Source organism: Carassius gibelio, chromosome B9, assembly GCF_023724105.1.
Source record: "Carassius gibelio isolate Cgi1373 ecotype wild population from Czech Republic chromosome B9, carGib1.2-hapl.c, whole genome shotgun sequence".
NCBI lineage: Eukaryota > Metazoa > Chordata > Actinopteri > Cypriniformes > Cyprinidae > Carassius > Carassius gibelio.
In genome coordinates this window covers 23,086,457-23,152,469 of record NC_068404.1, presented here as the reverse complement: position 1 = coordinate 23,152,469, position 66,013 = coordinate 23,086,457, and the positions used below count along the sequence as shown (strand labels likewise).

Below are 66,013 nucleotides of genomic sequence, written 5' to 3'. Positions count from 1 at the left end.
GTGTCACTCACATTTTTGAACATAGACTTGAAAGTGCATGATCCAAACCTAAATTTTTAAAAAAGAACTCCTGTTATGATGTAGGTTTTTGAGGTGCACTCTTGCCATAAATTAAATTTCTTACAGAAAGATTTGTGTTGTGTGAGCGCTCAGACGCTCTGATGTAGATCTAATGCTTATTTTGTATTTAAAGTGGCCACAAAGCAAACAAGCTTGTTGATCTAGTGCAGACTAACCACAAGGAGGGTAACAGTCCTGCAGTAATGACGTCACTAAAACAGTTTTTTGACTAACCTCCGCCCACATTAATTCACAAACAGGGGGCGTGGTCTTGTTGTGCTCTGACGGAGAGGAAGGAAGAGCTACATTTGTGTTTGCCATGTCATTGAAACGCTGTTATTTTCATCTCGGAGTCCAATTATCTTTGTTTGGCCTTCCCATGGATGCTGTACTTGGAGATTAATGGTTACAATTTATGTTTAACTCGGTTCTCGAAAATTATAATCCACATGAAAAAATATGTGCAGCACATTTTACTGAGGACAGCTTGCTGAGGACAACTTCCTCAATCTCAATCAGTTTGATGCCGGATTCGCACAAAGATTATTCTTGAAAGATGGAGCAGTTCCCTCTTTGTCTGGAGAAGGCGTTGTTTATGGACCACAACCGGTAAGTGTATTTTATTATTTAAGTTGGTGCGTTTAACAGTTCCTGTAACTTATTACACAAAGGGCAAGGCTGTTTAGCTTTGTTAACTAGATGTTAGGGCTGTGCAAAAAAAAACAAATGCGATTTTCACGCGCATCTCGTCAGTAAAAATGCCCCTGTGATTATAAGTACATCTCCAGCACGTGTGTTCTAGTCTAATCACGTTTCCAGGAGGGCCGCGTGCGCTCAACTGGTGTTGAATCACAACACAGGAACCGCTGGCCCAATCAGAACTCGTTACGTATTTCTGAAGGAGGGACTTTATAGAACAAGGAAGTCATCAGCCCGTTTTTATGACAGTGAAAACAGCGGTATACAGATAGGTGAATTGTGTGATAAATACTGTGTTTTTTTACATGCAAAACATGAACACATGTTATATTGTACACTGTAAACACAATCAAAGCTTCAAAAAAGCGCGAATGCGAATAACAGGACCTTTAAGATCCTTTACTTAAAGGGGGGGGTGAAATGCTCATTTTCACTCAATATCCTGTTAATCTTGCGTAATTATAGAGTAATACTTGCATCCTTCATATCTCCAAAAAGTCTTTAGTTTTATTATATTTATAAGAGAAAGATAGTCTGTACCGTTTTTTCCCCGGAAAAAACACTAGCGGCCGGAGGCGTGACGTGTGGGCGGAGCTAAAGAATCACTAGCGTGCATAGGCTCTTGCCTTGAGAGGGTCTAGAAGCTGTGACATTACCATGAGGAAAAAACCATCATCCAAAACAAACCATGGCTAACAGTCAGATTCAGCGTATATTTATGATCCAGAATCAGATCCAGAGGCTGAAATTTAAAGGGGGGGTGAAATGCTATTTCATGCATACTGAGTTTTTTACACTGTTAAAGAGTTGGATTCCCATGCTAAACATGGACAAAGTTTCAAAAATTAAGTTGTACGTTTGAAGGAGTATTTCTGGTTTGTCACAAGTTTCGGAAAGTTTTTTTCAAGTATGGCTCTGTGTGACGTTAGATGGAGCGGAATTTCCTTATATGGGTCCTGAGGCATTTCTGCCGGAAGAGCGCGCGCTCCCGTATAGCAGAGCACTGAGAGCACAGACATTCACTGATCAGAGCGAGAGCGTCGCGAAATGTCACAAAAGGAGTGTGTTTTTGGTTGCCAGGGCAAGACAACCCTGCACAGATTACCAAAGAAAAAACAGCATTAAGGGACCAGTGGATGGAGTTTATTTTTACAGAGCATCAACGGAGTTGTGCAAGTGTTTGTGTTTGTTCCCTGCATTTCTAAAATGCTTGTTTTACAAACAAGGCCCAGTTTGACGACGGATTTGCGTATAGTTTATTTCTTAAGGATGATGCAATCCCAACGAAAAAGGGTCACGATTGTGTGTTGGAACCACAGGCGGTGAGTAAAACTGCTTAAAATATCTCTGCCTCCTTGTTAGTGCGTCCGCCTCCCATCGGAGACCCGGGTTCGAGCCCCGCTCGGAGCGAGTCCTTGCTGCTGCTGCTCTCATTCAGTTTCAGCCTTCACAGCTCTCACAGCTTCCAAACGCTCTCAACGCATCTGGCGCTTGTGATTCTTTAGCTCCGCCCACACGTCACGCCTCCAGTCGCTCGTGTTTTTCAGGGAAAAATCGGTACAGACTATCTTTCTCTTATGAATATAATAAAACTAAATACTTTTTGGAGTTATGAAGGATGCAGTACTACTCTATAGGTACTCAAGATTAACATGATATTGAGTGAAAACGAGCATTTCACCCCCCCCTTTAACAAGAGCAGCATCAGCAAAGGTGTCTCTATGTGGTATGTATTGAAACTGTATATATTTGTTAGCGGTTTTGAAAAATGACTAAGTTCCACTTTATGTCATCTTTTTTTTTTCTTTAAAGGTGTACATGTGGGAAGTGCAGTTTGATGCCAACATTGCATGTTGTTTACTTGATGTGCTTACGCACCGATAGCTAAGTTAACAACACAGAGATATTTGAAGCAGTTTTACTCACCGCCTGCGGTTCCAACACACGATCGTGAACCTTTTTTGTTGGGACTGCATCTTCCTTAAGAAATAAACAATACGCAAATCCGGCATCAAACTGGGCCTTGTTTGTAAAACAAGCATCTTCGAAATGCAGGGAACAAACAAAAACACTTGCACAACTCCGATGATGCTCTGTAAAAATAAACTCCATCCACTGGTCCCTTAATGCTGTTTTTTTTTTGGTGTGCTGTGCTTTGGTGACATTTCGCTCTATCGCTCTGGTCAGTGAATGTCTTTGCTCTGCTGTACAGGTGCGCGCACACTCTTCCGGGAGAAGTGCGTCACACAGACCCATACTCGAAAAAAACTTTACGAAATGTACAACTTAATTTTTTTAACTTTGTCCGTGTTTAGCATGGGAATCCAACTCTTTAACAGTGTAAAAAACTCAGTATGCATGAAATGGCATTTCACCCCCCCCCTTTAAAATGAACAATCTCAGACACCTCGGTCCACGTATCACTTTTAATTAATTTTTTATTTCCCTGTTTGCGTACAGTGACACATCATAGATTATTGCAAACGCGAAACAGCAATAATCAACCTGTCCTCCATTGTGCTTGGGAACTAATGGTCGGAGCTGCGTTCTCTGGAATCCTCAAGCGATTGACTTCTACGTTCCGACTGGTTGCTGCCCAACCGCGTTATAGCTCATTACCATAAAGTTGCCTTGATTTCAACTCTCCTCGAGCCAAGTCACGCCGCGCTGCTCGACGCCGGCTTACATTGAAAATGAATGACTTCCGGTCTCTTTGACACTCTCGACGCCGGCGGTGTGAACGCACAGATAGACCTATCCGACGATATATAGTTTGTCATGATTAGATTAGGATTTAATTTTAATATAGTGAAGTAAATGTAGGCGTCCTGTATACAGGACGGGGTGTCATTTAATAGGTTAATCTGCTCAAATCTTTACCCATTTCTCAAATCAAGCCGATCTCAGATGCCTGTCTTTGTGATGTCACTAAAACAGGCCCCTCCCATGATAGTTTGATTGACATATGCATTTCAGCACAAACTGGACTGTCATACCTTAGACCCGCCCTGAATGAGCTGTCATCAGTCCACCATTGTGTCACCACTGGAGCAGATGTAGACAAGAATGTCTCTCCTAAGTGATTGAAGTGTTTTGTTGTTGAATGTAATAATGAACATAGCAGTCATGATTTACTCCAGACATCTGAGCCGCTGCAGGCGCAGTGGATTACATGTTTTTGAAGTGAATGCACCCCCGATCTACATAAATGTGTCTATGTTTGCACTAATCATTCATGATCGAGCAACAGAAGAACTGAGTGTAAGGTTTTTTAATTAATTTTTGCAAATCACCTTTCCTAATAATGTGCTAATTAGCAAGTTTCACGATCAATGAGGCTAAAGTAAACAGAAGAGAGCAGCTCAGAAGAGGGGCGGGGTCAGCAGAGCTCATTAACATTTAAAGGAAAATGATACAAGACGGCTTGCTCTGAAAAGAGCTGTTTTTGACAGGGTAAAAAAGTTTTTTTTTTACACTACCATTGAGATGTTACAGCCTTTTCATTAAGACCCTAAAAATTCATTCAACTTGTGGAAAATGGGCATCTTATGACCCCTTTAATTTATAGTGGGAAAATTGTTTTGCCATTACTGGTAATGAAGGAAAGGGCAAGCGCTCAACTTTAAAAATTTGCTTTGTTGACTTTTGATTAGAACCGAAAACAAGCCAGGACTACTGACCCTACAGCAGATGCCAGTGAACCACAAAATTGAATCGAGTGTGGTTGTAAATTCACTCTACCGCAAAAATCAGCACCTTAAATACTGATCATGAAAGTCGGTGCTAGGGGCCCATAAAGCTAAAAGGGATGGGTTCTGGGTTCTGAAGAAAATTGTGCAGTCACAGTCAGGGACCTCCAATTACCAGCTGAAAATAAGGCTCAGATGCTGTGAAGTTTTAACAGTTGCTCCCCTGTAGCCATATGGTTTGTGGTTTTTCAGTGTTTGATCAGTTCCATGAACTGCATTTTAACCTCTGGGGACCCAGTATTTCATTTTCGTCCTCTATAAAGGACATGATTCCACAATTTTTAGTCTTATTATTATGACTTTTTAAAGAAATGAATACCTTTATTCAGTAGGGCACTGATCGAAAGTGACAGTACAATATTACAAATAATTTCTATTTCAAAGAAATTATGTTAATTGAAACTTTTTATTGTTATAATGTTTTCTTAAGGACATTGTGACACTGAGGACTGGAGTAATGATGCTGAAAATTCAGCTTTTTATAATATTTCAGCTAAATTATAATATTTCATAATATTTTTGTGTTTGATGCAGCCATAGTGAACATTAGAAATTTACATGCAGCCTTGGAGAACACAAGACACTTCTTTCAAAAACATGAAATAATCTTAATAATAATTAAATGAATGGTAGTCTTTCAAATAAAAAATAAAGAAAAAACATCTAAAGAAAATTTAGATGAATATTTAAAAAATAAAAAATGCACTGTAAAGTAATGTGAGGAACAGACTAAAAAATTAAGTTATTATTCACTTAATGTCTGATTAATCTTTTCTTTTTTTACTTGAATCTTTTTTAATGAATCGGTTGATTCATTTGATTCAGTCTGAATGAATGATTCACTCTCTAATCAGAGTGATCCGGTTCTTAAATCCATCTCACTGACTCGTGTGGTTGCAGTGGCTAACAGCTCACAAAGCCATCATAATCATTTAGAATATCACACACCTGATGCTTGTAGTCCCTTTGGTGTCAACGGTGTCATATTTATGGTATTGGTTTTTGAGTGATTCTCATCCAGCATTAACGATGGCGCCAAGTTTTAGGAGCAAGGAAATGTTAGACGTAATTAACGGAGCTATTGAGTTCAGCCTCTAATGCAGAGCTAAATTACTCTGATGCATGTCCTCATGCGGCCATAATTTTGCCAATCAGCTGCTGTAAAGCAATTACCTTGCACTGCTTAACTCAGGGACTCAAGAAACATGTGCTCTGTGTTAAATATCACTGCTGTGAAAACATGTTAGTCTTTTATTGTCATTTAAGCTCTTAAAAGCCTTTTGAAACAGGTCTCTGGTGTCTTAAGGTTAAGCTGGACCCAAAACATCTGGGATTTTATTTTTTCATTCAAACCCAGAAATAGAAACAGTTTTTAGATTTTTAGACCTATATAAAATATTTAACCCTATCAAGCCTGACAACTGAAATAATAGATATATCTTTTTTTAATGGTTTATTATACCTTTATAAAAAATATTTATTACATACATATATATATATATATATATATATATATATATATATATATATATATATATATATATATATTAGAATGTCATGGAAAAGATCATTTTGTTTCAGTAATTCGACTCAAATTGTGAAACTCGTGTATTAAATAAATTAAATGCACACAGACTGAAGTAGTTTGTCTTTGTCTCACATTTAAAACCCCCCCCCCACAAATTCACATAATCTCAACAAATTAGAATACTTCATAAGACCAAAAAAACAAAACAAAAAGAGATTTAGTGAATTGTTGGCCTTCTGGAAAGTATGTTCATTTACTGTACATGTACTCAATACTTTAATTACTTGCTTTAATTACTGCCTCAGATCAGCGTGGCATGGAGGTGATCAGTTTGTGTCACTGCTGAGGTGGTCTGGAAGCCCAGGTTTCTTTGACAGTGGTCTTCAGCTCATCTGCATTGTTTGGTCTCTTGTTTGTCATTTTCCTCTTGACTATACTCCATAGATTCTCAGGTCTGGTGAGTTTGCTGGCCAGTCAAGCACACCAACACCGTGGTCATCTAATCAACTTTTGGTGCTTTTGGCAGTTTGGGCAGGTGCCAAAATCTTACTGAAAAATTAAATCAGCATCTACAAAAAGCTGGTCAGCAGAAGGAAGCATGAAGTGCTCCAAAATTTCTTAGTAAACAGGTGCAGTGACTTTGGTTTTCGTGAAACACAATGGACCAACGCCAGCAGATGACATTGCACCTGATGAGGAAAAAACTAATTTTAGATGACCAAACTGAGCAAGACTATAACATCTGGTGCAGTTTTAATGTTTATAAAAGACTACTTAAATAAAAAGCATATAAGTTGATACTCTTTATCTCCGAAATATATTTTTTACCAAGATGATATTTAAATGCTTAGATTTATGAGTGTTGTAAATTTTATTGTGAGGGGCAAAACAATAAAATGAACAATAAAATCATAAAATGCCTGATGAATCATACCCACATTTATGTATATATAAATAATGTAAAATGTGGGTATGATTCATCAGGCATTTTATGATTTTGTAATGCATACAAATATATATATATATATATAGTGAATTTAAAGGCATGAATTATCATTAGGCTAATTATCAGATGACAGAAGGCATGTAGTACTGTAGATTGTGAAGAACAGTTTTTTTTCAGCAGAGTTTGGATTATGTTGTCAATTTAGAGTTCATGGAATATTGTGTATCAAATATGAGAAAGTAGGCTTTATACGGTATATTGAAGATTTTCTGCATATTTTATAGCATTTTTTTTATCATCATTATTTTCCATGTATTATAGACCCCTTTGGAATTGACCAATACATATTGAGTCAGCACAAGATTATAGGAATTAAGTTATTTCTTGTGGCTTACATATTGTCCGAGCAATTTTTGCTCAGTCATGCACTATTCCATGTTTCCGTTTGCTAAATTAAAACAGGTGGGTGTGGTGCTGGGTTCCTTTCTCAATCCTCATCACTAAACTAAAAATAGCTTGGAGTAGATGCACATAGCATGTGTTTCAATTTGTACCTGATTAACGTGCAAAGTTACTGTACGCAAAGCCAGAGAGGGGCGCAAGCGGGGAGCATTGGGCAATGGACACCACCAAAATAACCCATGTGATCTGGCAGGCTCGGTTTTTCACACCACAGTGCAATATGCAAACCTGTTGCATCTGCAGTATTCTGAAAGAAACTGATTTTGGCCTAATAGCGATGACAGCTGGTAAAATGAATCAAGCGTGACCTTTTTGACTGAGCGTTCACATGCTCTTGAGATGAACGTTGGCTAATCCAGACTAATCCGACTGATATTCATATTCAAAGTGATTCGAACTGCTGTTCTTGCTGTTTTGAGAGAGCAGGCATACTGTACATATTCCCATCTTTAAAGAAAGTCTCAAACAAGAGTCAGAGAGAAATGAGGCCTCACCTCTCCCCTGCTTTTAGAATTTGCACCCTGTGGCTATGCAAGAGGGAGTGCTGAAGTCGCAGCACAGGGCCGTGAAAACTTAAACGTGTGCTGTGGTTTGACCTTTCCCTATGTTAAATACAATATTATCATAAGACGTGCTATCGAGTTGCAGTGCCATTGCATGATCAGATTCACTGCTACGTGGGCCCTGTTCTCAGGTTCAGCACATGTGAGCTCATTAGAGCAAGTATAAATGTGGTGTAGCATGCCAACTGGTACATATACAAAACATTTTATTTTATTTTACGTTATTATTTTAGTCTAATCTTTTTATAAGTGTACATGCAAGGCAATTATGCTTTTTGTCAAATGTTGGGGAAAGAATAACATTTTATTGGATTTTAAGGCTACTGGGTGCAGTGAAATCTGCACCGGCCCAGCTTTATCATTAGGCCATTAACCTAACATGGAAATGCAATCCAACAAAATTTGAAGGCTGGAAAAAAGGCACAATGTTTCTGGAAAAACAAATGCAATGTAATATAAAATCAAATTAGCAAAATGAAGTGGACATTAACCATAATAACAATACTTAAATACATATTAATTCTCAATATGTATTAATAGAAATCATAAATTGAAACAAGATGTACATTTTAGTGCAGTCATTAAAATATTGAATTACCCAACTGCATTATATGCATCTATGCTTATACATGCATACATACAGGTGCATCTCAGAAAATTAGAATATCATGGAGAAGTTCTTTATTTTTTGTAAAAAATATTATATATGTATATTATATTATATTCTAGATTCATTGCAGATAAACTGAAATATTTTTATTGAGTTTTTTGTTTTAATTCTGATGCTTATGACTTGCAGCTTAAAGAGCCACACAGATGGGAAATCAAAAATTACCTGTATTACAGTGTATGATGTAGCTGTCCATCTGTGTAAACAATGTGCAAATAATTAAACCAAAAAGTACACGATTTATAAAGTTATTGGCTTCTAAAGTAAGGAGTCGACTCTGAATCGCTGAAACGAGTTGTTATAGATTTCAAATCATTTGCCCATCTCTATGTACGTCACTAGGAGCACTTTGCATAATAATCTCCGCCTACCGTGTTGGGAGAAACGGAACTCTGACCTGCCCCACCTCCCCACACAGACGCTCTGGTTGGTGTGAGAGCATCATGTCGAGGAGACCGTTTGTTTTATTTTCACTGCCAAAGAATGAAGATCAGAAGAACTAATGGCTAAAATTCATTTTCACCACAATACCAGAGCAGCACAACAAATTCATTTTGTTGTGTTCACAACATTTCACTGATGACTGCTTTTCTAATCTCGGTGAGTACAGCGGGATTTTCAAAGCGTTTGGCCATAAAAGATGGTTCATTACCAACTTTATTTAGAACAGCGAGCATCTCCTAATCACAACGCGAAGTATGATTATGAAGTTATGTGTCTGTTTTCTCCTGAGCGTCTTATCAGTATGTGTGCTGTCTGCAGCCTTTGTTTGTGCTGATTGTCATGTACAAACACGTCATTAAAATTAAGTGTAACTCCGTGAATACTCAACGAAGAGACATGAGAGAGATAAGTGCTGTCGAAAACAGATATTCTGTGATAAAGTAATCCATATGAAAACAACGCGATGTCAGTTTTTCACGTCTCCCTTCTAATGTGACCACGCCCCCGCGCTGAACGCGCTATTCAGATTCAAACTGAAGCGTGCGGCTTGAATACACCCACACAGAAGAAAAAGCAGCGAGACTGTTCAATTTTTTTATTTTACTGTTTGCTTCGCGGTGAGAGGAATAAGACATAATTCACCCCAAACAGATGCGAACGCATAGTTAACCGTGGAGGTGTGTGCGGAACAACCAATCAAACCTGACTATGTCAGTTGACCAATCAGAACACAGTATGCTACCGAAAGGTGGGGTTTAAGGAAACTGAATCTTTTGAACAGCTTCGAGCGAACCGTTTGGGGATCTCTGAGAATTGAGGCAATTTTAAAATGATATTTTGACAAAATGACAATTTTTTTTAACCTTGGATGGATTTAAACCTAAGGTACAGGACTTATAATAGGAAGCTTAGAATTTTCATCTTACTGGCTCTTTAAGAAAATTAAAAACAGTATCTCAAAAAATATGAATATTTTCTCAAAGATCAATCAATAAAAGATTTACAAAACATAAATGTTCAAGATCTCCAAAGCAGGTTTAATTATGCACTCAATACTTGGTTGGGGCTCCTTTTGCACAAATTACTCCTTCAATGCTGTGTGGCATGGAGATGATCAGCCTGTGGCACTGCTGAGGCTTTATCGAACCCCAGGTTGCCTTGATAGCGACCTTCAGCTCCTCTGTATTGTTTGTCAGATGCTACTTATCTTCCTCTTCAAAATACCCCATAGATTCTCTATGAGGTTCAGGTCAGGTGAGTTGGTTGGCTCAGTAATATCATGGTGATCAAACCACTTGGACGTGGTTTTGGCACTGTGGGCAGGTGCTAAAGTCCTGTTGCCGAATGAAATCAGCATCTATATAAAGCTGGTCAGCAGATGGAAGCATGAAGTGCTCCAAAATCTCCTGGTAGATGTCTGCATTAACTTTGGACTTGATAAAACACAATGGACCAAACCAGCAGACGTCACAGCACCCCAAATCAACACTGACTTTGGAAACTTCATGCTGGACTTTGGATTCTGTGCCTCCAGTTTTCCTCCAAACCTTGATTTCCAAATTAAATGCTAAATTTACTTTCATCTGAAAAGAGGACTCTGGACCACTGAGCAACAGTCCAGTTATTTTTCTCCTTACCCAGGTGAAATGCTTCTGACTTTTTTTCTGGTTCAGGAGTGGCTTGGTTATAGGAATCTGACAGATGTAGCCCTTTTGCTGAAGATGTCTGAGTGTGGTGACTCCTAATGTGCTGACTCCAGCTTCAGTCCACTCAATGTGGAGCTCCCCCAAGTTCTTAAATAGACTTTTCCTGACAATCTTCCCAAGGCTGTGGTCATCCCTGTTGCTTGTGCACCTTTTCCTATCACACTTTTTCCTTCCAGTCAACTTTCTATGAATATATTTTGATACAGCACTCTGTGAACAGCCAGTCCTTTCAGCAATGACCTTATGTGGCTTTCCCTCCTTGTGGAGGGTGTCGATGATTGTCTTCTGGAAAACTGTCAAGTCCGTATTCTTTCACATAATTGTGGTTGCATGTTCTAAACTAGCCCAAGATGTACCCAGTATTTATACTCAAAATTAATCAAACTAATTAAGCTCAAAATGGAATATTAAAATTTGAGATACTGAATTTTTTCCTAAGCTGTAAGTCGTAACCATCAGAATTAAAACAGAAAACTCTTGAAACATCTCAGTTTGTGTGCAATGAATCTAGAATATAAGAAAGTTTTCTTTCTTAAATGAAATTACAAAAAATAAAGACCTTTTCCATGATATTTAAATTTTTTAGATGCACCTGTACATACCTATGATTAATCACATTCATTTTCATTTAACCATTGTAATAAAATCAGTAATAACAAAGAAAAAGCCTAAGTATAGCTATAATATAAATATTTATTTGTTTTAAGTAACTTATAAAAAATTTTATAACAGGGGTCAACACAGCACTTATTTTAAAACAGTGCTCGCTCTCTGTTTCTGTCATTTTTTTTTTCATGTTTTTGTAGATTTGTACATCACAATAAAGTTTTTTTTCCATTTACACTGTCTTTAAAACACAAATGAGTAAGTGCACATGTATACATGCATAAGAATGTAGCCGCAACATTTTCGCGCTTGCTCTCAGCATCAGCAACAGTACGTCGACAAGCCTTAAGTGCATTCTTTTTTATCACAAAAAGCTTGTTTTCCCCATACAACGTCTCAAGAAAGATGTTCACAAGAACCAAGCTAATGAGTGATATGTGTAAACCATAAGAACATTTGCAAACTAGGTCTCCTTTGAATTAAAGGAAGTAGCCTACTGTAATTGTTAACACATTTTTATAAATGTCATAGTTTTATATTTTATATAAATTAATAAAATAATAAAAATTCAGTTACAAAGTCTTCAACAAAGTTGACTGTTGAGACAGGTGCCTACAAGACTGAAATAAACAAATTGCTCTGATTATGGTAGGAATGTCCCCTTTTTGTATTGTAAAAATACATAATTAATCCCACTGTATTAATGTGTTGAATTCAGTAATAATTTTTTTTTTCTACACAGCTTTTAACTGTTCACTTAGATGCCATTTTTATCCTTTCAACCAAATGTTTCTCATACATTCAAAGTGCAAATCAGCAAAACGTGCTGTAAATTCATAATATATACAATTAGCCATCAAATGGCATTCATTAATTAAAGAGCAGCTGGCACTGGTAGAAGGAGAGTACTGTAGGAGGCTCTGGCATGAGATGGACTGCACATTGCGGTCAGAGAGTGTGCCAAATGCCATTCCAGTGCCTCTGCAACAGGGGTCGAAGGTTAAGAAACATTGTGGCTCAGAAGACAGATGTCCATGAGGCCTGGGCAGATATTATCATTCTGCTTGAGAGCTGAAATCACCATTTGTTCAGCCATTTTAATATTAAACGTAGCTCGATATGGAGTTATAATGACCTATTTTACTGTATTCTTAACTACTACCAATTGTGTCACCATATGGTGATCTCAATAGGTGATGCACTCTTTTAAATGTGCAGTCTTGCTGCTGCCTTACATTGGTGGATTGCATACTGTCCAGCTTAATGCTCTCGCTATGAGACTTGTGGTACTTGGCAGGATCCACTTTATAATAACCGACTGGTTTTCATGTTGTTTAAGCATTAGATGTACATTACATGTGAGAATAGGGGTTACCTTTGCTTATTTACTATCTGAACTGTATAGTTGTTGTTATCAACTTTTCAATTTTGCAAATCATAGTACAGGATCTAGTCTAAACCATATAGGGTTAACGGTGCATTGAATGACCGTGATTGATAGAAATCAGATGAAATAGATACATTTTTATATGAACAATATTTGATTGACACGTATAATGACACTAATAGATAGAAATCAGATGAGATAGATAGATAGATAGATAGATTTGAAATAGATAGGAGATTTCTGTATAAGAAATTACAGACAATTTTTCAACGGGCAATATTTTATTTGAACAACTCTTGATACAAACATTATTGCCTTGATTGCAAAACAAAGCGAAACTGCTTCTCCATATGACAAGACACCTCAGATTCCTGCATATCCAGCTGTTTGACAGGCGTTGTGATGACACAGGAGGGGACATGTTTCCATTTTTCCAAATGATCCAGACATCTCGCAGTCTCCTCAGAGGAGCATCTATCCTCCATCACTGTCAGTCATTGGTCTCCTGGGGGCATATGGTTTACTGCCACAGACCTTTTCCACTTCAGTCATTAGGGTGCCTTGTAAATGAACTTAGACTTATGGACAAAACTTGCTGAATGACTCATTCCAGCCCAAATGTGATCTTGAGTTACACATTGCTAAAACAGGACACATTCCCGTCCACGACGTCCGGAAGCTTTACGATGTAATTAATCAAATGTTGATTCCACAAGGGTCAATAGAGTTTCGGGAGAGACGGATGTCGATTTCTCAGCTAAGTGAAAAAGCAAGTGGTGTTGAAGGCAGGGCCCAGTGTGGATGCGCTGGATAAATCCATCAGGGGCGCTGACAACCAGCCGTCAGTGGCTGCACATCTGCGCCCATCTGCTCGAGGCTCATGTCTTTTATTGCTTTTCATTGCTTTCCTCAGATGAGAGCACAAGTTCAGTGCAACTGAATTGCACGTCCCTTGGAAACTGAGGTGATTATTGCATTTCGAAATGTTAGATTAATCATTAAATTAAAAGTACTTTGGGTTGTGCCTGTTGAGTGGACCTGATTGTTGACTGAATTGGAAGAGATCAGTGCCGAGCTGAACGATAAGCTTGGCTCTGTGAGATGTCAGAGAGATTTGGTCCAATGGACGGAAATTAATTGTCACTGAGTATGATGATGAATGATTATTTGTTTGTTTTTTATTCAAACCTAAACATTTGGTTATCTGTGATGTAGTCTATAGAAGACTGATGATGCAATATACCATAGTAAAGTAGGTTTAGATGAAAGTTTGTCAAAATTTCAAGAAGCATTGTTTTTAATGCTTCTTCAAATGATACCTCACTGCATGTTTTGATTTTCCAGCCACATTACGGTACCTTTCAAAAGTTGTGTTTTTGTCTTGTGCTTAACAAGGCTGCATCTATTTGATCAAAGATAGTCAAAAATTAACTGTAATTGTAAAAATGTAATTTATTTCAGCTGAGATTACCGCAGTCTTCAGTGTCACAATCCTTCAGAAATCATTCTAATGTCCTGATTTCATTTCCAAAATAATTACATTTATTTTAAAAGGTTCATATGATGCAATTTAAATATTTCCTTTCTCTTTGGAGTGTTACAAGCTCTTGGTGCTTAAAGAAGATCTGTAAAGTTGCAAAGACTAAAGTCTCAAATCCAAAGAGATATTCTTTATAAAAGTTAAAACTCTGCCATGCCCCCCTAAAACACCTCATTTAAACACGCCCCCACATATCTACATCACTATGTGGAAATATTTGCATAATGCCGCCCAAATGTTCAAACAAATAAAGAAGGCATGGTTTCAGTAACCGCAGTTCGTGTTCAAGCGGCCATGTCACTTTATTTGGCCTTCTAAAAGTAAATGCAGTTAGGAATCTTTAAGATTACTTAAAACAGAACAACAACAAATTTTACGGATGACCGTTTCGTGAACCTAGGAGAGGAGGTCATTCTGACTTTGCTACGACAATCTGGCACTTCTGAATCCGCTCCTGTAAGTATGTTTTGTTAGAGAGAGAACGAGAGAGAGAGAGAGAGAGAGATGGTCACACAGTGGAGTCAGATGTTAACCGTTTGTGGCTTGTGTACTGCAAACACATACGAGCTTCATCACTGTCTGTCACATGACTCTGCACAATAATGTACAGTAATTGAAAAATAATGTTTTTTGAACATTAAAGCATGTCAACATATTCTGTTACACCAAATACACAAAATAATGATATTTAAAAGAGCATCATATGACCCCTTTAAATAAAAATATTTTGTAAAATTATAAATGTCTTTCCTGTTACTATTGATTGATGTAATGCACCCTTGATAAATAAAAAAAATGTTTCTTTAAAAAAATAAAATATTTATTCCCTTAAACCTTATTTATTATTTTTTCGATTGTTATTATTATTATTATTATTGTTATTTATTTATTTATTTATTTGTGGTTAAGTCACGTAATATCTGCAGTGCATGTATACCTGGGCAGCATAAATAACTTAAATTTTATATATATATATATATATATATATACACACACCTATATTGAGTTGCAATCAAAATTATTCAACCCCTTTGACCTGCAAGGCATTTTGTTGCCGTGAACAAAATTTTATGAAAACAATTTAACAAAGCAGTAAAGAATTAGAGAAAGTTTGTTAATACTCTTTTGAGTGTTTCTGAGAATGGAACCCTGATGAATCATGATGAAATTCAAATTGGTTCTAAACATTTAAACTCAAATTTTGTACAGAATATTTTATTCTTTAAAATCACCAATAAACGTCTGCAAGTGCTTAGAAGCTTCTGTCACCTCTCTACTACAGTCTTGGCCCATTCAATGCCTGAAAAAGTTTCCAGATCACTGATAATCTTTGGTTTTCAAATTGCCATTGCTTTCTTTAAATTCTTTAAAGATATTTAGAATGATAAGCCTAGAGACTGAACAGATCACTCAAGTACATTCTATAACTGATCCCTGAACCAAGCAGTAGTAGATTTGGATGTGTACTTTTGGATGACTATATCCTGCAGGAAAGTCCATTGATCATCAACTTCATTCTTTACACCAAAGGCATCACAATTCTTGTCAAAATGGCCTGACATTTCAAAGAGTCCATAATGTCCTTCATACAGTAATGATTTCCACTTCCTGCTACAGTAAAGAAACCCCATAACAGGACTTATCCACCTCCAAGTTTGAGGGTGGAGATGGTGTTCTTCTGCTTATGAGCTTTGCCTGTTTTGCAGCAGACATACCGCTGATCCATGGGTCCAAAAAGTTCCAGTTTGGTCACATCACTCCATAAAACGTTCCTCCAGAGCTCCACAAGTCTACACAAATTAATTTTATCTAGTTCAAGTCTGCCTTTTGTTCTTCTTGATCAAGAGTGGTATTGTGCAAGATGTCTCAACATGAAGGCCATACTTGTCTAGTGTTCTTCTTACACGCTGCATTGAAATGGTTTTCCTCCTTTCATCGGGTCATCTTGCAAGTCTTTGGCTTAACATTGCAGATTTTCTTCAGTTGCTCTGATTAAACATTTTATGATATTGTGCTTTTTCTTCAACACCCTCAAAGCTTTTCTGTTAAACACACTTTAAGCTAAGGAATAAGGCTGAGAGCTGTGTCTCTAGGAACTTTCAATGTCTTAGAAATCTTCATATAGCCTTAAACTTTCTAAAGTAATACAATATTAATTCTCTTTAGCTTTTGTGAGATCTCTGTTGATATTTTTGCCACTCAACTTCAGCACATGCATGGACTAACTGTATGTGTAACGGCTCAAGCTAATTCTGTTTTTAATAGAGTTTCTAAAAGCTTAATTGTGTTTTGAGACTCTTTTATTCCAAACCATGCAAATAAGTGATTTAAAAACAGAAATGTTGAATAGGGGTTGAATAATTGTGACATAGCAATATTATTAAAAAATCTTACAATTAAAAAATATTACATTATATATATATCTATTGACAAAATCACTTTTAATATGCCAGTGAACTGTATTAGATGAAGTTTAATTTTTTCCTGGATCTTCAGAAAAGCTTGTTATTGGTAAAGTACTACAGTCTCTGAGGGGTTAAGTAATTTTGATTGCAACTGTATATATATATATATATATATATATATATATATATATATATATATATATATATATATATATATAAGAAGTGAATAATCTCTAAATAATTCAGAATAATTTATCTTGTTCAAAACCTAAATGACATCTGTCTACTTAAGATGAAAAATTGGCAGACGGGTGATAGAAAAGCTCATGTTTACCGCAGCAACAGACCAGGTGAGATGACAATAGCACAACATGCGTCACCTGTCTGCAACCTGGCCATCAATATACCTTCAACTCATCACTCAAAAGCAAGCGTTTCCCCAGCTGTTCCAGAGACTATGCACGTTAGTGTGAAGATGCAGATGTTTGACCACACCTGGCAGCTGTCCCTCTTCCCCCTTGTACACGGTGGATCCCTCCTGTCCGAGCACCCCTGCAGCTCGTGTGGATATGGGGAAGCCTGGTGACTGAGATGAGCTGTGTTTCCCCCCAGAGTCTCCTGTCCCTTGAGACGCCACGCTGCCTTCCCATTTTCTCACAGTCACTTCCTCTCCTGTCAACCTGGGAATGTGCTGGCAACCGGCAAGCCACAGAGAGAAGGAAAACGTTTCCCGTGTGACAGATATAACAACTCGGGGAAACCATTACTGTTCCTGTTTATCATACACTTGCTGTTACCTGGCACAAAGGACGTACTGCAAGTCAGATGCACAAGAAAACAAATCAATCATGCATCTGCGGAGCGTGATTCATAGCACGAACGCTCCTGCATGTAGAACGGGATGAATTACGAAGGGATGCAACTGATTATCGGTGTGCATTCAGATGTTAAAACGCTTATTGATAGTCTCAGGAGCGCTCATGTGAGGTGTTTGGTTTTTTCAGAACCCACGTGTAATTGTATGTGGCAAACGATCCTGAAACCACGGCGCATTATCTCAACCCAAACGTGGAAAGAAATGTTATTGCTCAGGGACTTCTAATCTCCCACAACCCTCTGTTCATTTCAGAGCAGTTCCCACCTGGTTTCCATGGCATGTGTCCAACTCACAGCAGGAAAGGAAGCAGATCTCGTCAGTGCTGAGTTCGCCCTCTTCTGGACGGAAGTGAGGGCTCCAATAAGCCCTGGTCTAATTAGCCATGCTGTCAAAACATCTCTGCACAAGTCCTTTTAGAAAACTCTGCTGCATGCTCACGCTGAACTATTCAGAAGGGAGATTTGTTAATTTGGGCTTATGTAACACCACAGCTCGGTGCCATTACGGGAAAAACAAATGAAAAGGTCAAATGATAGTAAATTCAACCCGAAAGGAACCTCTTAACAGTTTGGACAATACCCCGCGTTCACCTTTGCTTAGAAAAAGCCATGACGTGGAACAGCTTCCCTTTTAAACTCGCTGACCACATCCAACACGGCTCAGTTTGAACATAAATCAATTTTATCAACTGGTTTTCTTCACTTTAAGTGCAGAACTGCACATTTCCAAATATTGAAAACTCAATTCCAAATGAACCCGTTTTCTTAAGCGATTTGAAATAACAGAGTTGAACATATAAAGCAAGCACCTTTATTTGTTTGAACAGATACATAGATTTATATTGTACACTTTTTTTTTTTTGCTATTTCGTGTTCATATACATGTACTAACCGTGGTTAAAAAAGGCAACTGTTAATGGAAACAATGGCAAGTATACAATACAATTAGCAAATATATCAAAATCAGTTTTTACAACATTTTTAGCAACCAATTCTTTCTATTGGTCTGCCATAGTGCAAACTGTGTGGTTTAAAGACAGAGTGTTAGCGTGATATTAACATTCATTCTTACAGTTCCGACGTCTCTGTCTCGAACACATTTCGATGTGTGGACCGCCTTCACAGTGCCTTTGCTTCAAGTCCTTCTGTCCCCTAATGTCGATCTCAATAATACTTCAAGTGTGTAGGGCTGTTTGACAGATGAGTAGTGGACGAAAGCTACGATTACCAATTTGATCGGTGTGTTTATTGCAGTGTATGTGGAAGTTTGTGTCAGATAACTGTATTCAAGCTCTGTTCAGTGTTCAAGAGTCCCTCTCTGTTTCTCTTGGATACTCTTCTTAAACAAGCTCAGCTGTTACAGCAAAGACCTAAATGACTGTATTTTGGAGTGGCTGCATAATACATGTGTATCCTAATGAGAGTATTCTGACAAGGTGAAAACATGAAATAAAGCAGAGAATGTCGTCCATTTCAAAAGTGTCCATTCCCAAGTCCAGCCAGTATATGACGTTCCTTTAGTACATCCACGTAACGTTGGACTCCTGTGGCAGAGATACTGATTTAGAGGAAAATGACAAAAAAACATAGTCAAATGAAGCGGTGCCCAGAGAGTGAGTGAGCGTCCTTCTATTGCACAGTGTCTTGCGGAAAGCACTGATAATGGAGGGTGGATGGTGTGATCAGATGTCCGGGTCTGTGAGACGGATCGAGTCCTGGCTGGGCACTGGTTCACGAGCAGCCACAGCGGTCTACTACCATTGAGGGGATCTTGCCGTAGATGATCTGCTCTTTGCCGTTGAAGTAAAGCATGTTGATGGGAGACATCTTGGTGGGGGTGCAGCAGGGCCCGGCGGTGCCTCGGGGATTGGCCTTGTTCACCAGATGGGTGTGGGGATATTTCTGCAGGTGCATGTAGTCGCATTCTCCCGAACAGTAATTTGCCTTATAGCGTTTCGGAGCAATAATCCAGTCCCAGCCGAAGTCCTCGAAGTCCACAGTGAGAGGGTACCTGCAGCATCGAGACTCGGACGAATTCTCATCGCAGTCCAGCCCAGAGTCCCTCCGGATTCGCTTTGGGCCCTCCGAGATTTTCACCTCCATGAAGGGGAGCTGGGAATGAAAGAAACCAAGAGCCAGTGTTTCAGTTTACTGTTAAGACTTTCCTATCTGACGGCGCTTGCCAACGCCTGGTCTTGACCGTGAAGTATCTCTGTCCAGCCATTAATGAATGCTACAGCTAGCCAGTACAGATATGATTAGGCAAGGGAATAGATTTAATGATTCCAGTTCCACATAATGATTCGTTGCTTAATGGTGCCATTAACGAGTTTTCAATTCTTATTGCAGTTACTGCCCCAGCAAATCATGAGATCATTTCTGATATCAGCAGAACCAATGTACAGACAAAAATGACATATTTTTGCGTTTTTAATAACTTTTCACACACATTTTATGGTATGTATATTAAATGGAAATACTAAAATAAAGAATAAACTTTTTAAATTCATTTAATAACACTGACTTCCACAAGTTCTAATTGAAGATAATCTCATTTAAGTTTCATGAGGGGTTAACCATTTTTTCTTATTAAACTGATTATTAATCTTATCTTATTAATGATATCTTATTAATGATACCTTATTAATAAATTAAAGTTTCATATTAAATATGACGAAAGTAACCGGAGATTCAGTGAGTCAGATTAATTCACTAAAAATAACCGTTCGAAAGAGTCATTCGTTCTCGAATCGACGAATCTTTTTGATTCCCAAAAACATTCGGGACAACACCGATGTAGCGAAATTCTGTATTCTGTAGCGTTGCTGGGTGCTCAGACCCATGCACTTATCATGCAAGAAATATGCATTTTACATTTTTGCGATATCATTATTTATTTAAAACAAAGTAGTTTGTAAATAAAACCATCTAAATAATTTCTCAACAGTCATTCACAACAATTACTGTTGGCAAAGCGGTCTAAAAGTGGTTATATTTGACGAAAAACGCATTGAACTCACCAGTCCATCTTCTCCAGGCTCAGCTGAGGTGACGGCCAAGTCGTTTCCCTTCGCGTCATACGCGTTTATCTCAATGCCCCAGTTGGTCTCCGGTTGTCTTAACCACACCGTGAGCACCTGTTTGACGTCTATACTCTGCCAAGACGTCACTGCTGCGTTCACGTCGATCTTCAGGGATCGTATTCGTATGTGCCTTCCTCCGTCCGTGACAGGCATCAGCCGTGATATCTGTAAGAAAACAGTGGTCGTTTCTTCCGCCGGTCTCAGATGAACCCAGAGCTGCGCTCTTACGATCCGGTTCGCTTGGATCTTCGGACTGAAGGAGAAAAAACAACACTTCGGTTTCCGATCTACTTGAACGATGGGGTCAGCTGAAAAAAGAAGAAATATAGCGATTATACGTGGTCTGCTGGTTTTCACTGAGTTTTTTTTTTTTTTTTTGTTATAGCGGTTCATGAAGTGGCGCAATGATATATTTATAAAAATGAAGTTTTAAAGAAATAACGTTGACTACGCCCACAAAATTGAATACATTAAAGACATAAAGCAGACATTTGTATGTAAACAATTTGATTGACTGTATGTGTCTATATATATATATATATATATATATATATATATATATATATATATATATATATATATATACATGATGCTATATAGGCTACAAACGGCATTTCGGATGGCAACATTTATGCATGTATAATAACTAATGGATCACATACACACATTATATCTATACCATAATACAGTTTTTTTACTTAAAAATATTGCCCAGTTTCAACTACAGTTTGTAGATGTCACGTGCAGTAAAGGTGAAAACATTTTCTTGTGAGCGACGCTGGTGCGCTTTGCTGCGCTTCCATGTTCAGAGTGCGTAAAATCGGTTAACAAGGCTGATAAAGGACCAACACAAAGCCTTTAAAATCAGTAAACGAGAATTCTCTGCATTAACTGCATTTAATGCACAATAGAGGTTTTGTGAGTGCAAACGGCGTGGACGTAAAGACTGCGCAAAGGGTCCCTCCAAGTAGCTACTCTATTTTTTCGTCCATTGTTAAGAGTGTACATCTACTTGAACGAATCTTTTTAAATAGACGATCCTTACGCTCTGTGGCCATGGTCATGATGGTCTCTGTGGTGGCATGTTCATCATCCTCTTCCATAGCTCCATCCTTACTGTCATCCCCCAGAACATCGTACTGATCCAGTAGTTGTTGCAAAGGCGGTGCTTTGGGTAAAAGCTGCTTGACCACGTCCCGGCTGATGTTTGGAGCCTGTTTGAGTCGGAGTTTGCTAAGAATCTGGGACTTGATGGCATGCAGTCTCATCAGCTTGCTGTGTTGTCTGAACTCACATGTGGAGCACTGCTCGCTTTCCTCCGTGGCTGTGGAAGGCTGCTGGTGCGCCGTTATATCTCCATGACCCACTGAACCGCATGCAATTAATACACTTAGAGAAATTAAAACCTGTGTAAAATGCATGTTCCAACGCGAGCTAAAGGATGTTTGCGATGTTTGCTCTGATTTGCTATGGAAATGAACGTCACCACGCACCGGACAAGTAGATGTCATGCTTAAATTCGGCAAGGCTTTTTATACTGCAACTTTGGCCACTCTATTGTGTCGTAAGATTCAATGATTGGCTGAGCTGGCAACAATAAACCTAATGGACAGAGCTGGACTTCTTTCGCAGTTCTTAAAGAGGCATGGCACATCTTAGAGGACTCGTGAAGGAATTAGGCGAACTTGAATACAAATCGTGCACATGCATATGAAAACTGAAAACATTTCAGCGCGTGCATCTAGGCTACTCATTATCCAAATGCTTCTGACCCATAATGTAACGCTACGTGACATTTATGCATATGAAATCATTATCAACATGATATTTGTTTTTATCTTAACAGTAATTGCCATATAATGCACCTTGACGTTCTACACAACTTGAAGCTTTAGCAGCTTTGAAATATTGGTTCATTTATTAATTTATATCCATGTCATTTCAAGTCTTTTAACGCATTCGTTTTTCCTATGTCCTATTATTATGCGGTAGGCTAGTATTTAAAAGAGGTGTTTGGATAATATCCACATAGCTTTTGTCATTGCAATGAAATTAAATATCACAAAACATATGTTTTGAACGTAAGATATTGAATAAGCACAATTCATCTTATTTGTTGAAGAGTTTGTCATAGCTGCAGCTTCTTCAGTTTAAGTTAAGATACGTAGCGCCATCGTGTGGTACAACTTGTGTTACGCAGCTGAACTCTTTTTATTCAAATATCTGTAGGCTACTTTTGCAGTTATTAGGAAAATTATACATATAAGGATAGTAAACGCGGAAATATAATAAAGAAAAATATAAACAGAATAGCATGCAACTTTTAGTATAGCTACATTAGACATTATAATTGTGTTCAATTATGGTGAGAAAACAAGTCCTTTATTAGGAATACTTTATTCTGATTGGGCAATCGATTATAACTAAAATGTGGAACTGTTGTGGATGGCAACCGATTTCCCTCGCACTACTCTGCATTTTTCATTTTCACATAATATAATTTCAGCTCAAATCAATATTTCATTCCTTTTATTCTTTGGCAAGGAGCCGTAGAAGCAGGGTAATGTGCAGTCATCCGGTCATTACTGCAAAACAAACACTTTCATGGCCACACAAGACTGTTTGGAGTATGGGAACATTTCGCGATAATGAGCTGATGACAGGGCATTATCCTTTATCACTTATATCTTCAGTTCTATTTAATAATGTGAAGAGAAAAAAGGGAAGAATCGAAGATTCTAAGCGGAATGTGTACGCTGACCAGAAATCTTTATCGATTAAGTTCTAATGGATTTAGGATAATGCCTAACACAATATACAATGATCTAGCCTGAAATGATTGTGTTTGTTTGTTAGTTTTCAATGTAGTGTAACTCGTTTTTTATTTAAAAAGACACCAGTTAAACGTCGGGCTTCCTAAAATCATTTGTACACTTATAAAAATGTCAATATTTATTTTCTCATATTTCACTATGAAATGTTTCTGGCGGGACATGTCCTATGTTAAAGTTTGGGAACCCCTCTGTTAGTAATATTATTCTGTAGTATAAGTGCAAACAGTCATTTCACTAGGGGGCGACATTGTCTTTAAAAACACCATGAAAGGCAACGTCTGCCTGTGTTGCAGTAACCTATTTTACCCAGTTTACAAACAAATGTTTAGGCAAGGATATCATGAACTATGTGTGCCCTTGAATAAAAACACGAAGAATTTCCAAGCTGCAAATTCAGTCATATAGATGGCCATGTTTGAATGGACGGAGAGAAATGCAAAAAACAAGACGGATTCATGCCTTGTTGAGCTGCATCGCTGTCCTGTCACTGGAATGAAACTGAAACGTTATCATTATTATATGTGGACTCCGGACGCACATGCTGAATTCTGACCCGACTTACCCTACAAGAGTAAGTTCATCAACATGCTTTCTCATTCTCCTGTGGAGTAACCGAGACCGGTGTAGAGGAGGAAGCTTCTTCCTGTCAATACTGTGGATTTATATCAGCTTTCAATTTAAAGAATGCATTCAGCTTTGGATTAAATACTTTCTTCCATTTTTGTATTTTTTATGTTTTATGTAATATTGACGCTCACAGCCTGCAGTCCGAATAGGTATGTACCCACACTGATTATATCACTGGAATCTGCACTTTTAGCATTACATTATAAAAACAGATCATCGTGCATTTTATACAGTAGGGAATAACATTTTGTCTTGACCTTGAGGCTTTCTTGACACAAATACGAGAATGGAATTTACTCGAAATACGACATAACTGGAATTTTTATCCCGTTCTTCCTGACTATAACATTGCATTGCAACCAGGATTTAATCTATCATGATGTTATTTAACTGTTGATCACTTCAGATTTCCAGACAGTGACGGCTGTCTTTTGGCTGCTTTGCATGATGTACCAACGGGTTTGTTTATCAGGCGAAGAGTAGGCTATTGCCAAGAGTAAATCATATTATCATCGCTAAAATATTATCAGACTGTTTTCGCGTCTAAAAAAACTCGTAGATTCTAGAATCCACAGTCAACACATTTATATTCTTAAATGAGACCTCGATATATGAACCACTGGCTTTCGTTGTGAGGAGAAGTCTGTTAGTTATTAGCTGTCGGCAGGGGCAGCGTTTCACGAGGCAGCACGATACAAATAATTGATAGCGACATCCGAATCTTGAACGAATGTTCTTTTGAATCGGATCCATTGACTAGTGTGAACGATGCGTTCGAAAATCGAACTGAATTAGTCCGAGCGGTTCTTGATCCGCACTAAATCTTGCAGAAATGTGACCAATAAAACTATAAAACATTACATAAAAGATGATATACATAAGAGTTTGTTTTTAAAGTATTTTATTAACACGTAAATAATAAAAACAATCAGGAAGTGGATCTGGAATATTGTTTCATTTAAATACAAATTATACTATGCTTTAAATTGCTGTATTCCGAACTGGGATAAAAACGCTTAAACCCACAATGAACAGCATTATGTACCTACATATAAATGGAACACTATCAGAGCATGACATGTCCTTTCCATCCATAATAAATACCATATCTAGATGACTAATAACTTACTACTGGCTTTATCTAATTAAAGCAAATGCAGTTATTTTTACTTCATGCTGTCTCATAAGAAAATCATCATTCCCGTGCAGATGTAGTCATTATGGTGTCATGGACAAGGTTGCCAAGACACTGAAAAATAGTCATGATTAAAATATATGTGTAGCCATGCAAAGACAAGCAATAACTCACAACAACCATGCATCTTCTTCACACAGGGCAAGTGTGAGGTGGCCATGAGAATGCTATACATCATGGCAGACCATCTGGAGTGTCTCAACTACACTTTGCACAGAAATATGTCTTCATCCTAGCTTCTTAACCGTACATCACAAAACCCTATAAACAGCCAACCAAGGGAATATAACCTTGGTATCACGCCGTCTTCGCATCTTTTCCCCTCACTGCTTTCAAACCAATGTTATATTATTTATATCATGGGATGCATGAAATCCAAGCACCGCGACCCCACTCAGAACTCCAGCTCATCGGAGAAAGTGGATGGCAAGCCAGGAAAGCAAGGAGAGAAAGCAGTTCTAGTTTTCTCAGAGATCGGCTCAGTGGAGGAATCAGTGCGGGTCAATCCGGTGTTGCTGGACTATGCCCAGAAACTCTCAGAAGAAATTTTGGCCCGGGCAGTACAACAATGGGCTGAGGTGGACAGTCGCTACAGTGACATCCCCTACATTGAGTGTGACGTGCCATAATGTTTCAGCCAGATGGAATGACATTATATTGGTTTGGGTCTCCTTTATGGACAGAAGAGCTTTACAAATGAACAAATTCAGGCCAGTCGAGGATCATGCCATTTTGGGAAGTTGTTCTTTTTATGCCCATAAGGATTCACATTAAATATTCAAAACATTTTTTTTTACCCATTAAAAGTCTAATTTAGCGGCCTGTTTTCGTAACAAAGGCCATGGAGCTGTTAAATCTCAAGACTGCATCTTTTTTTATGTCTCTTGTTTACCCTCAAAGTCCAGTCGTTTAATTAGAGTCTCTGCAGTTGTCCAAAGGCCACAATTATCCCAACCATGTTTAGTATAGACTCCATTTTCTTGCCTTTAGTATTTTCATGTTGCTCAGCACATCAGACAGTACCTTATTTCTATTTTCCATCCATCCATCCATCTGTCTTGGTCACATTAGTGAAATTTCATTGGAAAAAAAGTCGGCAGTAGTGTAACGGTGACTTTCGAACCAAGAATCTTTGTTGGGGATCACTTGAGAAACTCAAGCGGCTAACTCAAAATCTGCACCCATGTGCAAAATTCCTGATCACATGGATTCCTATTGAAATGACTGGATTTTGCCTGTGAAAATTCATTGAATAATGGAGAATGTGACCACATATTAAGAGAGCGTCCGCTCAGGGGTCACAGTTTCTCTAGTGTTGGCTTCTAGGGATCAATAAGTGTACATTACTTCACTGCTAACCTTTTTTTTTTTTTCGACATGACAGCACTGTCGACTGTAATTTATGGCACAGACATCCTTGTGGTCACTATGGCCAAATGTTGTTTGTACATGATACATGGATTCTTAAATTTAAAGATTACAGATGATCTTAATCATCCTGCATCCTTCTGATGCAATGAGAAAATACACTCAAAAGAGAAGGATTCCCAAACATTGAATAATCTTGTTTATTGAAGATGTTCTTCTGTGCACCTCAAATATGCAATTCTTAAAGGCCAAGATGTTATAAAACCCAACTTAGTGCCACCAGACTGCCGAACCCCTCACTAGGAGACAAAATTCAGACAGGGGACTAAACATGCCAGTGTCCTTAATGATTGTTAATACAAGCACAAATACTCTTCTGGAAGTGTATTAACAGCTGCTCACCAATGCTTTTTATTGATGTGATATTGGCACTTCCGGGTCTTGTGTCATTGTCAGGAAGCCATATTACCTTTTATGATCTCCAGATAAATAGAGTGCAGCAGTTAGGTTCTGGATACATTTTTTTCCACAAGGAAATTGATTTTTAGTGATAATGTACTTGAACCTTTAAGACAGACCTACTATGAGCTCTGAGGTGGTTAAGTGATATTTATGCTTTACCACGTGCCAGTGTGATTTCATCTAGGCCTACTTATAAAAATAAAAAAAAAGTGATTTTCAGAGATTACCCTCTCTCATAGAGCATTGTGAATTGTGTAATCAAAAGAATTTCTCAGTTTATATGTTTGTGCATAATGTGTCAAATTTCATTTTTTTCATCAGTTTTATATTATATCATTATCGCAGTCAGTCATAAAATAATTCACAGTTCAAAGTTTTGTACCTATGCCTTGTTATTCAAACTGCCAAAACCGTTTTTGCAATCAAATCAACGGTTGGTGAAGCTGTTTGTTTTGGTTCATGGCTTTAAACTCTTTACTGAAGAATTTTTTCAAATCCCCATGGAGAAAACGAATGAGAAAATTACTTCCGGAACCAAGGCTACTGAAGACGTGGGTAGTCACTGTTATGGCCTGTTGCAAAGACAATTAAACGAGTCATAAATTCAGAGCAAACTCTTAAGATATGAAAGAAGGTCTTAAAGTGGTATTTTGTGAGGCCTTTCAGCACATTACTGTATGTGCTCAGATCAGAGCTTCAGAATATCTCAGCATCTAAAAGAACAATCAGCACAGACTTCCCTGGTGTTCATTACTCTCCAAATAGCACTTGATTATATTTTGTTATATATTATATTCTTTGAAAGTGTCTAATCACCTAAAAAATGATATAAATAAACAACAGCCAGACTTCATTTGTTCCAGCTTGTACTGTCAAGCTGATTTCTCCTAGGGTCTCCAGTCATGTTTGAGAAGGTGCTGATGATTCTGATCAAAACCGTTGTATTTCATATTTCAGTGTATATTTCAGACGAAAGTGATTTACCTGTAATCTTGTTTCTGTAACCTAAAGAAAAGGGAAAAAAACTGCTACGCCAATAAATAAACCATGGCCTTTGTTGATACCTCAACTGTTGTCTTAATTTCTTCTGTTTCAATATTTATCACAACACCTAAAACAGAGTTAAAATGAGCTCCTTCAATGCAAGTCTATGGGAATTTTAATGTTGTTGAATTATCCACCAAGTGAAAATCATGAAGCTGATTGCTTCAAAAAGTATTAGCAGTCTTCTCTGCAAAATGTCATAATTTGAGGTACCATTCATGTCCATACTGTAGCACCGTGTGCTTGTTTAAATCCCTAACCCTTAGTATATACAAAGCTTTAATGAACACCACAAATAAGTAGATTAACTGGTCGGCTGCCATGCTATTGAGTCTGGCAGTCAATTTGCTAATTACTTCACAATGAATACAGGAGATATTTTACACTGTTGTTTTATTGAGATGCACTGTGCGCACATTGAAATCTTATGCCATATATCTACTATCAAAATCAAAAACAGAGACACAATACAATCATTTATATATAGGTCACACACCTTTTATGAGCAGCCACAGTTATATGAGAGCAAAAGCACATAATTTGAATCCAAGGCATGACGGTTGTCTCAAGATCATTCGGATTTATTCTGTCAAAGGCTTGATACTCTCTAGTCTAGGCCAGTGGAACTGCTTGTGTAGTAAACACTGTGGTTAAGGGTAGTCGTATTATGCATCACATGACAATACTTTAATCCCACCATCGTGGCCAGGGGATGTGTTAACGTTGTCAGGGTTAATCACAGATTGCAGCATGTGCAAAAATGAGTGTCTGCCATTTTCTTTCCACAGGGTTCACAACAATGATTACACAGTATGGATGAAAAAGACATTTTAAGAATGAAGTATGCAAAAAAAAACATAATTCACCCTGACAAGAGTGCTGTAAATTCATATTGTCCTATAGTTCATCCAAAAAAAGAAACTCTGTCATTATTTTTTCAACTTGATGTCATTTTTAACTTCTTCCTGCAGAACTCAAAACTAATATCTGTAGAATCGTTTTGATTTTATTTTTGTGGGAAAGACCTGCATTCTAAGATTAAAAGAAGTTGAGTAAATGACAACACATACAGTCGTGAAAATGACACCATTTTCATGTATGGATGAACTTTACCTTTAAAATATGACTAGACTGCTCTCAATTGTTAGCTTACTCTAAATATCATTTCCCGGTGTAATGGCACAAAGAAAACACCCCAATCCTCTGAATTTCCTCAAGAAACTAGCATTGTTCATTTCATCTCAAGGATCAGAGGATCTTCGCAGAAGTCTCAGAGGAACATTTAAAAGACTATTTTTGCATTCGTTAATAACAATGCAGATTTCTTTGATAAATTTCAGAGGCTTGTGAAAGCAACTTACAGGATTCTTGAGAGGGGTTTCTATAGCTTGAGATCTCTTTCACCCAGAGAGCTGAAACATTCTTCTATAGCCTGCTCTGAGACCTCAGACAGGGTAGAAGGGTTCCACTTTGGACTCTGGTCTTTATCGATTAGTACTGCAAGTACAGAGGAGAAAAATCTGTCAGTTATGCCCTGTCTTTTCTCTGGGGTAGTTCTGGAAAAAAACTTGTTAGGTGAGTGAAGCAACAGAAGCACAGTTATTTAGGTAAAACCCTATAAATAACCTTTATAATTATTAATAACAGATATTATAGGATTTTTAACATCAACAATGTACAGACATGTAATTTAACCTTTACTCGCATATTTTTTTTCCCATATGCATTCATTTTGAAGATAATGACTAATAATAATGAAATTTCCATTGAGTTCTTGAATTTGAATTTAACTAAGGAAGTAAACAGAATGTGGAGTTGTAATTTGAATTTAAAATGGAATTTAATTAAAAGAAAACCCTATTCTTTAAATGTTGTTTTAACAAAAATAGGAATGAACCATAAACATACTATCATAGATGCAGCATATGTGATATTTCCAGATAGAAATGTGTATGTAACGTGTAAATGTAGTAAATGAAAAACTTCATTTTATGGATTATTGCAGCAGAACACCATACTTTCTAAATGGCTTTAAATTACAAAATGTTTTATTTAAATGAGATTCTTCAAGATTACATATAAGGTTAGATATTCACCAACTCTTTAAAACCAACATTCATTTGATACATCTTATCTTATATATCTTAGTTTATCAATAGGAACTAATATTTTTTTTTTTCAAAGAAAATGTGCATCTTACCTGCTCTGACTCCCTCATAAAAATCGTGGCCTCTCTGAAAAGCAAAAGTAAAAACTCATGACACAAATATTTCCCCTAAATGAATAACTGGCATGTGAAAAATCTGCCAACACAGCTCTAAGCTGATTTGATTTGGGTAATGAAATAAAGCACTGCATTTACAGATAATTGCATTCCATACCATACAGGCCTGACTGAGTCTATACTCCATCACCAACACCTCCTGCAAACTCATTCTCGCTCCTTCCTGAATCTGCCGGAAAGTTAACTTCAGAGAGGTTGGGGACATTTTGGACAGAGTCTGTAAAATAATAATAATTAGTCTTCATTTAAAATCGATCTGTGAACTGTTGACTATCTCCCAATCTATCAATCCATCAAACAAATAATAAATTAAAAAACAAAACATAAAATTAAATAATGTGAGCTGGGGAAGACATCAAACCGGCCACACATAACCAAAATGTGCAAACGGTGAGGTTACACAAGGGTAACTGCCAAGTGTACTGTTGATAAAAATAGGCCCCACATGAGCAGAGGGCCAGTCCATAAACAGTCTTGTGTCCAGAGAGAAACTTATGTGACCTGCTTGGTCATAAAACCTCACATTCAATTCAAACGGCATGTTCTGTTTACATCACTGTCGCTTTGTATAATACAGTATAATGAGCTATTGCCATTATTTATATTGTAACTTCGTTTAGGTCACGAAAGGACAAAAGCAGGAAACAGAATTTCACTCAAAAAAAATAATAGTCCACACACATACACCAAGCAACAGCAACTGTAAATATTCAACAATAAAACGTCACTATGTCAAACATCAATTTCCTTTTTACAGCTCCCTCTAAACAAAGTGATGCATGGGAAAGTAGCGCTATGGGAGGAAAAACAGAATGGCTTTGAAATACTAATGAGGCATAATATGATTCAGGGCCCATTACGCAATAGAAGAGAGGGTTTGCATACAGCATAGAGCACGCTGACCTCAAATGAGAAGCCATATGCACTCATTCTGTTTATTTCGCCCAAATATTCCAGAAATTCTCACGCTTTACCCAGCTGCAGGAACAGGACATGGAAACACACTCCTGTATGAAGAACAATAAACCAAACCTTCCCTACTGCCATGTCATTTTATGAGGTTCATAAAATCATCACTTGCAGTTGGGAGTTAGAATGAATATACAGCTTGTCTCAACGCAGAAACAAAGAATAAGATATAATCTTAATTTTTTTGTATAAACAAAGGAAAATTATATTTAAAATACTAGCTTATAGGTATCAACTATACCATTCAATAGTTGGGGATCAATTTAAAAGAATGTATTTCACATACATCATGCTCATCAAGGCTGCATTTATTTAAATAAAAATAAAGGAAAAAAACAGTAATATTGTGACATAATATTAAAATAAAAAAAAGGGGTTTCTATTTGAATATACTTAAAAAATATATATATTCTTGTAATGGCAAAGCTGAAATTTCATCAGTTTCACATGATTCTTTCGAAGATCATTCTAATATGCTTATTTATTATCAATGCTGTGCTGCTTAACATTTTTATTGGAACTTGAGATACTTTTTTCAGGATTCGAGGAATAAAAATAACAAAAAGAAATGTAATTTATTCACAACAGAAATATTTTGTAATAATATCAATCTTTTCTATCACTATCAATTTAACATATCCATGCGGAATACAAGTATTCATTTATTTCCTGAATATGTTTGAATAAATCAGCTCAACATACCTTATTAGAAAAAAAGGTCCATGTGGTGCATTTAGTTTACCTGCATGTTAACTTAACTTAAAAAAAGTGAAATTTAATAATACTGTCATAATTTATTCATCTCATATCGTCCCAAACCTTTTTATTTTTTTTGGAGTGCACAAAAGGGCCATTGTGCTCAAAATCGAGTACATTCTTTTCAATATAATGAAATGAGTGAGGACTAGTGTTAAAATGTCAAAGTGATAAAAAAACAACAACAGAAATACTAAACAAAAAGCATAGGCTACACTATACTGAAGTCATAAGCAGCTTTGTGTGAGGACAAGACTTACATTTTTAAATCACAACATTGTTCGCGTTTGGATCAACTTATTTTTAAAAAAAAATATGTTTAATCACTATCCACGAACACACCTCAGTCTGTTTGAGAGCAAAGGCAGAGCCATCTTTCTTAAGGTTCTCCATGATCTCCTCCACACTTCCAGCTGAAAAGAGCCTGAAACAATAGAAGAATAAGAAAAATTACAGGGCCAGTCCTGCAAACACGAACACGTATGCAAACCCCATCTGTGGAAGTTTTTCTGCATCATGCTCAAGCAGTCAAGCCAAATTAGTCATCAGATTTAATCCTGGGACAGCAGATTAGTGCAGCATGAACTGATGTTATGTAAGGCTCATATCCAATGCAGAGTCAGACACCACAAAAGCAGGTAAACGAGGGGTGTACAGGCTCAAGGCAGTTTGTTCCACTAAACCCTCAAACTCTGGTCATGGTGGAATCTGAGTTTTGGAACATGTCCAATATTTATCAAACTGATCATTTCATGTCTTTAAATCAACAAACCCAACCTTTCCCTGCACATGGAATTATGGGCCTTTCAGAGTGTGATAAACTGCTGGAAACTTCTAAGCTTTACCAGCACCTTAAGGCTGGTGTCTAAAGCTTATCCAGTGAAACAGACACAAAGCCAGAAGTGTAACTAATCGGTTTCAAAAGTGTGAAGTCTACTCCTATCAGGCTAACACTGCTCCTGCGGATGATTTAGTCACAGTAACCACACTGTCACGTCACAGTATGCAAATACACAACTCCACTGCCATTCATACTTAAGTATTACAGGTTAAATACAATGCTGATTTATACTAGGGCTGGGAGATACAGCTAAAAACATACACTACCATTCAAAAGTTTGTGGTCATCAGTTTTTTTTTTTTTTGGAAGGAAATTACAAATTTATGGTAAATGGTACCGTATGATAATGGTAAAGACATTTATAATGATACAAAAGGTTTCTATTTCAAATAAATGCTGTTCTTTTGAACCATATTCATCAAAGAATCCATAAAAAAAGAAAAAAAGTGAACTGAATTATCAACAGTTAACCTACATTTCTGATTATGAATTATTGTGGAATGTTTCAGAATCGCATGAGAAGGAGATTCTGGAAATCTATAATCTAGAAGAAAAAAAAAAGTATGAATATATTCACACTGAGGCTTAATTATACATGTTTGATCATTTTGAGAAGAAAAACGTAGTGCACTTACACTGGAAGTCTATAGGGCAAGTGTACACACTTAAATATCATTGAAGTCATGAATTTTAGTTTCATTCTATTCTGGGTTAGGCATATGACCACAAAGCAAGGAGAGAAGAGTGTTTAGGTTTACCTGTCAATGGCCTCTGTCTGTTCTTGCAGTACGAAAGGTTTCTCAGCATCCAGACTGCTCTGAGGAGAGATAACAGCAGTCTGTGTTTAAACACCAGTTGAAGCACATAAACAGGGCTATATTTCAACCCAGACAGCTACAATCCTCAACTGTCTGTTTGTGTGTATGTGCAATGCCATTTTTGTCCTCTCAGACATCATGGTTGGTGTCTGAAGCTGAATAATAAGTGTAGGATCCATCTTTCAAAAACATTCAAAACTTTTGACTGGTAGTGTGTCTGTCTGTGTGTGTGTGTGTGTGTGTATATATATATATATATATGTATATACACGCACACACACAGGTGCATCTAAAAATAAATGTATATTTAATATTGCTCCTTGCTTTATGTAACATTGCAAAAAGTGAAAATTGTATATATTCTAGATTCATTACATGTAAATAAATTGTTCAAAAAGTTTTTTTGTTTTAATTTTGATGATTAGAGCTTACAGCTGATGAAAGTCAAAAATCCAGTATCTCAAAATATTAGAATATTTACATTTGAGATTCATTAAATGACCATCCCTACAGTATAAATTCGAGACAACTCTTGTTCTTTGAAACCAGAATAACAGGGAAGACTGCTGACTTGGCAATGGTCCAGAAGACGATCTTTGACACTCTCCACAAGGAGGGCAAGTCACAGAAGGTCAATACTGAATGGGGCGGCTGTTCACAGAGTGCTCTATCAAAGCATATTAAATGTAAAATTGACTGGAAGGAAGAAAAGGGGTAGAAAAAGGTGCACAAGCAACAGTCATCTACCAGGAGATTTTGGAGCACTTTATGGTTCCATCTGCTGACAAGCTTTATTGGAGATGCTGATTTCCTTTTCCAGCAGGACTTTTGGCCCACAGTGCCAAAACCACTTTCAATTGGTTTGCTGACCATGATATTACTGTCCTTGACTGGCCAGCCAACATGCCTGACCTGAACCCCATATGGAATATGGGATATTTTTAAGAGAAAGATGAGATGAGAAACTTTTCTGTTTTTGCAAATACTTTGTTTTTAAATGATCTTCTGAAATATTTTGAGATACTAAATTTTTGACTTTCATGAGCTCTAAGCTCTAATAATCAAAAAAAAAAGTTCGTACTTTACAAGTAATAAATCTACAAAATATGAAAGATTCACTTACTGAAATAAGATTTTTTTCCCCACAATATTCAAATTTTTTGAGATGCACCTGTATACATCGCCTAATGTATACAAGATAGTGGTGCACTGTTGACTGATTGTTTCAGATTCAGGCTATTTATAATTTCCTCTTCTGTGTAGGTGTACGGCTGGTTGACCTAATTTAGACCCTTCTAATGCTTAAAAGCTGTGACATGAATTCCAGAGACATTCCATTTTATGCTTGCTTTGGAGATACAGAGACAGCGATATCTCGATTTCAATACATTGCCACTGAATTGATTCCATGTAATGGATTCTGTATTAGCACTCTGAAAACAGAATCAAAGTGTCTATATTCCTCCCTTATCTGCTAAGGTCTGGATACACCCTATCTAATCTTTAGTATCAAACAATCTACAGGAATTAGTGCAACCTTACTGAACAAAGTTGATATAAGTATATGGTTTTATGGTTTAGTGACAGCTGCTGTAGATAAAACTCTCTTTGAAGCAGGATCATTGTCAGACATAAATAACATCATTAGTGCCCTATCATAATGCAAAGATAATAATTAATTGATTTTTCCCCAACTTTAAATAAGGTTAATATCAAGATTTGTTGATACTGAAAGACAATAAAAGAAAATAAATGCTCAAAAAAGGTCTGGGAATGGTATGTGAAAGCAGTTTTTCCGGAGCATGAAAGCCACGTGTTATCAGTCCCTCCTTCCCAAGGATTTCTGGAAAGCTTTGTGACGTAAAGACTGTATGAGTCACAATAATCTTCACTAGACACTCCTGTTCAGCACACACAATTCACAGCATTAAGCACCGGCAGCCATAAATCCATACCATAGTCATAATGATCATAAAGTCATTATGACTAGAATAAATATAGTAAAACACAGCAGAGGACTTTGAGCGGCCTTGGGAATACTCTCACTGAAAAAACGTTATGTTCATTATGGCTTGCTGAAACAAGAGTCCAAAGGTTCCTATCACATTTTTCAAAATTATATAATAAAAGTAATAACAATAAATAACAACAATAAAGATATTATCATTAAATAATAATACAAATGATATAATATTTAGATATTATGTAATTTAAATATTATTATTTTTGTAACACTTTATTTGACTGTGTCCTTTCACACATATTACATGCATTTACTATTATAACAACAATTAATTATGCATAATTGCATGCAAGTAACCCTAAAATGAACCCTAATCATACCCTAACCATATAGTAAGTACATGAAGTTAATAATACTCAGAACTTAAACGTATAATTACACTGTACCAGTGACACCTTAAAATAAAGTATAAACAAATGTATATACTGTGTATATATATATATATATTAGGGCTGCACAATTAATGGCATGCGATTGTCATTTGTCATACGTGTCTCATTAATAAAGCCGGTTCCGTGATTAGCAGTAAATTTCCATCACCTGCTTTCAAATGGAGCTGCACTTAAGAGACAGAGACTACGCAATATCATGTTCATAGTCGCATGCGATTCATCTGCGATTATGAATGCAATATTGTGTAGCTTTTCAGTGACAATCAGCAACACATGCGATTAATCGTGTATGTATGTATGTATGTATATATATATATATATATATATATATATATATATATATATATATATATATATATATAAAATGACCTATATGTAATGGAAAGCTAATTAATACAGGTTTGGAAAAACACACTGTGGATAAATAATGACTTTTTTTTTTTTTTACTCTATAAAGACGCACTGAAAGCAAATCCATCAGTGTTGTATACTGTGGCAATGGTGACGGCTTACACAAGCCCACCACTGCATAATGTAACCGCAGACACTCAGGTTGTGCCACATACCTGTTCTTGATAAGAATCCAGCAGTTGAGCCACATCAATGTTAGATGGAGACTTCAGATCAACGAGATCCTTCTCAAGAGATGCAATCTGATAGGAGAGAGAAATGGTAAAATTCTAACAATCTAGTGGGTCTAAATCAGATACTAAAGAGCAGAGAAGGAAACGTGTTGTTTATTAGAGGAATTTTTACAAGGTGTTTCCTGAAGGTAATGCTGAGACACAGTGAAACACAACATAAAACAACTCTGATCCAAAACCATAGTGTGCTGGTTACCAGGGAGGTCTTTTAGGGGCCACAAGTGCGCTCTCAACATTGCGTATAAAGGTCACATCAGCTAAAGTTTGCATGCAAAAACAAGTCCACTACCCACAGATACAGTTCTTTTAAAAACTTTTAGTGTCATCAGCACAGAAAATTAGCATGAGGAACTTATTCACCCTCACATGGAACTCCTAATTGCACAGATATTTTACATTTTCACTGGATTTTCTCACAGGGATTTGAAAGTCAATATTCTTTCTAACACTGGTTTTAAAAATATGCATTGTGAGATGCACTATACTAACATACTGAATAAAATGGATATAAGCAAGATATAAAAGGTAGAATGGTATTTAATTCACCCACACATAGGAAACATTTATTTCATCCACTTCTGATTACTGAAAAAAAAATTAAATATATATTTTATATACAAATAGAACAAAGATTAAATATTTTAGAAAATGTATATTCACTATAAAACCCCCACGTTTTACCATTAGTTTATACAGCTTTCCAGGCCTGAAAAGCACAATTTTAAAATGCCCTGACCCTTTGCTCCTCTTGGTGATGATGAATGAGAATACAGGCTCACTCAATATATAATTGTCAGGGTTGTTTTACATTCCTCATAAAACAAATTGAATCAGCTCCCAACTAGTTCTGCGGTACAAACTAACACCCTGTCCTGAGCCCTTTTTTGGTTATTTTTATCACAAGTCACTTCTGTGTGTAGTGTGTATGCCAGATCCTGCTGGTCGTCTGTCCTTGGCCAGAGGATGTGTGTGTGTGTGTGTGTGTGTGTGTGTGTGTGCGTAGGCTTGTATGCCCCTCTCTCCAGCAGTGCCAAGCCCTGGTCCTCATTTTCACCTCTGGCACATGAACTGGGCGTCGTGTCAGGGCTCGGTCGCCCCCTGCTGCCGAACGCTCGCTGGCAAGCCTGAGAAATGCTGACTAAGTCCTCTCCTTTCAGTAACTTCTCTCATTTCAGCATCAAATGCAAGAACTGCTGCCCAAAATCCCAGGAGGCCAGCACCAGCACAGTTCCCTTCCAGTCATTGTTACCTTGAAACTAAGTTTCATCTTTTTGTCTTAAAACGGTTCTATAATCATAAAAGCTTCTTCCTAGCACTGTTCTAACCTGGAGCTGGAAGTGAAAACATTTGATAACATGAAACAGTCATATCCAATATGTGTGTATAATGTACTACAAGTTAAATTTATTTCATATTTATATATTTTATTTGTAAAATATTAAACATTTTATATAACATTTATGAAAGTTGAAAATGAAAATGTAATTTTACAATATTTCACAAAAAAAAAATCTGTGAAGAGAAAAATGTGCAATATCAATTCACCATCAGCAGACAAACCGATGCGAGGGAAACTGATAGTTATTTGGATAAATTGTATATTTTAGTAACCTCAAAACTGTATGATTACCTGATAAACTTGGCAGTATATTGGTCAGTCTCTATACACATTACCTTGTCGGACTGCACAAAGTGCGTAGCCAACCCGACCCTCTGAACATCTCTCCCTTTGAGGCGGATCCCGGTCAGGGCAAGAAAGAGGCCGAGTTTGCCTTGAAGTCTAGGCAGGAAGTAGCCACCACCAACATCAGGGAACAAACCTATCAACACACAAAACAAAAGCCATTTAGAGCATGACAAAGTACAAATCTGGACACAAAATTCCCAATCCTTTTCTCCACTAAAAAAAATTAATATTAATATATATATATTAATTAATTGATTGCAGTGCTTCATGGGATGAGTTTGATTAAAGTTTGTACTTTTTCCTATGTCCAAACACTTTTTTTTGCACTGAATTAAATGTACTGTAATTCAGAGTTGGTCGGTTTGTTTCAAGGCTGCCTTATTGAAAGATTTAAAAAAATCCTTATTGAGAAAATGAATGCAAAAAAAATAATTACGAACTCAAGGTCACTGAACAAACAGTTTGAGGAAGTATTTCAATCCATAACGATCACTTCTTGCCTCTCTTAGTAAGATTTATTCATTGTTTAAGCCACATAGTGACATCTGCTGCCTGTTTATGCTGTGCTGTTGTTCTTCAACTTAAGACTGTACAGAACATGACTTCCAATGCTCTTTACACAAGAAAAAAAAAAAGATTATTTTCTGGCCACAGGAGTATAAATCAGCTTTTTAGGGAATTATTATAATTGCTCAAGTGATTTCATAAGTAATATTAAAACTGATACTAAAGAAATACTTGAATAAAAATACCTTTATTATATGAGCTATTTCATTGTCACATAAAGCAGGGGCATTACACATTTTATTTTTATGCCAATGACCAGACAAATATTAATATGGGTCAAAGGACACTCTTCCTAAAGTATTTAGGGAGCTGTATGTTTCCATGTACAGACCATTTATGCCATGTAGGAAAAGTAGTAAACTTTTGAATTTTGTTTCCACAATCAATTAATTGAATGTTGTATTGCCATTACTAAAGCCAAAAGATAATAACATATTATATTAAGAATTAACTGGAGTTATATTAGAAGTATAAACCTGAGAAACATAATCAGAAATAATAAAATAATCATGATAAACCTCTCATGTCTTTAAAAATGGAATTAAATTATTATAATAGTGAGTCAAACTATAAATTTAAGTCAAAAGAGAAATTCTTCAAATACTAAAGAGAACTATTCTACAAACAATATTTTTACACTATTTAATTACAGGCACCTGAAAGGGGGTCCTTGGCCCCTAGTTTTTAAAACTCTAGCATAAACCGTTATCAAATGCATTGTTCATATGCATTACCACATCTGCTCTCCACATCACCGTAGCTATTTTGGAGAATATGGCACGGCTGGGTACAGCTCATTTTCTCCAAAATGGCACTACATTGATATAGAGAGACACAGAGGAGACAAATTGTTGAATAAAGTCATTATTTTTGTTTTATTCACGTACAAAAAGTATTATCAATGCTTCATAACGTTACGGTTGAACCACTGATGGCATATGGACTATTCTGACGATGCTTTTCATACTTTTCTGGACCTTGACAGTGTAGCTTACTTGGCAGTCTATGGGACGGTCTAAAGCCTCCCAGTTTACATCTGTGGCGAGGGGGGCGTGGGAAGCCGAAAATACTGCAGCGGGAGAAAGAATGTGGGGACAAGCGGTAATAAGGAGGTCAAATGATTAATGATTGACACCTGTCTGTAATTCCAGTGATTGGGGGAGAGAGGATTTATAAGTGCCGAGCAGACCGGCGAGAGGAGGCTGGATCTTGGATAGAGCAGAGCTGAGCAGTCTGTGTGCGGTTATATGTTTAAAGGCAGAGAGCCGAGCCGCAGTTTACTTTTGTTTATCGTGTTTTATTTTGAATTAATAAAGAGCATTTTTCGCCACCCCTGACTTCCTTGTCCGTTATCTAACGAACTGTTTTACACTGGTGCCGAAACCCGGGACAGGGAAGCCGGCACGCCGCCATGCAGCCAGCGACAGCAACGCCACTTGCGGAGCTGGTGAAGTCACTCGCCGGTCTTCACCAAACCCAACATCAGGCGCTGATGGACCTCAAGTTGGAGCAGGAGGATCGCTTCCGGCTGTTGGTCCAAGCCCAGGATGAAGACCGGCGAGTCCTCCGGAGCTTTCTGGGCCGGGAGGGCACCCCAGCAGCAGTCCCCTCCTTAGCGCACGTCCCGCTGATGAAGATGGGTCCACAAGACGATCCAGAGGCGTTTGTGGATCTCTTTGAGAGAACAGCGGAGGCGTGTGGCTGGGAGCGCACACAATGGCCGGTGCGCCTCATTCCGCTGCTGACTGGGGAGGCACAGGTGGCGGCCCAACAGCTGCCTGTAGCGAACCTCCTGGCCTATGACGACCTGAAGCGGGCCGTCCTTCAGCGAGTCGGCCGTACCCCCGAACAACATCGGCAACGCTTCCGGTCAAGGGAGCTGGGGGACAGCGGCCGGCCTTTCGTGATGGCCCAACAGCTCCGGGATGCTTGCCGCAGGTGGTTGCTGGCGGAGGATCGCGATGTCGAAGCAGTGGTCGACCTGGTGGTACTGGAACAGTTCATCGCTCGGCTGCCTCGGGGGACGGCCGAGTGGGTCCGGTGCCACCGCCCGTCATCGCTGACGCAGGCTATCCAGCTGGCTGAAGACCATCTGGTGGCGTGCCCGGGGGGTGGCGAGCCCCTTTTTAACCTCTCTCTCTCTTCTCCTTCCCATCCCTCTCCCTCTCGCCCTATTCCTGTTCCCAGGTCGCGGAGTAACGTGCCCCCTCGTGTCCCACAACGGAGTGGGGCCTTCCAGGGGAACAGACCAGGGACACGGGAGGGCGCAGGGGCTACTGGTCCCTCCGCCCCTTTCTCCTCTCTCCACCAATCTTTTGGCCATCCTTCTGCCGCTGGGGCGGCGGGAAGGCCTGGGCCGGCCTGCTGGAGATGCGGGGACCCGGGGCATTTTCTGGACCGGTGTCCAATGATGGAAGTGGGAGCATTGATCCGGGTTCCCGACTCCCCAGCGGCCGCCCCCGATCAGGCTGGACTGTACCAAATACCTGTGAGTATCGAGGGGGGTACATATCAGGCGTTGGTGGATTCGGGCTGTAACCAAACCTCCATCCATCAAAGCCTGATGCAACAGAGGGCATTGGATACAAGCCGCAAGGTTAAAGTGAGGTGTGTGCACGGGGATGTGGTGGACTACCCTCTAGTGCCGGTTAGTATTCAGTTTCGGGGGAAAACGCATAGAATGAAGGTGGCGGTTAATTCCCACCTTAGGCATCCGCTGATTTTGGGGACAGATTGGCCAGCTTTTACACAATTATTGGGGGTTTTGTGTGCGGATGCTTCTTGGGAGACAGGGCAGGGAAACGGAGAAGCGGTGGCGCAGGCTGGCGATGCAGTTGCGGGACCTTCACAGGCTGACTCGGAGGAAACGAGAGCGAGGGCGGACTTCAGGTCCCCTGAGCTAGATGACTTTCCACTGGAGCAGTCTCGTGATGAGACGCTTAAAAACGTGTATGACCGGGTCCGCACCATCGACGGACGGCTTCTCCAGCCTGACCAGCCTCTCTCTTTCCCTTATTTTTCCATAATAAAAGATAGGTTGTATCGGGTGACCCAAGATACCCAGTCAAATAGGAATATAACCCAATTATTAGTCCCAAAAAGCCGTCGGGAAATGCTTTTCCAGGCGGCTCACTGTAGTCCCATGGCAGGCCACTTGGGGGAAGCAAAGACACGTGAGCGGCTCATGGCCCGTTTTTTTTGGCCGGGCATTCACGAGCACATCCGCCGGTGGTGTGCGGGGTGTCGGGAATGTCAGCTGGTAAATCCGCCGGCCACTTCTAAAGCGCCATTGCGTCCCTTACCACTGATAGAGGTCCCCTTCGAGAGAATTGGTATGGACCTCATCGGGCCATTAGAACGCTCAGCACGCGGGCATCGTTTTGCATTAGTTCTCGTGGACTATGCAACACGATACCCAGAAGCAGTGCCGCTACGCACAATCTCCGCAAAGAGTGTGGCGGACGCACTGTTTCGGGTGATCTCCCGAGTGGGGATCCCCAAAGAGATCCTCACAGACCAGGGCACGGCGTTTATGTCACGTACGGTAAGCGAGCTATACGAACTACTGGGCATTAAATCGATTCGCACCAGCGTCTATCACCCACAAACAGATGGCTTGGTGGAACGATTTAATCGCACATTGAAATCCATGGTTCGTAAGTTCGTTAAGGAGGACGCCAAAAATTGGGATAAATGGCTCGAGCCCCTGTTGTTCGCAGTGCGGGAGGTTCCACAAGCCTCCACAGGGTTTTCCCCATTCGAGCTTCTCTATGGTCGTCAGCCCCGCGGGGTGCTTGACGTCATTAGGGAGGCTTGGGAGGAGGGGCCTTCAAACAGCCGTAGTGAAATTCAGTATGTCATGGACCTTCGAGCAAAACTTCACACTCTGGGGCGGCTGTCTATGGAGAATTTGCTCCAGGCTCAAGACAGACAGAGTCGGCTGTACAACAGGGGTACGCGAGCGCGTCAATTTACACCGGGAGAGAAAGTGCTTGTGTTACTTCCAACATCCAGTTCTAAATTACTCGCAAAGTGGCAAGGACCGTTTGTGGTTACACGGCGAGTGGGGGATCTCGATTATGAGGTGGTGCGTTCGGATAGAGGGAATTCACGTCAGATTTATCATCTCAACCTGCTAAAACGGTGGAATGAGGTGGCCTCGGTTGAGTTAGCCGTGACAATTTCAGCAGAGGATGATCTCGGGCCAGAAGCAGCTGTCAAAACCAACCCGCTCGCTCTGGTCCCTGGGGGAGATCACCTCTCGCCACGGCAGCTTGCCGAGGTAGCCAAGTTGCAAGCAGATTTCGCGGACGTGTTTTCACCCCTGCCGGGTCGCACCAATCTCATACAGCACCATATCGAAACGGTCCCCGGGGAAGTGGCGCGCAGCCGCCCCTATCGTTTACCGGAACACAAAAAAAAGGTGGTTCAAGATGAATTAACGGCCATGCTAGAGTTGGGAGTAATAGAAGAATCGCATAGCGACTGGGCGAGCCCGATAGTTTTAGTCCCTAAAACAGACGGCTCGGTCCGTTTCTGTGTTGATTACCGAAGGGTGAATGCAGTGTCGAAATTTGACGCTTATCCAATGCCCCGAGTTGACGAGCTGCTTGATCGGTTAGGTTCGGCTCGCTTTTATTCGACACTGGATTTAACAAAAGGGTATTGGCAGATCCCCTTGTCGCCATTATCCAAAGAAAAAACGGCCTTCACCACGCCGTTTGGGTTGCACCAATTTGTCACCCTTCCGTTTGGGTTATTCGGGGCTCCCGCCACCTTTCAGTGTCTTATGGACAAGATTCTCCGGCCCCATTCCGCGTACGCCGCTGCCTATCTCGACGACATCATTATACACAGTAATGATTGGCAGCGGCATATGGAACATCTGCGTGCGGTCCTGAGATCCTTAAGGGTGGCTGGACTCACGGCGAACCCACGGAAGTGTGCAATTGGGCGGGTGGAGGTACGGTATCTGGGCTTCCACTTGGGTCATGGGCAGGTGCGTCCCCAAATTGACAAGACCGCAGCAATTGCAGCTTGCCCAAGCCCCAAGACCAAAAAGGAGGTGAGACAGTTCCTGGGGCTGGCGGGATATTATAGAAGGTTTATTCCTAATTATTCGGACCTCACCAGCCCGCTGACTGATCTCACCAAAAAGGAAGCACCAGATCCGGTCCAGTGGACGGAGCCGTGCCAACAGGCCTTAACCAAGGTAAAGGCTGCCCTGTGCGGCGGGCCGCTCTTGCACTCTCCTAACTTTAATCTCCCGTTTTTGTTGCAGACGGACGCGTCGGACAGGGGGTTGGGTGCAGTCCTGTCTCAGGTGGTCGCAGGAGAGGAGCGGCCGGTGCTGTATCTAAGTCGAAAGCTCTCAAAGAGAGAGACTAGATACAGCACCATTGAAAAAGAATGTTTAGCCATTCGATGGGCTGTCCTCACTCTGCGCTATTACCTCCTGGGACGGGAATTCACTCTCTGTTCGGACCACGCGCCCCTCCAGTGGCTCCACCGCATGAAGGATACCAACGCGCGGATCACCCGTTGGTATCTCGCTTTACAGCCTTTTAAATTCAAGGTGATCCACAGGCCGGGGGCCCAGATGGCGGTGGCCGACTTCCTCTCCAGGAGGGTGGGGGGGGCTGCTGCAGGCCGGAGTGCTCCCCGGCCTGAGTCGGGCGGTGGGGGTATGTGGCGAGGGGGGCGTGGGAAGCCGAAAATACTGCAGCGGGAGAAAGAATGTGGGGACAAGCGGTAATAAGGAGGTCAAATGATTAATGATTGACACCTGTCTGTAATTCCAGTGATTGGGGGAGAGAGGATTTATAAGCGCCGAGCAGACCGGCGAGAGGAGGCTGGATCTTGGATAGAGCAGAGCTGAGCAGTCTGTGTGCGGTTATATGTTTAAAGGCAGAGAGCCGAGCCGCAGTTTACTTTTGTTTATCGTGTTTTATTTTGAATTAATAAAGAGCATTTTTCGCCACCCCTGACTTCCTTGTCCGTTATCTAACGAACTGTTTTACAACATCCAAAATACCTTAAAATGTGTTCTGAAGATGAACAAATCTTTTTTGGGTTTGGAATGAGTTGGGGGTAAGTGATAATGACACAATTGTCATTTGGGGGTGGAGTATCCCTTTCAGTCTGCAGGATGTGGTTATGAAATGGCATTGTGTGGCGCAACAATCTTATTAACCTGATGTGCTTCTTTTTAGTAGCAGGGGCTGAGAAAACTGACCCCCCCCCCCCACACACACACACACTCCCAGCAGGAGGTACAATTTTGAATAAAGCAGGACAGGATTAGGTCCCCTGACCTGATTCCAGGAGGCAAATGTAATATCATAAATGCAGATTACGCTTGCCATTCACCCAGTGGCTTTGTCTCATGGCCGGCATAGTTTTAAGACTCAAATAGCAAATAATCCATCAGCAGGAGGGGGTAAAGGGGTGGAACCTTTTTTCAGGCGAGGGGGGAGGGGGGCATTTTCGGCACACAGATGGCTGGCACATTGTCAGAGAAGGTGCCACCATGGCTGAATACCACAGCTCAGCACAAATGACTCTACTGCTACCATGCTTCTCGTGGTGCTTTCCTTCCGGAATCCCACTTAGCCTGGAGCATTTAAAGCATGCATAAAAAATCAGTTCTTTATAAATGCACAAGAGTCCCCTCACCAATTAATTCCTAGAAAAATGTAAACACGACTGAAACATTGTTTGTTTGAGAGCTCCTTCATAGTAACAGCGGCTCCAACAATGGTGTGAGCTGGAGTGTTTTTGCAGTCAATTCCAATTGGACAAACATGTTTAAAATCTGCTCTAAACATTTGTTAATCAATCATTTTTTATGCAGATTCCACAGAAACATTTATAATGCTGCCAAGTCATGGGTTGTTTTTTGTTAGCTTAAACTTAAAACATTTTTGGTACTTAAAATATATATGATTATTGAAATAAAATTATTAAAAATGTATTGCGGCGGCAACATTTATTATTTTAGTTTTAGGTAGTACTAAAAGAAGTACTAAAGAACGAAAACTAAATTGAAATGAAATGAAACAAACTAATAAAAATGTCAAAACAACAAAATTACTACAACAACACATCTATGTATAGATTTAAGAAAAATTTTGTTTATATATTAAATATATTTCCATATAAAATAAGAATATGAATATATAAATGTTTAAGCGTAAATATCGTAAAAATATATACTGTATGTGTTTGTATTGATATATACATAATAAATATACACAGTACACATACATATATAATGTAAAGATAAACTTTCCTTTTGGATGCGATTAATCGTTTGACAGCACTAATAAATGTATCTTCACTCATCTGGAACGTTATTCATCCTAAACATATTTTCAGTAGTACTAATCTATGTTCAAGTAAAAAAAAAAAAAAAAAAAAAAAAAATGATATATAGATATATATATATATATATATATATATATATATATATATATATATATATATATATATATATATATATATATAATAAAAATACTTTTAATTCTAGATCAAACCCCTAAATGTACCACAGGGTGGGATGTCTGGGATGTGTTTGTCCAAATTATTATTTATGCAGATTTCCTAAATTATGCTGCTTATATGACTGTGCTTATAAGTCTGATTTGCAATAAATAATATGATATAAGATGTAACAGACAGTTTTTAAAGAGCCACATAAATTCCATGCAAATATGATGATGTAGTACTTGTTTAACCACCTCATGTCAAAGAAGAAGAACTATAAGGAAGAACGGGTTTTTAAGGGACTCATGAGTCTGGCCATGTTACTGCAGAATAAACCATTAAGACAAGTGCTAACCCAAAGAGGATTATTGGGGTTGAGAGACACAGGCTCTTAATGGAATTAGCGGGTGATGGCACACAGACACAGAGTGCATTCACTCAATCAGATACACACACACATACACACACACACGTGCACAGACGCTCAACAGATGTGTCACAGACTGTGATTAGCACTACTTCCTGCCACTCAAACAGGTCCACAGGGACTCTTCGTGCAAGGCTTGCAAGAGCTGAAGGACGCTGTACAACAGGAGGAAATGCTGTAAAGCCTTCTCATTAAGAGTCCAGAATGAACTACAATAGCCAAGGCAGACTTCTGCCTAAATGTGTAGAAGCATGTGATAGGGACAAGGGCAAAGTATTCATCACAGACAATCTGATTTATAGCACATCAAGGCTCCAGGCATACCATTCACAGGGTGTGATTAGAACGTGGAATGAAAACATTTAAAGCATGTGCAATAAAAGCGAGATGCAGCACACATGGGTGTATTCTGAGAGAATGGTTATGAAAGATGAATGTGGAAACATTCACTTTGGACCCAAAAATGAACATTTTGTCTTCATTTTCTCACCTTCATGTCTAACCAGGTATTTTCAGGATTAGTAAGTGATGACAGAATTGAAAGGTTATGACAAGCTCAGTGTCACTGAAAACATCAGCAGTGGTATAACGGTTCACTAGTTTTAGGAAATTAATACTTCAATCCTGCTAATAAGCATTAGTCAAAAGTGAAAGTACATTTTTTTTTCTTTAAAATAAAGAGTTCGTTTGAACGTTCTATTTGTCAAAGAATCGTAGAGAAAATGTATCACTGTTTTCACAAAAATATTCTGCAAAGTAATTGTTTTCAACATTCATAAAAATATTAAATGTTTCTTATTAAAAATTAATAAGAATCAGCATATTCGAATAATTCCTTAATGATCATGTGACACTGAAGACAGTAATGGCTTTATACTTTATACAATATTAAAACAGAAAACCGTTATTTTAAATTGTTATAATATTTTACAATTTGACAAAATTTACTGTACTTTTTATCAAATAAACGCAGATTTTGTGAGCATAAATGTTCAAAAACATGTCAAAATCTTCATAGATCCCAAATGTTCGGTAATGTCAACTGTAGTGCAAGTCATACTTAAATAATGAAAAAATAATAAACAAAGTAAGTTGCATCTGCAAGAAATTTTTGCAATTACAATGGTCTGAACATGACTTGTATTGTTGAAAGTGTCAAAAATGTCTTCATTTCGAAAAAACTAAAATCTTTTTTTTTTCTATTCACACCCATGGCACTTTGTGCTTGTACTCTGTTTTTATACTTTGCTCTCTAACAAAATTAATGTCACTATGAACTGAACCTTCCACCTCGATCAGATGAGAGGTTATGAAATTAAATCTGCATACCCTGTTCCATAGTTGGAACAAGACCCATCTACTTAAATATCAGCAGCAGATTGATCGGATGCTGTCCGCATCGCCAGAATTCCTTCCATGAGCAAAAGGGAGATTGACGCTATCTGTAGAGTGTTTTAGCATGGTGCTCAATCAGAGACCACAAGCATCAGACAGGTGCTTCAATCTGCACCAGCTCTCAACACTGTTTCCACATAAAACTGACCTGAACAATCTGCTGTGAAAAATTGCTTTGGAGAGGCCTTCTGGGCTAGGCAATGATTTGAGAAGATTTTAGTTTTTTTTTTTTAGCTACAAAAATGTGTGCTGTGTCATTTCACACTGATCTGCTTGTACTTTGGCTGGTCATGAGTGGAAAGACTGGAAATATCTAAGTCAAGATGCAAAGTAATATTTGTGAAAAAAAAAACCTTACTGAAATTATAAGTGAACCACAGAGGGGAAAAAAAAAGATTGCTACTCTGTGATGCTTTATCAGCTGTTTGAACACTCATTCTGGCGGCACCCATTCACTGCAGAGGATCTATTGGTGAATTAGTGATGCAATGCCAAATTTCTTCAAACTTCTTTGGATGGAGAAACAAACTCATCTACTCACCTACCTGAGGGTGAGTACATTTTCAGCAAATTTTGGGTGAACTATTCCTTTAAATTTATGTGCCAAAGCTACACTTTCTTATTTGGCAAATGATGTGCTTCACGTTTACTTTTCACATCCATATTTTTGGATAAAGTACTATTGATTCCTGTGCAACCAAAGCCATCTTGCATTATTAATGAAAAGTGAGATTATAACCCAGTTACAGCCCTCAGGGAGAGAGAGGAACACAGGCTGCCTCTTACCAATGCCCGTCTCTGGCATGGCAAACAGTGTCTTCTCAGTGGCCACACGAAACCGTCCATGAACTGAAAGACCCACGCCCTGCGGAGAGAGAGAAAACGGTACAAATCAATAACTGGGTACAATGTTCACAGACTAGGAGAGAGCTGTAGAATGAGGGTTCAAGTCTCCACACCCATCCACTGTAAGACACCACAGGAACAGTTCACCCAAAAATGAAAATTCGTTATTCATCCTCATGTTTCTTATACATACAAGCCTTTTAAAGCCATCCTGTAGATTTCTTTGAGACATAGATAAAACACTGGCATTGAAAAATTAGGGGTTTGCTAAAAAATTGTTTTTTGGAAAAAAAGGGATGCATTTATTTGATCAAAAACCAGAGTAACATATTAATATTTCGAAATATCCTTACAATTTAAATAAATAGTTTTCTATTTTAATATATTTTAAAATGCCATTTATGCCTGTGCTTAATTTTACACAGCCATTACTTCAGTCTTCAGTGTTACATTATCTTTCATTCTAATAAGATGAAGTTGAATAAACATTTCTTATTATTATCAATGTTGAAAACAGTTGTGCTGCTTAATATCTCAGTGGAAACTGTGATGCTTTAAAAATGACAGGTTACTATAAATTGTTATGTTAGGGAAATTATTTATGTGAAGATGGCAACATTTTCCTGTTGCAACCCTAGCTGAATGGTCATCAGGTCTTTCAGCAATAATAACTGACCGATTAATTCTGAAATGATCAATATTGGCCAAATATCAATCTGATATGCTGATATGGTGCAGCAAAAATTCCTTATTATTTTCAATGTTGAAAACAGTTGTGCTGCTTAATATTTCTGTGGAGACCGTTTGATCATTTTTTTAGGGATTCTTCAATAAAAAGTTCTAAAGAACAGCATTTATTTGAAATATAAATCTTTTGTAATATTTAAAATGTCTTTGTGGCTTTTGATCAACTGAATATATCCTTCCTGAATAAAATGATTAATTTGAACGATGGCATTATATTAAACATTAGCCACCCCTTGTAATAAGTTATCCTCAAAAACTTGAGAAAAATAAATAAATTGAAAAGGCAAAATTTGAAAACTTGTCGTTACACAAAATAACACGGCCAAAACTCAACCTGAATCTGTCATAAAAAAAAGATGAGTATAAGACAGCATCATTGTCTCACTCACTTTAATATATTTAGCTGATGTGACTCATCATATCACAGAGCATGACTGACATGACTCTCATCTAGTTAAACAAAATCCACACCATAAAATCAGTTATTATGAAACCAACTGGGGGCTGCGTTCTCAGAGGGCTGCTCATTTATAGACAATAATCATCTTCTCCTGGGGGATTTGAGAAGCAGTACATGTGTCCCCTACATGACAACTCATTAGTGTGATTACGATAAAGTGAGAACCTCCATCCAAACTATCACAGAGTCAGAGCAGACTGAGAAACAAACTGAATAGTTTGGTAACAGTGTTTTCATGTGGCCACGTAAGTATTCAGAGTCAAACGGGAAGCACATGTTTTAGCTGGAGGCATCAAATCATTCACCTAGAAGCGGTGGAAACTTCTCCAAAATGTTTGGCTGGAATCAGACCGAAAAATTGCAGACAGTGCAGCCAACTTCTAAATTTAAGAATCAGCTCCAGGATGGAAAACAGTACCTATCAAAAACACAAGCATCTCCTCTTTGGGAGACTAAAATGAAACATAAATTTAGTCAAAAATGTTTAAAGAGCATCTTTAATCTGGAGGTTTTATAATATGAAAGCGCTCTGGACCGTTTCATTACAGATATCCCAAAAGAAGGCAAACAGCTTTATCAGGTTCTTGGCAAACCACTCGATCTAAAATTACCAGTTCCTGTCAACTTAAAAGAAAGTAAGTCATGCTTAAACATACGCAGCCACATTTTTTTTTTTTATTAACATGTAGTTCAAACATTCACACACCACTGTTCAAAGGTTTGGGGTTTATTATTATTATTATTATTACTTTTTTTTTTTAATTAAAACTTTTACTCAAGGAATAATTAAGTTGTTCAGCCATTTATAAAGATTTCTGTTTTACATAAATGCTTCTTTTCGTTTATTTTCCTGTATCTCTGTAAAGCTGTTTTCTTGTACAAAGCACTATAGAAATTAAGGGGACATCAAATAATAATAATTAAAAAAACATAATAATAAGCTGCACCATTTTTGTCCACATTGATAATAAAGTTGATAATTCATTGAGCAGCCAATCAGCATGAGAATAATTTCTGAAGGATCATGTGACATTGAAGACTGGAGTAACGGCTGCTATAAATTTAGCTTTGATCACCGGACTAAATTTTACAATATATATTTACATAGAAAATAGCTATTGTAAATTGTAATAATATTTCAAAATATTAATGTTTGTACTTTACAAATAAATGCAGCCTTGGTGAGAAGAGGCTTTTTAGAAGAGCTGAGAGAAGAAGAGCGATCTTTTTATATAACAGATGCCCTTCTTTTTCCGGTCCTCTGTATTACTGCATCTGTCCTGTGGCTCTGCTTAATTATGATTTACCATATGCTGAGCATCAAGCTACTGAATCAGGGCTGATTTTCTTCACATAAACGAGATGGTCAAAATGAACTTGGCAGAGGTCGTGTAAAAGTGCATCTTTTATGTGTGTGTTTAATGATTTTATTTAAATCTGGAGTGGATCTGGCCTTCTTCTAACTGCTCTACCCAAATCTGTAACACTGAATTTATTATTATTTGTCATTTATAATTTATCATTTATTCATAACAGATGCCCAACACATCCTACTGCCGATATTCGTTGCAAGGTCTAAAAGAATTGGTTTGCATGCTGTGACTGAAACGAACTCAAAATCTCGAAATACTAAACACAGACGCAAAGTGAATCTGAATGCAGATTTGGTAGTGTCCAAAAGACCATTGTTGTAGTGATCCACAAATGTTGACTAGCTATATAATCAAAGCAAACGGAGAATGTTCTTACAAAAGCTGGAAATATGCAGAAAGACAAAAAGCAAAACAGGACTAGCTGATAAGGAGCAATGGTCAGGAAGGTATTAAAGGTGCGGCGCAGCCCCCCTCTGACAGGCCTGTGTGAGGGATCAAAGAGATGCTCATAGATCACACTCAGCCACCGACTGATACACTGCAGGTGTGAGATATGATGTTATGCTTCTCATGACTGATTGCATATTTCTTCCATGACTAAATGTGTTCCATAAACAGAGATTCAGCTGGGCCACTGGAGAAAATCATTCTGATGTTCATGGTGATTTATGGGATAATCTACAACTATTTATATTGACAGGACTATTATGGCTTACTTACATCTCTAAACAGGGATTCTGGAAGGCTGCTTTATAATAAGTATGAGAGGAAATCATAGATACTTCAGGGTGTTAAAAGTGGATTAAAATCTATTATCAATAATGAAAATGGTTTTTATAGAATGTCTTATCTGTCACCATTGATCATTTGTAATGTGACTTTGCTGAATCAAAGTATCAATTTCTTTCTTACTGACCCCATTCGTTTGAACAGTAGTGTAGATGCAATAGCTACAACTGAAGACAACAAATATAAATTAGTATGCAAATAAATACAAGACGACCAATCACAAAAAAAGTATGCAGATAATGTTTACCAATCTACTAGTGGTTAAATTTTAAATAATCAGCCCAGGAGAGCAGGAGATTTTAAAGGTTTTATCTTAAATGTATTAAAAATATATATACATTTAATAACAGCTACAAATTTTTAACATAATGGAAACTGCTAATAAAATAAATTAAAAATCATCTAAAAATAACAAAAATATGACTATGGCTCATAGTGACCGTATCTGTTAAAATACACACAATACAAATTAGTAATCAAGCTTTTTTATATGAAAAAGAAATATAAAAATATATCCCATTTAACTAACTAGCATACAAGTTTGGAACAACATGAGGATACTAAACTCCTCAAAAAATGAATTGCAGAAAAAAGATGGAAGAGGAAGAAGAAAACAAGAATATTTGTTGAATAATGCGGTGCTGCCTTGAAAAGAATGTAATAACATAATCTGTGATTCTGCAGCCACTGGTCATATCTTTTTCTCAAATATCTGAGTAAATGGAAAAATCCATTTGTAAACCTTAGAGACATCTGAGGTCAGAACGCTCTCAGTGAGCCTGCGTGGTCATTCCATTCTTAAATATCAGTTCAGAGTCCTCAGCGGAAACATATCACGCAGCAGCTATGCATCAAACGGCTCAGACCAAAGGATGCACGGCTGAATCACCGATCAATTAAACACCAGGAGCTGACAGTTCCACCGCTGTGGCATTGCTCTCCTACTGCCAGAACCCCATGCAACTATGAAGACATCAATATCTCAACTGCTCTGTTCTGCTGGTAAAAGAGTGTTTCAAATAGATTTACAGTTAAGAACTAAAGTTAGTACAGATTCATATGTAATATTGTTATAGTGAAAGTTTTAAAATAACGATGAACAACAACTACTGAATATACTGCTTATTTAGTTTTTTTAAAAGGAATAGTTCACCCAAAAATTAAAATTTGCTGAAAATGTACCGACTCTTATGGCATCCAAGATGTAGAAGAGATTGTTTAACCATCAGAACAGATTTGGAGAAATGTTGGGTGCCGTCAGAATGAGTCTTAAAACATCTGATAACAACATAATAAGAAAAAATTAATTAAACATTAATTGTTTTATGAAGTGAAACTGCTTGTGTTTTTTTTTTTTTTTTTACTTCAAAAGAAAGACCAGTCCTCTATCCATAATATTGCTTTTTCCAGTGAAAAATCAGAATCAGAAATATGCACAGATCAAGAACTGTTTAACAAGCAAAAACAGTTCTAAACAATTATAGACTTTTCCCATTTTTTTTTAAAGCCAGAAGTGACGGTTTAAAGTTAAAACAGCTTAATAATGGATTTGTTTCTTACAAACATGCAGCTTTTCACTTCACAGTGGCAGGATGTTAACTGATGGACTGGAGTCATACGGATTACTGTGATGTTTCTATCAGCTGTTCGGACTCTCATTCTGAGAGCACCCATTCACTGCAGAGAATCCATTAATGAGCAAGGGAAGTAGGCTAATGCTAAATCTCTCCAAATCTGTTCTGTTTAAGAACCAAACCCATCTACATCTTGGATGGCCTGAGGGTGAACATTTTTCTTTTTTTGAGTACACAATTCCTTTAAGAATTATAAGGAATTTTAGGCACCTCTAGATACCCATTTTTATTTTCATACATTTTCATTTATAATTTTGAGCATACATTTTTGAATCCATAATCATTTGTGATGAATCTCTAATGGCAACTGTAATTAATTATTAAATGAATGACTTTTAGGCCTACATGTAATGTGCAACATAAATATAAATATAATGTGTTACTCAAACACAAATAGCCTACCAATGGGAGGAAACTTGAGAACAGATTCATGAGAAACCCAAAGATTGTGCAAGATCAGCTCACTGCTGACACCTACTGGATAAAATACACAGTGCAGGATAGAATTTAAGAGGATTTAAAAGAGGGGTTTATGACTCATAATGCGTCAAAAATGGTCAAACATGACTGCAAGATATTAGGAATTGCACTAGAAATACATACAGTACAATAATAACTGATGAGTCCATATGTATTAATATTTTCATACAAGCGTTTACAAATGAAAACACCTAGACTGTTCATTATGCATGAAGCCAGTGGCAATGGGAGTCCTACTGTCTTTGGACAAATTCATAGTGACACAACGAAAAGAATGGTACGGTTATACAGTATGTATTGTTTTATATAAAGCAGGTCACTTTGTCCTTCATTTATTTATTTTTATATTTTGTAAACACAAGACAAGATGGCCCACATTGCCTCTGGCCCTTTGGTTCCTTTAATGCCATATTCTGCTAAGCACCATCTGCTGGTGAATTTGTGCAACAAAATGACAATTTTAGATCAATACTTACTCCTCCCATTGTAATTCCATCAATTAGAGCCACATATGGTTTCGGATATGTACCTAAAAAGAGTAAAAAAGAAAAGAAAAAATAATTGATTAATAAAATAAATAAACATGTTCATCAATCCTCAAAAATGGCAACCGAAGTGAGAAAACATACCAATAGTGTTGTTAAGAATATATTCCTCACGGAAGAAGTCTTGAGCGAGAGAATCGCCGGTTTTTCCAGCTTCTGTGATTGCTGGGAAAATATTTGTTTGCATTCCAGCATGAATGCCAGATCTGTTTGACTGCATTATTAATCCATAAATCCATTCAACAGTGAATGAAAACCAAACTGTATGATTATCTTACATGAATACCTCTGATATCCCCACCAGCACAGAATGCCTTCTCCCCTGCTCCTTTAATGACAACTAGATCTGTTTCTGAGTCTTTGTCCCATTTCTACAAAACACAATGATTAAAACAGGTTAACAGTCAGAAATGCTAAAATGAAGTTGGTTTCCAGGTTTCCAGTCTCCCCTAACCTTGAGCTGAGGGTAGATGTGTCTGATCATGGTGAGATTCAGAGCATTGAGAGCTTTGGGTCTGTTTAGTGTGATGACTCCAGCGTTCCCAACTTTCTCAAACAGAACTTCAGACCCAGCTTTACTCGACATCTGAGATGAGACACACTAATAAAACAATATTCAAGGGGAGAAACATGTAGAATTAAACATGTACAGTACACCACAAGTCAAGGCTTACACATATTCTTTTCTTTTCTTTAAATAAAATGCACTTTTAATCATTTCAAGCATTTAAGGACAATACATCAGGTTAAAAAAGTTTTTTTTAAACCTGAAAGTTTTAATTATAAATTGTCACAAATAAAATGAAAAGGATTATACATTTGATTAAACGTGTAGATACTCCGAAAAATATATATATACAAATACTTATCTCTGCTTAAAACTCAAACTTACCATGTGTCCTTGTATTCTCTTCATTCTGCAGATTGATCGTAATCTGTACGGGATAAAATCAATGAGGGTGTTATAAATATTGCTGGTTTTAATATTTTAAAACCGAAACCTTAGATATACAGTAACTAGAGTGATTGTTTATTTATGTTTATCTCTTTTACTATTGACAGCAACACAATACACAGCATTTCACAAACACCCCCCCACACACACACGCACGCACGCACACACACGGAAAAGTTTAATAAAATATAAACTTAAAATTTGCTTTTATATGTTTTCTAAAACCTTTACAAACATGTTTTGCTGGGTTTGATCTACGTAAACATTTAAACGTCCCTTAGCTAATGTATATTGATAAGTCAAGTCACCTTTGCTTATATATATATATATATATATATATATATATATATATATATATATATATATATATATTGTAACAAAGAAACAAAACAGCATTAATTAGGAAAACAGTTTGTCAAAGATAACGTATAAGATAACGTCCAAACTTTATCTCATTCATTCTATTTGGAACAGTGACCTATATAGTACATTGCACTGGCTGCAGATCTCCTACATATCAAACTGCAAGCAATAACTCAACTCTGGAGTCAATGAGCAGCACGGGTCCATGATGACATTAAACTGGTTGGGATTGAGGAACACTCACCTGTGCGGAGATGTTAAGATTATGAATGACATGGCTAAAACTCAGAGTTTAGCTGATGTTCTGGATCACTGTACACACAGAGGTTTAACTATAGCCTGTCGCCGCTGATCTCAAGCCCTGCTTCATGATGTCATGAGGCCGCGACACCATCGAAGAAATCTCGCGATATGTCAGAACAGTCCCGACACTGCCCGCTACAGTTTTATCTGCGTTTTGCTATCGAACAATAGCACAGATTATGCTCATTTTTCTTTGAATAAAAAAGAAAGGTATCGTCAATCAACAATATTATTTATAAAGTTATTTTTTACTTTAAAATTTGCATTAGGTGCCTACGAAAAGCAGTAAACGCAGATATTAACCGGTTCTGTAAAGAAGTGCCTGAGTTGCTAGGTGACTGTTCTGACGCCGGAAGTGCGTGGCTACGGAAGACATGGCGAACGAGAGGGGAACAGCTGTGTCGGCTCCCTTTCAGTATATTTTACGATATTATTCGTTATTAATCCTTGCTGTTTCATCCTTTAAATTCACTTGGGCTTCAGAGGACGATACATTTCGTGCCGGACAGTCGATATTGTCTCCGGTGGCTGCAGCATCACGGGATGTTCGGTAGGAATCATATTCTGGAAAAGATGCTACCTATATTTACGTTACATGGCGAGGTTCCACAGCTGTTACGTCCTCTTGTGTTGGTTTATTCCTGTAATGTAGTGCCACATGAAGTATGTGATTAATAAAAAATATATGAGCATGGTTACGAGGCTTTAAGAGACAAATAAGAAATAAGAAAATTCTCGACTTCCCCTTTTTGTCGCATGAACCTCCAGCAACACATTAAACACCCAACCAGATGTTTCTTTATAGAATATTATAGTGGGTATTATTCAGCTTTATAATTAGTTTTTTTTTTTTTTTAAATTGCCATGATTACAAGAACTCATTTTTAAATTAATATAAATACTGTAAGGTGTGAAAAGACTGTCTCTCTGTTTTATATATCTATATGCTTGATGTAATGCTGTAATACAACCCCTGGCAAAAAGTATGGAATCACCCCTCTCAGAAGATGTTCATTCAAATGTTTAATTGTGTAGAGAAAAAACCAAGCACATATATGCCACAAAACAATTTTCACTCAACAAAACAATATTCTGGCTGTATAAAACACTTAAAAAAACAACAAGGAAAGATAACTATAGTCAATTACAAGTGTTTTTACAGATCAAACAGAGGAAGAAAATATGGAATCACACAAATCTGAGGAAAATTATATGGAATCACCATGCACTTTGCATTTCTAAAACAAACACCTGTATCTGAATACAACTGCTAATTAGTCTGCAGTTAAAAAAGAGTGCTTCCACACATTAGTGATGTGTTGAACCAAGATGATTGACATAACTCATGGCTCCAACACGAGAGATGTCAGTTGAAACAAAGGAGAGGATTATCAAACTTCTCAAAGAAGGTAAATCTTCACGGAATGTTGCAAAAAATGTTGGTTGTTCCCAGTCAGCTGTGTCTAAAATCTGGACCAAGTACAAATCAAATGGAAAGGTTGTAAAAGGGAAGCGTACTGGTAGACCAAGAAAGACATCAAAGCGCCAAGACAGAAAACTTAAAGCAATATGCCTTGAAAACAGAAAATGCACAACAAAACAAATGAGGAACAAATGGGCAGAAAGTGGAGTTCATGTCTGTGACCGGACTGTAAGAAATTGCCTAAAAGAAAAGGGATTTACATACAGAAAAGCCAAACGAAAACCATCATTAACATCTAAACAGAAAAAAAACAAGGTTTCAGTGGGCTAAAGAAAGACAATCTTGGACTGTGGATGACTGGATGAGAGTTATATTCAGTGATGAATCACGAATCTGCATTGGGCAGGGTGATGATGCTGGAACTTTTGTTTGGTGCCGTTCCAATTTAATTTATGAAGACAACTGCCTGAAGAAAACATGCAAATTTCCACAATCATTAATGATATGGGGTTGTATGTCAGGTAAAGGTATGGGCGAGATGACAGTCATTACATCGTCTATAAATGCACAAGTTTATGTTGAGATTTTGGACACTTTTCTTATTCCATCAATTGAAAGGATGTTTGGTGATGGTAGTATCATTTTTCAGGATGATAATGCATCGTGCCATAGGGCAAAATCTGTGAAAACATTTCTACAGGAAAGACATATAATGTCAATGGCATGGCCTGCAAATAGTCCGGACCTCAATTCAATTGAAAATCTGTGGTGGAAATTAAAGAAAATGGTCCACGACAAGGCTCCAACCTGCAAAGCTGATCTGGCAACTGCAATAAGATAAAGCTGGAGACAGACTGATGAAGTATACTGTTTGTCATTAGTTAAATCCATGCCTCAGAGAATTCAAGCTGTTATAAAAGCCAGAGGTGGTGCAACAAAGTACTAGTAGTGTTTTTATTTGGTGATTCCATATAATTTTCCTCAGATTTGTGTGATTCCATATTTTTTTCCTCTGTTTGATCTGTAAAAACACTTGTAATTGACTATAGTTATCTTTCTTTGTTGTTTTTTTAAGTGTTTTATACAGCCAGAATATTGTTTTGTTGAGTGAAAATTGTTTTGTGGCATATATGTGCTTGGTTTTTTCTCTACACAATTAAACATTTGAATGAACATCTTCTGAGAGGGGTGATTCCATACTTTTTGCCAGGGGTTGTATAACACGTACATTTATAATTTTAATATAAAACCGTATTTGTTTGTAACATTTTGGTTGGATAAAGGACAAAAAAAAAATCAATAGGAACCAGGAATATTTAGCACTTTTTGTGTTAATTGTGATAGCAGTCTGAGAAATATGTTGATATTAAAAACGCATTTAGTTCGGTATTGAATAAAAATAATACATTTGGTATTGAAAAGTATGGGGAAGCAATATAAAAACGTGTTTTGTTTGAAACATTTCAGTTGGAGGAAGTACCAAAAAAAGAAGAAGAAGATTTTATATATATATATATATATATATATATATATATATATATATATATATATATATATATATATTAGGAAAAATTTAATTGGTCAAATTGTTTTTTTTCTTTTATGATTGCATTTTAGAGAGAAGTAGTTTTTTACAATATTAAGCATTTTGATTAAAGAAAATAAAAAAATAAAGAATCACCTAGAATATTTCATAGTAAATGTAATGGAAAATTTGTTTTTTCTTATTTAGGCGATAATTTTCAAAAGTCTGAATTGAAAGTATTTAAAGTTCGTTATTTTTATTAAATTGTTTGTGCACACATTAATATGTCCTGCACAGCACAGTAGGGATGATCATGTTATTATTCCCAGATACCTCCTATATGACATAAATCCACCCGAGGGCTTCAATCTTCGCCGAGATGTGTACATTCGCATGGCCTCTTTGCTGAAGACACTGAGGAAAGAGGGCGACTGGGTGCTAGTGCTGCCTCCATGGGGTCGTCTTTATCACTGGCAGAGCCCTGATATACATCAGGTTCGCATCCCTTGGGGGGAATTCTTCAGCATAACCAGCCTGCAGGCTAACATACCAGTCATTGAGTATGAGGAGTTTATTGCTGGTGAGTCATGCTGTTTTTGTTTGTTTGTTTGTTTGAGAGATTACAATAATGTGTGATTATTAAGCTTTATTTAACTGTCATTAATTTAATCAGACAGGAGGAATGTTGGAGAAATGACTTACATTGTGTGCAGTTCCATATGATGACGCTAGTGGCACAGAAAATACTTCACCAATCCGGACAGTTTGCATGACTGTCTAGTTAGTCATATAAGAGAATTTTTCACTCTGAAATTATTAGTAAATTCCACGATTAATTGAATTTTGTAATGGAAAGACTGAAATAGTATTTTCATCTCAAACCATTCTGCTCCAGTAAATTTTAACAGTGTCGTATTTAAATATGAGTAGGAGCACTGCATTAATAAAAAACTGATTCCCACATTCTGTGTCTTTATTGCTGATCTCAGAGTCTGGGGGTCCCTTCATTGACCAGATCCTTGTGCTACAGAGCTATGCCGAGGGCTGGACAGATGGGAAATGGGAGGAGAAAGTGGATGAACGACCATGCATAGAAAAGCTGATGTACTCAAAAGACAAACAGGGTTATTACAGGTAATGGCTTAAAATCACAGGTTTAGCCAGTTCATATATAAACACACACACACACGCATAGATTTTAATCCCACTCATGTCATTCCAAACTGATACGTTGTTGTTTTTCTCCTTTGGATTACTCCATACTCGTCATGGTACAGTACCATTCAAAGGTTTGGGGTTGGAAATCATTTTTAAAAAATGTTTTTGAAAGAAGTCTCTTATGCTTATGCTTATGAATTCAGCAGTGTCCCATGATCCTTCCGAACACTTCTAATATGCTGGTTTAGTGCTCAAGAAAAATTTCCTTACTATTATTAAATGTTACAAACAGCTGTGCTGATTAGTATGTTTATTATTTAATTATTTTCAGTATTTTTTTGATGAATAGAAAATCCAAAAGAACATGCTGAAATACTTTTTACATGATATGGACTTTTGTTGTAACATTATAAAAATCTTTACTGCTACTTTTGATGAATCTTGGTTAAAAATTTCTTAAATAAAATCAAATATTATGTATTATAAATACCCCAACCATTGGAGTAGTAATGTATGTCCATATAACTTATGCATAATATGTCTTCTGAAGTCAGACAATGGCTTTGTGAGAGAGACAAACCGAAATTTAAAGGGATAGTTTGTGTGATCGATTACTCGCCTTCATGTTCTTTCAGTGTATGATTTTCTTTGTTCTGTTGAATGCCAAAGAATATATTTAGAACTTTTGTCCATGCAAAAAAAAAAAAAGTCCAAACAAAACAACATTCTTTAAAATATAATCTTTTGTGTTGCACAGAAAAAAGAAATGCGTTTGAAATGATATTCACTCTTTTTTTCTTTTTCTCCAGAGGTTGGTTTTGGGGTTATGAGGAGACCAGAGCGTTAAATGTCACCTGCTTATCTGCTCAGGGACATGCCTCTATTTTGGCTCCTGTCTTACAAAATAACTTAACCACCACGTAAGTCACTTTGGAAGTAAGTTTGAATTCAAATAGCTTTTAAATGAAAATGGGGTTCCTATTCTGTACATGTGCTGTCACTGAACCACAGGTCAGTAATGCTGGACAGAGCTGAAACTGTCCTCCATGATCACTATGCCGGGAAGGACTACTGGGATGTAAGTCCAGAAATTAATTTTCTCAAGCTTTTTAAATAATTTGGCTAAAAATATAGTAATAATGAGGCTTTTTGAAAGATATCTCACCCATCTTATTTTATTGGTTCTACAGACACGGCGAAGTATGGTGTTTGCCAAACACTTGCGTATCATAGGAGACGAGTTTAGGGCCAAGTATCTCAACTCCACAGATAAACAGGACCAGACTCCGTACAACGAAGACTGGACCCGAATGAAAGTATGTTTCACTTGCATTAAATCTCTCCTCTCCTTGTTCAAACACAGAAAGTGCTGATGTCATTGCTACCAGCATAATAGATATAGTCAAACTGGTGTTTATGCAACACGATGAAGGATTTGAGCTTCATCAGACCTTTAGTTCACGTGTCAAGACAGTGCATTTCTGGAATGTTTATTATGTGTTTTACACTCACGTTCATTTGAGTGTGACAAAGCCAGTCATATTTGTTGCGTGAACTTTTGTACACAGAACAGGCTGGGCAGTGCTAAGGGAGGCCCTTACCTGGGAGTCCACTTGCGTAGGAAGGACTTCATCTGGGGGCACAGAGAAGATGTGCCCAGCCTCAAAGGAGCAGTGAAGAAGATCCGTAGTCTCATGAAGAAGCACAAGCTTCAACAAGTCTTTGTTGCCACAGATGCAGACGGAGAAGGTACAGACACGATTAAAAAGGCAGAAAAAAGTAAAACAGCAATAATGTACAAATTATTTAAGCAATCATTAAGACTCTTTTTTTTGTGTGTGTGTGTGTGTGAAAAAACATTCACTAAAAAATCGATGAGTAATCTTTGACAGAACAGTTCATTTGAAAAAAATGTGAAACATTTTAGTTATTGTTTTTACAAAAACCTCATTTGTTTCTGTTCAGCACAAAACACTTAAAAACATAAAAAAATAAATAAATTATGCACTCCTAACAAACACAGTTAAAGCATAATTTATATGATTTGTGTACTATATTAAGCATATTAACTTGTATAAGTCTTCTGAAGCCGTCCAACAGCTTTGTATAAGGAAATGGCAATTTTGGGAAAAGTAGTGTACAGTAGTCGTGTATACTGTATATATGTATTTGTATGCTAGATCAGGCATTTCCTCCTTTTAGAGCTAGCTAAACTGAAAAGGATGCTTCCTGAGATGATACGATACGAGCCCACCTGGGAGGACCTGGAGCTCCTGAAGGATGGAGGGGTGGCCATCATAGACCAGTGGATTTGTGCTCATTCTAGGTATTGAATCACACCCTTTTTTCGTCAACAACAAAGCGGTTACTGAATGACACTGTGTTTTTTTATGCTTCAGGCGGACAAAAGCTGCTTTATCAGCTGTGTTGAAAGATGAATCACCTACTTAGAAATAGCTGTTGTTCAAACCAGTTGAGATTTTTCTGTTAGTGTTTCTTTAATCTCTTTTATTGACTTTAATTTTTCTTTGTCAGTGCTGTCTCTAGAAGATTAAGTTGACAGAGTATCAGTGTTAGAGGAAATTATACTGTTTTGTTTTAATTTAAAGCATGTATTGAAAATTGACTGGTGAAAAAAGTCAAAAGTCAGAATTAAATCCTTAATTTTAAAAGTTTTTATGAGTAAGGATTATTAGTAATTTGATTATTTTCTGTTTTGTTGCATCGGGTGTGACTCAAGAGATTCTTTCCATTAAAAAAAATTATGGCCCTATGACATAATGGCTTAATTATTTCCATCAACTCAGGTATTTGGTTTACTGGAAAGAATGCTCATTGTTTCATATGACAACCTTTGGTCCTACCTATCACATGCTGTTGTGTGGCATTTTATTCCAAATTCATCATACATCAATCTTTTTTAATGAGACTGCGGCTTATGTCTTTTGTTAAAGCAGCTATACATAACTCACTCACATTTGTGTTGTTTTTGTCAGGTATTTCATTGGGACATCAGTTTCAACGTTCTCTTTCAGAATACACGAGGAAAGGGAGATCCTAGGTTTCGATCCTAAAACCACCTATAACCGATTCTGTGGCGACGATGAGAAAGAATGTGAACAACCAACACACTGGAAAATTGTCTACTGATCACACAGAAAACTGTTTTAATAACGCTGGTTATACAGACTGTAACTGATTTCTCAGATTTAAGAGGATTTTCTATTTTTTTTTTAAATGTTTTTGCCGACTATTTCGAAAATACAATCTTAGAAAGGAATAGTTTGCCCAAAAATGAAATTTCATGAATATTTACTCATTTTCAAGTCATCCAAGATGTGGAAGAATTTGTTTCTTCATCAGAAAAGATCAGGGAAAATGTAGCATTATTTCACGTGTTCACCAGTGGCTCCTCTGCATTAAATGGGTGCAAAAGAGCTGATTATCACATCACATCACAGTAATGCACAAGAAATCCACACATTTCCAGTATATCCAGTATTAAAACTTTGTGAAGAAAGAAGTTTTTTGTAAGTAAAAAAGATGTCTTTAAGATGTTTTAACTTCTAACTGTTGTTCACAGCAAAAAAACATCTTCTATCCACAATATTGCTTTCTCCAATGAAATCATGGATGGCCTGAGGGTGAATCATTTTTCAGCAAATTTTCATTTAAGGGTGTACTTGTCTAAAGGCAGAGCCAATGGCAATCATTACATAACAAATTAGTTATGTATCATGTATCATTACATAACAAATTAGGCCTTTGTAAGTTAAGGAAGGTAAAGTGAGACATAAGTGAAATATATCAGATGGCTTTTATCTCATATCCTGTGTTAGATGTGGAATTTGTGTATGCTGCTCCTCTGTTCTCACGCTTATCTGATTCGGGTTGTTGAACCTCAAGATGAACTGTGTATGACACTGTGATCAAACCTTTTATGAAAATGGTCAACGTGATTTTCACCCCGTTCCTGTCTTTGAAGTGCTACTTGACAACTATTTTTGTCTCAAAGAAAAATGATGCCTTTGACAAACAACATGTATGAAAATGCAGTGATAGTGTTTATTTGATGTCTCTGTCAGTATTGTGCCTGTCTGTTATTTGGACAAACAAAAATAGTGCTTTCCCAGACTTTGCCATACAGTGTATTTACATTCAGTATTTTTTTAATCCTTCCATAAAATGAGTCAAAAATTTCCGGGAGGTGTGACAAAGCATGTTATCAAAAATTGCAGTCTGAAAGATAAGCCTCCGGGACTCGATGACAAGCAGTTGGAGTCTTTTGTTTTGTATATTTTTAATGTTGTTCAGAAATGTACATTTATGTTCACCACTACCATTCAAAGATGTACTGTATATTAATCTGTGCCGTTTTTATATAAACGTTTTCTTGAAGTTTTTCTTTTCTTTTTCTAAATGAAATTTGATTACTTTTAATGTTGTTTATTTTGTTGCTTACTTTTCTGAAAAGAGCTTCCTTATAAGGATTTCAACTGAAAAAGTGCCTTCGAGTCCTAGTATGTGTCCGTTATTCTATTATATACCTGCTAGATACATTATAGCTGTAGGTAAATTTGCTGTAGGGTTTGTTCATTTTTACGTGAATCTGGTTTTGTATGATGCCAATCTTTCCGGCTCAAAGCTATACTGATCGTTTTACTTCAGCTTGTGGGTGGAGACAATGCTTTGTTGCTCTTATTCTCACAGAAAAGAGGGCAGCATGAGATGCTTTTCAGTCTTTTGTTCTGTTGACGCTTCTGGTAAACTTTCCAAGTTAGGTTTCACAGTTTTAAGTCTCTTATTGCAACAATATCATGTTATGTGGATCCTAATCTATGTGGATCCTAATCTTGTTCATTACTACAAT

At 37.7% G+C, this 66,013-nt stretch overlaps 4 protein-coding genes across 5 annotated transcripts; 2 read left to right on the top strand and 2 right to left on the bottom strand.

The window, feature by feature from the left end:
• Positions 1–18,436: 18,436 nt before the first annotated feature.
• On the bottom strand, positions 18,437–22,239 carry LOC127964462 (growth/differentiation factor 8). Its single transcript, XM_052564682.1, has 3 exons — positions 21,770–22,239; positions 20,662–21,032; positions 18,437–19,753 (listed from the first exon to the last, which is right to left on the bottom strand). Exons 1-3 carry the CDS (start codon positions 22,233–22,235, stop codon positions 19,373–19,375), a joined length of 1,218 nt encoding a protein of 405 aa, XP_052420642.1. The 5' UTR covers positions 22,236–22,239; the 3' UTR covers positions 18,437–19,372.
• A 6,391-nt stretch (positions 22,240–28,630) lies between these two features.
• LOC127965197 (3-hydroxyisobutyryl-CoA hydrolase, mitochondrial) lies at positions 28,631–57,136 on the bottom strand. Of its 2 annotated transcripts, none has more exons than XM_052565858.1 (14): positions 56,979–57,136; positions 56,309–56,351; positions 55,871–56,017; positions 55,703–55,787; positions 55,501–55,581; positions 55,348–55,400; positions 49,329–49,407; positions 38,656–38,801; positions 36,904–36,990; positions 33,863–33,921; positions 32,606–32,687; positions 30,636–30,755; positions 30,455–30,488; positions 28,631–29,751 (listed from the first exon to the last, which is right to left on the bottom strand). In XM_052565858.1, exons 1-14 carry the CDS (start codon positions 57,008–57,010, stop codon positions 29,636–29,638), a joined length of 1,164 nt encoding a protein of 387 aa, XP_052421818.1. In that variant the 5' UTR covers positions 57,011–57,136; the 3' UTR covers positions 28,631–29,635. The 2 variants fall into 2 exon arrangements, with proteins under 2 accessions (XP_052421818.1, XP_052421819.1); XM_052565859.1 differs by having other exon boundaries at positions 55,871–56,002.
• LOC127965198 (zinc finger protein 213-like) lies at positions 40,693–45,215 on the top strand. The gene is made up of 2 exons (XM_052565860.1): positions 40,693–41,723; positions 45,037–45,215. Exons 1-2 carry the CDS (start codon positions 40,728–40,730, stop codon positions 45,037–45,039), a joined length of 999 nt encoding a protein of 332 aa, XP_052421820.1. The 5' UTR covers positions 40,693–40,727; the 3' UTR covers positions 45,040–45,215.
• A 107-nt stretch (positions 57,137–57,243) lies between the features above and the next one.
• On the top strand, positions 57,244–65,541 carry LOC127965195 (GDP-fucose protein O-fucosyltransferase 2). Its single transcript, XM_052565857.1, has 9 exons — positions 57,244–57,587; positions 60,315–60,565; positions 60,975–61,119; positions 61,953–62,063; positions 62,155–62,221; positions 62,334–62,459; positions 62,712–62,892; positions 63,346–63,469; positions 64,140–65,541. The coding sequence occupies exons 1-9, from the start codon at positions 57,412–57,414 to the stop codon at positions 64,291–64,293; spliced, it is 1,335 nt and encodes a 444-aa protein (XP_052421817.1). The 5' UTR covers positions 57,244–57,411; the 3' UTR covers positions 64,294–65,541.
• The last annotated feature ends 472 nt before the right edge of the window (positions 65,542–66,013 follow it).

Bases quoted from the DNA above. Each gene is read 5' to 3' on its own strand.
- LOC127964462 (XM_052564682.1), bottom strand. From the start codon at position 22,235: ATGACATCTACTTGTCCGGTGCGTGGTGACGTTCATTTCCATAGCAAA. The intron at 21,033-21,769 runs GTAAGGATCGTC...TTCTTTTTTCAG, and splicing joins CATGACCATGGCCACAGAGC to CTGACCCCATCGTTCAAGTA. The intron at 19,754-20,661 runs GTGAGTTCAATG...TTTCATTCCCAG, and splicing joins AGCCTGGAGAAGATGGACTG to CTCCCCTTCATGGAGGTGAA.
- LOC127965198 (XM_052565860.1), top strand. From the start codon at position 40,728: ATGGACCTCAAGTTGGAGCAGGAGGATCGCTTCCGGCTGTTGGTCCAA.
- LOC127965195 (XM_052565857.1), top strand. From the start codon at position 57,412: ATGGCGAACGAGAGGGGAACAGCTGTGTCGGCTCCCTTTCAGTATATT. The intron at 60,566-60,974 runs GTGAGTCATGCT...TGCTGATCTCAG, and splicing joins GTATGAGGAGTTTATTGCTG to AGTCTGGGGGTCCCTTCATT. The intron at 62,893-63,345 runs GTACAGACACGA...TCCTCCTTTTAG, and splicing joins CACAGATGCAGACGGAGAAG to AGCTAGCTAAACTGAAAAGG.
- LOC127965197 (XM_052565858.1), bottom strand. From the start codon at position 57,010: ATGTCATTCATAATCTTAACATCTCCGCACAG. The intron at 30,489-30,635 runs GTATGGAATGCA...TTTGCTTTTCAG, and splicing joins GACTCAGTCAGGCCTGTATG to AGAGGCCACGATTTTTATGA. The intron at 29,752-30,454 runs GTAAGATGCACA...CTGTACTTGCAG, and splicing joins TTATGAGGGAGTCAGAGCAG to TACTAATCGATAAAGACCAG.